The sequence below is a fragment of the Mytilus edulis genome, chromosome 11 (genome assembly GCF_963676685.1).
Source record: "Mytilus edulis chromosome 11, xbMytEdul2.2, whole genome shotgun sequence".
Classification (NCBI taxonomy): Eukaryota; Metazoa; Mollusca; class Bivalvia; order Mytilida; family Mytilidae; genus Mytilus; species Mytilus edulis.
Genome location: NC_092354.1, coordinates 62,814,118 through 62,886,206, shown reverse-complemented (window position 1 = coordinate 62,886,206; position 72,089 = coordinate 62,814,118). Strand labels below are relative to the sequence as shown.

The window sequence follows — 72,089 nt, the reverse complement described above, 5'->3', positions numbered from 1 at the left end:
AACCTATTCTAATTTAATAATAACTTTCTCTTCTGAAAACATTTAGCCGTTACCTTGATGTGTAATAAGAAATCATTTGGTCCTTTTTAAAAATCTATAAAAACCGAGTATAGGGTAATTTCTTCTAAATTTCATTGCATGTTAAACAATCATAAACATTCAATATGAATTCAAAACATACTACATAAAGAGCACTGCCCCTTCCTTCCATCCAAAAAAGAAGATTAAATACAATAACATTTAAATTGAATAATATACTTTATAAAAAATTCAAAACAACACATAAAGGCTATATAAACGAAAGGACCTACATTTTTTTAAATTCATCTGAGATCAACAATGACTGATTGACTCCAAATATTGGATCTGCTTACCCTTGCGGGCCATCTTGGTATCACCCCAAGTTCTAGTGGGATTGTCTTAGTCTTTAGTTTTTTATGCTGTGTCTTGTATACTATTTTTGTCTGTTTGTCTTTTTTAGCCATGGCACTGTCAGTTTATTTTCTATCAATGAATTTGAATGTTCCTCTGGTATCTTTCGCCCCTCCTTTCAAACTTAGTCTCTTTAAAAGATTTGAATTCATTAACATACAATTGTAATTGATTTATTATTGGGTTTTTTAACTTCGAATAGAGAATATGTTATGCATTACCAAAAAAAAAGACAAAAAAAGACAAACAGACAAATAATAGTACAAACATCTAAAACAAAATGTCATATATTTGTTTGGCAAGTCTAAAACAGGATTTACATAGGGCTGGTAGGAGTGGTTTCATCATGGATTCCTGGAAAATTATCCACTATATCCGTAATCCACGAAAAAATAAAACATAAATTCCCTGGTCAATAAAATAAAATCCTTGATTTTTGAATCCTCATAAGGGTAAATCCTGAAAACCCTTGAAATAAAAGTTCCACTCCCAACGTCCAGAAAAATTCCATTCAGCCTTTCATACATTTTCTAAGTCTGTATAAACTAGGTTTAACATTCTCTGAGCGTGTCTAGAACAGGGTAAGTTTTCCAATATTTTCTTTAAAAACAGGGTACGGTTTGACAAGTGCATTCAGTACAGTTATATCTCTCTCCTCCTAAATTGAGGCGTCCTTTGTTTCTTAATTTCGCTTCTGATCAATAGTTCTATTGATACGGAACAGTGTTAGGGTTCTTCTTCTTTTAGGTCAGACATATCAATAATAACCCTGACAAAGAGCGTAAACTGCAATAATAATGGGTACTCTTATAAAATAATTTACTTTCCTTCATCCACTCTATCTTTACTTCGAAACTGATAACCTCCTAAAAGAAACCACAAATTCGACAGGAGCGCCATCTGTTATCATAATACAAAAATGAGTGGACAAATATCTAATGAACAAATCACCCTCTTTGGAATCATCGGTTTAGAAAAGTGTCGATTTACAAGTATAATACGATTTTATTGCATATGTTATCACTGCTTTTTTTTAAACCCAGATTTGTTTTCTCACAATCGATTTCTGACTTTTGAACAGTTGTAAACTACTGTTGCCTTTTTTTTTTTTAAAGATAACTTAAAAGCAATGATGTTTTAATTGGCATCTACAAATTAACAAAATACAAATGTACAATTCAGCAATATACAATTTAAAAATAAACATATCCGAAATGTAGCACTTAATAATCAATATATAGATGTTAAATAGAGAATTAATGAAAAATGATCAATTACAAATTGACAATTTACGAATTGAGCATCTTGAAATTACACAGTTACAATTGTAGAATTGATAATGTTGCTCCCCATGGCTTCCCATACGTCCACAACTGACGAAGTTAAATGTATGCTTAAACTTTCCGGTTCACTTCCATTTGCGTGTGAGACGGGAATATACTCCAGGCCGCCTACACCCATTGAACATAGAATATGTGTGTTGTGCGAAACAAACAGCATTGAATCAAAAAAACACGTTATTATGGAATGCTCATTATATGACGATCGTCGATACAATCTTTTTAATGAATGCTCAAAACTTATTGAAGACTTTCAAGAATTTAATACAAACCGAAAATTTATTGAAATTATGAATTGTACCAATATCCATTATTTACAATTTTAAATACTATATTTTTGTATATATTCTGGTTTTAATGATCAGTGTCTCATAAGTCATTTTTTTGGCTGGATATTGATTGTTGTTTGTGTGTATATGAATATTGTGTGAATGCTTTGTTTCAATCAATATGTGACACTATAATAAACAATTTTATTCTTCTTTATTCTTTTAATGATCTGTCTTTTTATCTATGGCAATGATTGTTAATTGCACCCCCTCTTCCTTCCTCTATTAACCGTTCTTTGATATTGTGTTATGTAATGTTTTACTAAGGGTTTGAATTCAAGTGGTTGATTAAAGACCACTATCTGTATGTAATTATACACATTTTTCAGTTATCTATTTACTAGTTATTCTATATTTAAGGGAATGACTCCTCTTCACTATGCAGTAATCAAAGGGAATGCTGAAGTCACAGATCTTTTAATAAGGAACAACGCAAATGTACATGCAAATAGAGAGGTTAGATATTACTGCAACAAATAAAACACTATAAACATGTCATGCACCAGAATCGTTTTCTTTCTTCATGATTTATCTTCAACATGAGCACCGAATGACTGTCATTGGCAATTTATCAAGTTCAGATTTTTTTAATGAATTTTTTACTTACCTGCTGATTCTTTACATATACGATGTATCTCCTTATATGTGTTCAGACACGCTCACAATTAAAACGTCTCATAGATTTTCTTCTTATAATCATAGGCACTAAGACGCATGCATCATCCAACTAAACCAAATTTATTTCTGGTCATCATACTGTATAACAATGATAACCACAGAACACTAATATGTGTGGAGGAAGGTCGAGAAATTACTCAGGTGTTAAGTAGAAAATTCATTCATCAAAAAATGAATATATATGAATGTTTATTGGCTTTTGTTATAGTTCTGTGTACCACCGTCCTTCTCTTTACCATTGTTTTCCTGTTGAGCAATTAGTATTCTCCGACACTTGTACTTAATAATGTCTTTCAGAAATTTTGGTATTAAGAAAATTAATGAAAATGTATATGTCCACATGTTATTCCACAATTTTGAAGTTTAATATGACTTTCATTATACACATTATTCGTTTGAGTTTTAATGTATTTTGCATTTAAGGAAGAAAGTCCCCTTTACAGAGCAGTTAAAATTGGGAAATTTGAAATCACAGATCTGTTGATCAGGAACAAAGCTGATTTGAATTTTACTGGATATACTGTAAGTAATTAAACCATGATAATAAATACAAAATACATATTATAAAGTATTTATACCTATAGTAAAGCAGAAACATCATTAATTAAAGTTTTATATAGTGAGATACTGACAGTAAATTATTGATATTGTTTGTAACACATATACCAACGAATTGTCTTTGTTTATTTCTCGAATACTGTTATTTACGGCAGCTCTTACTTTTTTAATCGTATACTTGTTATCTACCATTTATTTTGGCAATGATGTATAGCTACCTAAAAAAATGCAAAAAGCTTTGATAACCGAACAACCTTAAAGAATAAACAAATCCACCTTTGGTCAAATATACATAAAGAAGTTGGATTTGTTTGTGTGTGTTTAATAATTTCTAAATATAGCATCAAAAATGTATTTCTAATACCAGTACTTCTTATTTTTTGAATTTGAAAGTTGGTTGAAAAATCGCGAAGTAGCTGCCTTGTATGAATGGGCTTTTGTATAGACCCAGTGTAATGAAATGAAAATAAAGCTTATAAATACTTTGTTTTTTAAGCGCCTTTCTAACTTTACATTTTATAGGAACACGTATAAATTATTCAATTACGCTAAATGTATGCAGTTCAAGATTTGGGATTAAACCAATAGACCAAAACTTACCTGTTTTACTGAGCTATTATACAAAAACAGTGAATATTGTAAAAATTACTGACATTGACGGAGGCTATAAGCCTAGATATTTGTTAACACGATTTTATAAAATACCCTACATTAATTTATAAGATCCTCTATGATAGATAATTAAGCTGATCTGTAGTATTCTATCGTCATGCCTTATATATCATGTTCTGTGTTACGACGCTACACACTGACGAAGAAAAGTAAGAACGGGCCAACGAAATCTTTATTTTTTTTAGAACCAAGGTGTTCGAGTTTTCTAGCGCGAGCACACAGAACATAATGCAGGGTGATTTAGTGCTACAATATCTCAATAATATGAGTTCGAATTTCGGCAAGAGAAGAACGAAAATGTGCTTCCAACAACTTACAGATCTAACGTTGTTGTGCCGTTATCATGGTTATTTAGACACACTATATAGAATGTGTTTTTTGCCTTGTATCACCATCACTTGTGATTCGATGGATAAAATTGTTTTAGAGTTGTCACTGGTTCAGACGTACTTTTAATATAGTTATTTATGTGACTTTACCCTACATCAATTCCTCTATGATAGATAATTCAGCTGATCTGTAATATTCCATCTGCAGGCCTTATATATCATGTACTGTTTTACGATGCTAGATAAAAACTGACGAGGAAAGGTGACATCAGGCCTTAGTTAGCTTTTTTTTTGGTTCTCCAGCATAGGTGATTGAGTTGTCTAGCGCGACGGGCATAGTGAAAGGCGATATGGTGCCACGATATCTAAGTAGCATGAATGTAATGTGTTCTGGATCCATTTAGAGCATGCTAAGGTGACGACCATTTAATATTCTGGGGGGGGGGGGGGGGGCAGGATGATTTTGAAAATAAATAACTCAGCCTTGACAATCAAAAAAAATAAATGGTTTGTTCTGTGGTAGTTTGAAAATAAATTACCTGACTTGCAATGCATTGAAAATAAATAACTCAGCAGGTCTAATCGAAAGTATGAGATGACACAAGATTCTTAATAAATTCACCTTTTATCAAAAAAAAAAATAATCGGGAAACACTTCCAAAATCTTTTAATTATAAAAGTATAAATATTATTTAAATATACTTGAAATGTCTGGTTTTATTTAACTTGAGGTATATTGTCTCGGGAACACTTACCTCACTTTTATTACAGGGCTGTAACTACATTGAGGCAAATGCCTCATGTAGGAAATTTCAAAACCAAACACTTGTCTCCATATCAAATTGTGTTCACCGGGAGTGCTTTGAAAGAAGCAACTTGAGTTCTGTTCTCCCTCAGACGTAGACCTTGATTTTTCGGGATCAATGTTTCTTATTTATTTGTCTTTTGTTCATTGATTGCCCTTCTGTATTCTGTTAGTGTTGCATTCATTTTGTAATTAAGTAATTGTGTTATTAACTTGATCATGAGTTTATAAAAAAAACAGCAGCCACAGACTTAACTATGTGAATTACATTTTTGCTTTATCATGCATATTGGTCTTTTGATGTTGTCCCTAGAAACTTAAGTCTTACACTGAATCCATACATTTTGCTTTGAGACCAAAATATTGTCAAAAACTCCTTAAAATAGAACGTGCATTTTCAGAATAAGAAAGGATCTGAGGAACACTCAAAATGCATGATTTTGCATCATTTGTTCTATAGCTTCTCGGGCCTTTAGCGGTTCCATAACCCTTCAAACACATTTTTGCCTCGCGCCGCTCGGTGAAACATGTTTGCCAATATTTTTAAAAGAGCCTAGTTACAACCAAACTTTAATACTGTAAAATTGAGAAAGGAAATGGTGAATATGTCAAAGCGACAACCACCCGACCATAGAGCAAACAACAGCCGAAGGCAACCAATGGGTCTTCAATGTAGCGAGAATTCCCGCACCCGTAGGTGTCCTTCAGCTGGCCCCTAAAATATGCATAATAGTACAGTGATAATGGACGTCATACTAAACTCCGAATTATACACAAGAAACTAAAATTTAAAATCATACAAGACTAACAAAGGCCAGAGGCTCCTGACTTGGGACAGGCGCAAAATTGCGGCGGGGTTAAACATGTTTATGAGATCTCAACCCTCCCCCTATACCTCTAGCCAATGTAGAAAAGTAAAAGAATAACAATACGCACATTAAAATTCAGTTCAAGAGAAGTCCGAGTCTGATATCAAAAGATGTAACAAAAGAAAATAAATAAAATGACAATAATACATAAATAACAACAGACTACTAGCAGTTAACTGACATGCCAGCTCCAGACCTCAATTAAACTGATTGAAAGATTATGTCTTCATCATATGAATATCAGGTACAATCCCTCCCGTTAGGGGTTTAGTATCATACTATCATAAAATATATGAGAAGAACATAACCCGTGTCATGCCAACAACTGTTTTTTTAGAAATAAATGTGTTTAGTTCCGATGCAAAGACCCTATCAGTGAATCAATGTTAAAGCCAAAATATGCAATCTTTAATGACCTGACAACAGTATCGTAACTATATCCCCTTTTAATAAGTCTATTTAAAGGTTTTGTTAGTTTCTGAGGAGAATACTGACATTTTTGTGCTTTATAAAGAATATTTCCATAAAATTTTGGATGTGAAATACCTGAACGTATAAGATGTCTGCATGTTGAGTTATATTTACGAATTATTTCCTTATACCGGTGATAAAATTTAGTAAATGTTTTGACCAGTTTGTGATATCGAAAACCCTGGTGTAATAATTTTTCATTTTTCAATTGTGTATGTATGCAAAACATGTATATGCAGTTGGGAATATAGAAGATTCATTTCTGCAGATGATGGTGATTAATTCTGATTAAATGGTACATAATGACTTTACTATACATGTATTATTTATAATAAACAATTATTGTATATATATATATACACACATAAATTGAAAGGGGGGCCTAGATAAAATGTAAGTGTACTTGTATTGTTTAAATCTGTATTCTCATTGTTTGACCTCATGATGTAATTAATGAATCCAACGAATAAACTATAAATCAAAATCACTAAAGAAATTATGTTTTATTTGGCTGTAAATTTGTCATGGCATTTATTGCAAGAAAGAAACACAATCAACTTGTCAATCAAAACTTGATGACGATTGAATTACTGAAGGGCGATCCAGCAGTAACAAAGTTATATCAGGAGCCACTGGGTAGTCCATAGCAGCTTAAAGTAAATTCCGCCTGTCCATTCACAATACAAAAAAGCTCCAAACTCAGTCTGTTATATATGCCATGACGCTGGTTCTATAATCATTCTTCCAAAACTGAAACGATAAATGAAAAGCAGCAGAAAATATTCATAATGGGGAAAAGGGAGGGCGGGTAAATTCTATAGCTTTGGTCAAGTTCCGTGTAAGGTTTGAATTCAAATGACCAAACCACACGAGGTAAATTGCACGGACTAACATTTCGCGGGCTAAACTAATTAGCATAATAAAGTGACCAGTATAAAATGAATCGAACACACCGTCAATTTAAATCAATAATAGGCATACCAAGTTATATAATTACAATAACTGAATTTAATTATTATTGAATTAAATTCTATTATTGTATATATATATATATATATATATATACACACATAAATTGAAAGGGGGGCCTAGATAAAATGTAAGTGTACTTGTATTGTTTAAATCTGTATTCTCATTGTTTGACCTCATGATGTAATTAATGAATCCAACGAATAAACTATAAATCAAAATCACTAAAGAAATTATGTTTTATTTGGCTGTAAATTTGTCATGGCATTTATTGCAAGAAAGAAACACAATCAACTTGTCAATCAAAACTTGATGACGATTGAATTACTGAAGGGCGATCCAGCAGTAACAAAGTTATATCAGGAGCCACTGGGTAGTCCATAGCAGCTTAAAGTAAATTCCGCCAAAATTACAAGTTGAGAAACTAGTTGCACAACTTGTAATCCGCCATAAAATTTACCGCATGACAAATTTAACAGCAAGAATCAACATCAATCAACTTCAACATCATTATCAACTTCGATGTCATTATCAACTTCAACATCATTATCAACTTCGATGTCATTATCAACTTCAACATCATAATCAATTTCAACATTAACAATATTAACAACATTATCAACTCAACATCATTATCAACTTCAACATTATTATCAACTTAAATATTACCAACTTCAACATTATTATCAACTTCAATATTATCAACTTCAATATTATCAACTTCAATATTATTATCAACTACAACATTATCAACTACAACATTATTATCAACTACAACATTATTATCAACTTCAACATTATTATCAACTTCAACATTATTATCAACTTCAACACAAACATCAAAAACTTCAACATCAACTTAAATTCAATACTTTGAACTTCATTAAATTGATATTCATGTGGCAACATCAACATAAACTTCAGCTAAAGCAATACTGTCAACATCTAAGCTATGTTATTCATTGTAAGGGAAAACCAAACCATGAGGAAATTTAAAGAAAATATATACATAACATTTTCAGAGCTCCTTGAATCTGATTTAGGAATTCACCCAACTATCTCTAATCCGAACTATGCACCTATAAGCTTAATATGACAGCTCCTATGACAATAAAAGAGCCAATTACCCAAATATCTTTCAGGTACCCTGAAATTAAGTGTTTTAACTATACAAGGTTTGTTCTTACATAACCTTTTTTAAAGTGTTTGAAAATGTCCATCGTCTTTGTGTCTCAGCAATGTAGTCCGACATCAACCGGACAGGACAAATTGAAGTAGTTTATTCTTTTCCAGAATTGTCGTTACTGAATTACCCAGCTGATCTGTTTTCTAAGAAGGAACTTTTATAATAAGTGACCCTGAATAAGCATCAAATTATATCTTGGATCGTTTTACAATAAGATTTTCATTAAAACTTGAATTTGCAATTTCTCCAAAACTAAGAAACCCAAAATTCTAGCTGAAAATGAAGCTTTGGATAAACATGTTTCATATACTGAATAACAAACTAAATTAAGCGCATCTAAAAGTCTAGTTAATATACCAATAGTAATAGGCTTACGACAGACGTGTCGCTTATGTCACTGAGCATCTTTTGAACAATAAAAGAATGAGTGTTGTCCAATAAACCATTGATCTTATGATTAAACCTAATGCCTGAAAGGTACGCATTCCCAGTGGAATAAGAATATGCATCCTTAAACATGTCAGCTACTATTAACTAAATGTGAAACGGGGCATGGCCATACGTCATACAGGTTTAGTTTATGTTTAAAGTTTTGAAATTAATTTAGTCCATTTGATACGTAAGCCAAGTATTTGAATAACTCTTGCACTACCGATAAAGAGATTTAAAACAGAACTCGACAACCACTTGTCACCCAAAATATAAGAAATACCATTATAATTTCTAAAATTATTTCCAAACACGTAGATTAGAAATAGGTCGATAATAAAAAGGCCCCGCAATTCTACCATTTTCAATTCACTCATGATTTTTCCAAGCTAAATTTGTATCATGTAAAACAGACTTTAATGTTTTGCTTGTATGATGTGCTCGAAAACCATATTTAAAACCATTATATAATAAATTTGCCAATATTTTAACGGGGTAGTCAGTCAACATATTCCCTTAAACCGTAGTATTAACAGGGGTACAACCAAAAATACCAAAAATCATACTGTGATTGCAAGCTGTAAACAAAATTATAAAATTTGAAATGATTAAATTGCATCCGTGGAACATTAGCCTGCTGACAGGGAAATCTTTTAAAATTATTTATCGAAAAACGAGTCTTTGGGTTAAAATTTCCATGTGTATCCAAAAACCTGTTTGACTGCTCTAGCACTGGACTGATACCTTGGTACAAAATTGTTTGCATCAGGTGCCCTAGGGTAGTTTTGATACCTAAGAGCAGAATAGTCCGAAGTTACAGAACTTCGAGGATTATTCTTGTTTTATGAATAATTTGTACAGTACATCGAAGGATGGAACTGGCTACATCTTATACATGAATTCATGGCTGTATACACAATTCATACGAGTACAAACGGCCTTAAAATTATAATCGTAGCAAGGACTAATAACTGTGTGAGAAGTATAAGAAGATGTCTGTGGAACATGATTTATGCCTACTGCAATAAACTGAAGCCATAGCTGCCCATCAATGACGTCCCATGCACGCATATGATCACGAGCTTTTCTAAATCGAAATTGCATGTCATTTATAAACGTTCTCAAAAGGTACACCCCCTTATAATCGTCATGTATCGCTAATCAATTCATTTGCCAATTCCGGGGATCTTTGCAATAAAATTTTCATATAATTTAAAAACCCTTCAGTCCACTCACTTAAGTAAGATAATGATTTACTTTTGAATATTTGTTTCTGTCAATTAAAATGTCTCCATCTTCATCAAAACCGAGCACTTTTTTCGGTTGATCAATATTTGAAACAAAATGTTTTTGTAAAGTAATTGTGCCAAATCAACATATTCTAAATTCCATATTTGGTTTATATTTTTTTGTGGTACAAACACATCAACATCATTACTAGTAGGTATAACTAAAATCTCACCGTTTTGTACAGAATTACGAGCTGTGGGCTGCCCTGGGTGTACACATCCCTGATCAGGAACTTGTTGTTCAGCGGGCTGCTGAGGAAGTTTGAAGTTCAAATGAGTTGTGGTTGTAGAATTGGCTGTAGTGGTACAAACGGCTGTTGTGGTAATAACTGCTGTTGTGGTTATAACTGATGTGGTGGCAATAACTGATGTGGTGGCATTAATGGCTGTTGTGGTGGCATTCATGGCTGTTGTGGTGGCATTCATGGCTGTTGTGGTGGCATTAATGGCTGTTGTGGTGGCATTAATGGCTGTTGTGGTGGCATTAATGGCTGTTGTGGTGGTATTAATGGCTGTTGTGGTGGTATTAACGGCGGTTGTGGAATGGCTATAATTTGTCTTACAATTTCAGCTCTCTTTGGGCGAAGCCTTCTGTTTACCGGTAGCTGTATTTGATTTTGCCTACGTACAGCACGGTTTGGCAGCACCCTCTCCCCTTTTCCTCTCGGCATACTGGCTTAAACAAATAATTACATTGTTAGTCAATGCATTAGTAAAATAGTATATCATTTGTCAATGTTATATCCCTTAATTAAACAATTGAATCAATATTGAAATACAAATATTTCAATTTTTACCATTGACTAATTAGTATTAAGATACAATGGCAATAACCAAAGTAGAAAAATGCTTGATTGTGGCTGTCTATGTCCAGTGGCAGATATTTCAAGTATATTCATAATGATAATATCATATTGATAACGAAAGTCATTAAAGAAAATAATTATTGTATCTACCGAATATCAATTGAAGTGGCCTTCGTTAATGAGAAATATTCCTATCCTATAATCGACTATAATACATGAAAACTATGAAACAATTAAATCGAAAAGTATATATATTTAAATAGTCAACTAACATCCTTGATGGCTCGCAAAAGTTTACAAAAAGAAATGATTCATTAGGTACGGAAAGTGATTTTTTTTTTTAAATCAACTGATCTAAGAAAACTTGACCTCATTTTAAAGGCATTGTGAAGACATTTCAAAACAGTTTCACTTTTATCAATACACATAATAACAACGAAGAAAAAGCAAATTTTCAAAATGGTAATTTTTCACTACTCTGGAAAAACTGTTGCCTCTCTTTAAAAATTAATAATATATATATATATTTTTTATTTTTTTTTTTTTTTTTTTAATCATTTGGGTTATAGATTTTGTTTATTTTGCTTCTTTTACATCTTGTTAGTCAATTTCAATCCTCCATATTAAGTTTTTTGGTCAAAATAGAAGCTTAAAGCATGAAAATGTCAACCACTCTCATGAAATTCTATCGTCCAAAGTCACATAACATGACGATTTTTGTTTACTCCTTTTTTCAGAGCATCAGTTGGTATATTGAAAATGTAAAGTAAAACTTTATTAACATTTGAATGTAAAGAAACAAAATATGAAATATTACTCTTTATATACAAATGTATATGTTTGTGTGTGTGTATAAAAAAGATGTGGTATGATTGCCAATGAGACAACTCTCCACAAAAGACCAAATGATACAGAAATTAACAACTATAGGTCACCGTATAGCCTTCAACAATGGGCAAAACCCATACCGCATAGTCAGCTATAAAAGGCCCCGAAATGACAAATGTAAAACAATTCAAACGAGAAAACTAACGGCCTAATTTATGTACAAAAAATGAACGAAAAACAAATATTTAACATATCTACAAACGAAAACCACTGAATTACAGGCTCCTGACTTTGGACAGGCACATACATACAGAATGTGGTGGGGTTAAACATGTTAGCAGGCGCCCAATCCCCCCTGACCTGTGACAGTACAACATAAAAAACTATAAAATTCCGTTGTACCATGAGAGACAAGAAAAGTTTTGAAATATGTCATCTGTCTTTGTATTGTCAAGATAGTTTAGAATGTTCCCTTTTCATTAACATTTAATGAAATATTCTTACTCTTATATAGCATGTATAGTGAATGCTTATAAATAAAGATAAACAACCTTTTAACAATTATTCTACTGAACTAAAATACCTGTTGCACTGAAAAACAATGAAAATAATATAACATTATTCTTATTCCAGAAATTTCAAACAAATAATTATATCAGATCACAATTAAAATACTTGTATGTATAAAAGTAAAGTAAATTCATATCTGTATATCAGTTACAATATTTATACAGTGAAATCTGTAAACCAATCTCATTCAGGACTGAAGTTCAAAATGCATTGAATGTGAATAGCATTCGTTGCCATACCTGGATTCATAGATTGTTTTCTTTATGTCCAGTGGCACCTATTTCATGCATATTTAGGACTAAAAAGAATTTATATATACATTTATGTTGAAATTAATATGTGGCTTACTCACCGGTTACTTCGCGCTGCAAGATTTGGATTTGGATTAAGAATAAATAACATGGTAAATGTTCATTAGCGTATTAAGACAGTTAAACAATTAGATGTAACAACTCGCACAATAAGTATAACCATCTACTCAATTTACAAATATAAATATAAAATAATATCCAAGAAAAGATTGACAATTTACGCAATGATAGAATTTAAATTCAGTTATAACACCAAAGAAAAAGTTCACGACTATTTAAAGCATTTAACAAAGTTAAAATTATTTAAGAAAGAAAAACCAGATTAACAGTTTAAATTGTTGAGCTATTATTTTTCATAAAATGTTGCTTAATTCTAAAACTAAAAAAGAATACTCATCTTTTCTTCTGTGTTTTAAATTCTATAGCTTTGGTCAAGCTCCGTGTAAGGTTTGAATTCAAATGACCAAACCACACGAGGTAAATTGCACGGACTAACATTTCGCGGGCTAAACTAATTAGCATAATAAAGTGACCAGTATAAAATGACCGTGATTATCATATTTTCTGACACCATACTACTGCGTATCAATAATTGGCAAATTTAAACATAGATTAAAACAAAATGTAGATTTTAAAATCTTTGGTTTGAATTAACAGAAATTAAAAAATCTTTCAAATGCGAGGCTAGCGGCTACTTTGGTGAAATTTAAATAATGATATTTCAGTTAATCATCTCATGTACATTTTGCTTTTTACTCTATATCACAGACAGCTAGACCATCGCACTTTGACGTAACCACCATCACTCCTCCGTGTAGTTATCAACAAGTTAACGTCATAAAATGTCACCATCGCATTTCAGCGGGTTAACCAACGCACTTCAGCGTAGACCATCGCACTTCAGCGTGACCATCGCGATACCGAGTCCTACATATATACATACAAATTGCTAATCGACTGAGAACAAAAACGAGAACACCAAAACGACGGAGACAACCAACACATAACAGAAAACACTAAAAAGTACTCTCATCAACTAATAGTACAAACCAAAAAAAGTCATCCGAACGGGCAGTGTCTGGACGCATACCGTGTTGCTAGTTATAAGTCAGGTCTTAGGAAGGAGGAAAGACATCTATAATAATTCAGTGGAGATCAATTAAGGCATTTGAACTTATTATTCATTTATTCAGTTCAACATCTGATGTGATCACAAAGTAATAGTAAAACTAATCATGAAAGAGGGGCGAAAGATATCAGAGCAACAGTAATACATACATGTATTTGTGTTTTGTTCCTTTTTTGTACACAAATTCGGCCGTTTTTTCTCGTTTGAATTGTTTTACATTTGTGATTTCGGGGGCTTCTTGTGGAAGGCCGTACGGTGACTTATAGCTGTTGATTTCTGTGTAATTTGGTCTCTTGTAGAGAGTTGTCTCATTTGCAATCATACCACATCTTCGTCTTTATATCAATCCTTCGATATTCTTTATTTAACTGTCTCAGGTCAGGAGCCTGTAATGCAGTGGTTGTCGTTGGTTCATGTCTCGACTCATATTTGATATTTTGTAAATTGTTTTTTATGTACAATTCGGTCGTTAGAATTGATCACATTTTTCATGTCGGGCCTTTTATAGACGACTTTACAGTATCATGTTTTTGTCATTGTCGAACGCCTTACGATTGTCTATAATTGCTTACATCAACTTCATATTTGAACTCCGGTGGATAGTTGCATTATTAGCAATCATACCCTGTCTTCTTTTTTCTATTATATACACGACTTCTAAACTCGTGTTGTCCTGAACAAGCATGAAATATTTGTCACATGGCGTTAAAAATTAGCAACAAACAATCAATTTTAACTTGTGTTAAATAAGTGGAAAACAATTTGATGTTGATTTATTTGTTGGGGTGGGGGACAGAAAGGTTTCATATATGAATATGGTTGCCTAGTAAGAGCTACAAATAGGCATTTTAAGATTTCTAGGTAAAAAGTAGGCAGGTTTTTTTTATGTTTTCTAATGATTTATGAGAACCCAGATTCATTTTAAATATTTGGTTGTTACCCCCAAATTCACTGAAATAGTTGGTTGGAATAATTTTCCAGTTTGCCCAAGTTTCATCTGTTAGTCTTTTAACCAAATTTATTTCATTGCTTCAATGTAAAAATCAAGATCTGTCATGTTTAACCCCCCTTCTAAATAATCTTCACTTATCACTGAGCGTTTAACTTTCCCACTACCACCCTCCCATAAAAAAATTATATATCATCTTCTTAAACTTAGATATAGTTTCTTTGCACAGATTTATAAGTGATGCAATATATGATAGTGATTTTACCTTTTTTCCAATCGTTAATTATATGTTCTGATTTTTCCAACTGTTTCCTGTATTAAGTTTTTGACATTCTTTCTTGTCAAAGCCAAAATAAATAACAAGACTTTTTACGTTATTTTCCCAATTAATGTTTTCAAATTTGGCCTTGCAGTGTTTAAGTTTACCTAGCCATATACATTCTGTTTTGTTTCTATTGAGTTTGAGTCCAGAGAGCGATGCAAAGGTTTCAATTATATATTGAGTGCATGCTTTATTTCATTTTTAGATTAAAAAAAAAGAGTTGTGTCATCTGCTAATTGTGAAATTTTTAGATTATGAGTTTTTTTTTTTTTTTTTTTTTTTTTTATCCATGTTGATTTGTATTCCTTTTATATCATTAGAGTCTCTTATTATGTTTTCTAATGATTTATGAGAACCCAGATACATTTTAAATATTAGGTTGTTACCCCAAACTCACTGGAATAATTTTCCAGTTTTCCCAAGTTTCATCTGTTAGTCTTTTAACCAAATTTATTTCATTGCTTCAGTGTAAGAATCAAGATCAGTCATGTTTAACCCCCCTTCTAAATAATCTTTACTTATCACTGAGCGTTTAACTTTCTCACTACCACCCTCCCATAAAAAAATTATATATCATCTTCTTAAACTTAAATATAGTTTCTTTGCACAGATTTATTAGTGCTGCAATATATAATAGAGATTTTACCTTTTTTTCCAATCGTTAATTATTTGTTCTGATTTTTCCAACTGTTTCCTGTATTAAGTTTTTGACATTCTTTCTTGTCAGAGCCAAAATAAATAACAAGACTTTTTAAGTTATTTTTCCCATTAATGTTTTCAAATTTGTCCTTGCGGTGTTTAACTTTACCTAGCCATATACCTTCTGGTTTGTTTCTATTGCGTTTGAGTCCAGAGAGCGATCCAAAGGTTTCAATTATATTAAGTGCATGCTTTATTTCATTTTTAGATTTTAAAAAAAGAGTTGTGTCCTCTGTTAATTGTAAAATTTTTAGATTATGAGTTTTTTGTTTTATCAATGTTGATTTGTATTCCTTTTATATCATTAGAGTCTCTTATTGGGCAAGCAAGTAATTCAACTGATAAAACAAACAATAATGCGCTTAAAGACACCCTTGTCGAATTCAGCGCGCAATGTTAAAGGTTTCTGAAATCCACCCGTTATTTAAGATACATCCTTTTATGTCATAATATAGGGTTTTAACACACTTCTGAAATGATTCATCAAACCCAAATTTCTTTAATGATTCCAAAATCCCATTCCAGTGAATCAAATGCTTTAGAAAAGTCAATAAATAATATAGCTCCTTCAATATTAAAATTTTCAGAATAAACTATAATGTCTTGAATTTGACGCACATTAAATCCTATATAGCGATTTTTTATGTATCTATTTTGGTCTCTATGGATTATTAATGGTAGGATTATTTTAAGTCTTTGTGCTTAAGTATATGTTATTAATTTCACATCTATATTTAATAAAGTTATTGGACAGTAATTATCCAGGGACAAAGGGTAATTTTTCTTATAAATAATTATATAATCCCAATCTTTTGGGTATTAGATAAAGATTCTTTATCATAACAAGTATAAGAGACTTTCAAAACTATGTTCTTTAGTTTTGGCCAAAATTGTCTGTTTACGGGTGTTTTATTTAGTTTCATTTTAAAAATGAAGGATGTTAACCATCTACCAGTTCTACTTTCGGAAGATGTCAAAGAATGTTTATGTTTGTACCTTCAATCTATGACTTTAAGATTTCAGTATCAGGGTTAGAGCTTTTATAAAGGACTTTGTAATATTCTTTACTCATATTGAGAATTTCACTTTGATCTACAGTTACCTCCCCATCCCCATTTTGGGACAATAACTTATTAATAGATTTTTTTGACTGCCTGTGTTTTTCTAAAGATAAAAAGAATTTTGTATTTTTTTCACCTTCCTCAACCCATTTGATTTTTGACCTAATTTGGGCCCCTTTTGCCTTTAATGAGTATATATTGTCTAGTTCATTTTCTAATTGTTTTATTTCATCAGAAAGATTATTATTTGTGTCCGTGGGCAATGTATCTAACCTTTCATTTAAAGTTTTAATTTCGTTTTCCAAAACATTGATTTTATTTTTTCTTTCTTTGGCTTTAGATTTACAGTATTTAAGTGTAGTGTCTCTGGTATCAATTTTGAACAAGTCCCACTGAGTAAGAAGATTTTCATTATTAATTTTTTTCTCATACTTATCGATCAATTTATTTATTATTTCATGATATTGAAAGTCAGCTAATATACTGTTATTCATTTTAAAGTAACCCTTTCCTCGATTACTTGAATAAATATTTTATTTTAAAGAAATAGCTTGGTGGTCTGTACTTGAAATTAGAGCTAGTCTGATGTCAGCTGATACCGTCAGCATGCGTACTTGTGAACTTATTATAAAAAAGTCAATTCTACTCGCCTCATTTGTAGAATTTTTCTATTCCAAGTGTATTGTTTTTTTTTTTTGGTTTTATTTGATAGCCTCCAAATGTTTATCAGTTTAAATGTTTAATTACCTGTTTAAGATTATTTACTTTTTATGACGATTTTGATTTTTGTATCTATACTAGAGAGAAAGTCATTCATATCTCCTCCTACAATTAATGCACCAAGACTGTGCTCTTCAATCAAACCATGTACTTATTTTAAAGAAGGTGTTCCTTGCGTGAACGTCATTTGGTGCATACAAGTTTAATAAAGTAAATAACTTCTATTGAATTAACTAAAATTATTCTTCCTTCATCGTCACAAAATTCATTTATTAGTTTAAAATCAAGTGTTTTGCTTATAAAGAAAGAAACACCTCTCGAGTTTGTTTTGCCTAGACTGCGGTGGTGTTTTCCATGAAATTCATTATTAATTCTTGTTACAATATTTTTTTAGAAATGGGTTTCTCGTGCCATTTAAATGTCACACTTTTTTTGTTGAATCCATGTATATAGTCTAAAGCGTTTTTCTTTCCTTACTAACCCAAGACAATTTAATGAACAAATATGAAGATTTTTAATGTTCATAGTAGTTAGTTGTATTTATCATTATAGGAAACAGTTCTAAACATCCATGTAAATGCCAACAAAAGTTTCGCTTAACGGTGTAGTTTTTATATTTATCCAGCTTATCGTCCTACAGGGATGTCATACTAAGGCTGTCATACCATTAAAACGTTTATAACACAGCTCACATTCTAATATATCTGCATTCATTAATTTATTAATGTCATTTAGACTAAAAAATTGAAAACAACACGTTTAATAAGTTCTTGCGTCCGAAGCGCTTTTCTGGATTTACCTTCATCCGGAAAGCTCAAAGCGAAACATTTGAAATCCGAAGATGTATAAGTACCGAAACCGTTGAAGAGCTATATGTTAAACGACGCCATATGTTTGTCATGTTCTTCTGCAGTCTAAACAACCTATCAAAAAAGAAGAGGTGGAAGGAGCCAGAAGATCTTCCCAATGCAAAAAAACAGCAATGGACTACTTCTTACTCACTACCGAAGAACAAAAAAAAAACCGCACCCAATTAATATGATTTAAAAACGCCTTGCCCTTACCCTTTCTAAAAAAATGCCATTGTTAAATATATATACATATATATATAATAATCATTAAAATGCTATTGTATTTTAATAAGACCTATTTTAGTACATGATCCGGGACTAATGACATCTATCTATAAGTCGAAGCATACGGTAAATTATTAGGTCTTTCCACTTTTCCGTGGAAAGACCTATTGGTTTTCTTCTGATTATTATTAGGTCTTTCCACCTTTCCGTGGAAAGACCTTTTGATTTTGTTCTGATTATTATTATAATTATCATTATTATTATTAGGTCTTTCCACTTTTCCGTGGAAAGACCTATTGGATTTCTTCTGATTATTAGGTCTTTGCACCTTTCCGTGGAAAGACCTATTGGATTTCTTTTGATTATTATTTTTTTCTTCCGCCAACTTTTTTTTCCTTCGCTGTTTTTTTGTTTTGCAAGATGTCGCTTAGACATATAGTATATGATATCGAACAGTAAATACGCTTTTGAAACTGAAACCTCGTAACTAAATTCTTTTCCATGTAACAGTTATCTCCCCGAACACTGTTTTTCTTGTTATTAATTATATGTCACAACCGTATTAGAAACCGACAAATTTATTTTACCAAATTGCTCGCTATATCCTCAGGATGATTTGATCAATTTTGACTGAAGCTATCCGGAGACTCCATATGAGAGTTATTTTCCCTTTTTTGTTTGATATAAGTGAAATGTATTTCTAACTGGAAAACCATAAGTGATAGAGGCCTAGGGTCTTTTGATTTGAGGTCCTTGGTTCAAAAAAATGAAAATAAGGTCAAGGTCAAAGGTCAAGGTCATGTTCAAAATTTTGATTTTGGCTTGTTATCTCTTATTTCTAGAAATTTTATAAGATATTGGCAAAATATTTTCACACAACTGTTAGTCGTGACATGTAGTTACACATACATTTAGTTGAAAGGGTACGTAAACATTGGATGCGAGTTTTCCCCCCCTTTTATATCTATTATCAGTCGTCTGGTAATATAACTCATTAACAATATAAAGTAAAGACCTAGAGTCTTTTGATTTGAGGTCTTTGGTTTATGACCTTGAAATTGAGCTCAAGGTCATATGTTAATTTAACGTTTTAGATTTTGACCTTTGCTTTTACCTCATATGTATTCATGTTAAAGCTATTAGACTTTTTGCATTAGGTTGCAAGCAATATCTATACTATTAAACGAGAAGACCTTGTGTGTCGCTTCTCTTCTTTCCACAATAAATTAATCATCATGCCTCTATGTCCTATAGGTACATGGCATAGTTGCATTTGTCATCCATTCATATGATTATTCAGATTGAGTTATTTTGGGAGAAACACGAGAAAAAAGGCGTCCGAATATTATTTCCGTCATTGGACGAAATTTTAAGTCAGATAAGACTTCCGGTTTGCGTTTTCTTTGTACTTTGAACATACATATACTACGAATAAAGTGTATTTTTTTTTATCTGATACCATTTTCAAGTTAACTATCCACGATGGTCACATAGTTAATTAATTGAGAGAGTCTGTATAATATATCAATGACCGCCGGCCCGTGGATCGATTAGTAAAGTGAGAATTGCAAGTAAAAACAAATGCACTTTATTTATAGTAATGAATGTACATAATATATACAGATAAGCGCTAAAATTATCCATGTGTTATTAGAATTAATAGAAAACAAAGGGGAATTTTTTTGGGGAAAAGGAGGAGCCGGGCTAGAAAATCAACTGTCCTGTCCCAAAGTACCTATGCCTTTTGACTTTTGAATGGAACGCATCTATCCCATCGAATTGGAGATAAAGAATACTACAGATACAGTTACGTCGGCTTCATATCTTGACTTACATCTAGAAATTGACAATAAGGGGCGGTTGAAACAAAACTTTACGACAAAAGAGATGATTTCAGCTTTCCAATTGTGAACTTTCCATTTCTAAGTAGCAACATTCCAGCAGCACCTGCATACGGGGTATATGTCTCCGAATTGATACGATATTCCCGTGCTTGCATTTCCTATCATGATTTTCTTGATAGAGGGCTACTGCTCACAAAAAGCTATTAAACCAAGAGTTCCAAATGGTGAAGTTGAAATCATCCCTTTGTAAATTTTTCGGACGCCATCACGAGTTGGTTGACTGTTATGGAATAACCGTTTCACAAATACTATCGGATATGTTCCTTACGTCGTAACTACAATCCCCTTCCCTTTCATGAATGTGACCTACCGAATTAGACTATTCACCGGATTTGTAATCACATAAGCAACACGACGGTTGCCACATGTGGAGCAGGATCTGCTTACCCTTCCGGAGCACCTGAGATCACCCCTAGTTTTTGGTGGGGTTCGTGTTGTTTATTCTTTAGTTTTCAATGTTGTGTCATGTGTACTATTGTTTTTCTGTTTGTCTTTTTCATTTTAAGCCATGGCGTTGTCAGTTTGTTTTAGATTTATGAGTTTGACTGTCCCTTTGGTATCTTGCGTCCCTCTTTTGATCCCTTTTCTGAAATTCTCCAGTCATTAAATCTTTTACAACAAATCATTGATTACAATAAGATGTGGTATGTTTGCCAGAGAGACAGCTCTCCACAAGAGACAAAAATGACACAGAAATTAACAACTATATGTCACCGTAGTGCCTTTAACAATGAGCAAAGCCCATACGGTATAGTCAGCTATAAAAGGCCCCGAAATGACAATATAAACAATTCAAACGAGATAACTAACGGCCTTATTTATATAGAAAATATGAACGAAAAACAAATATAGTGGCAGCTGAGGGTGAAACAAACAATTTTTTTTTCTCAGAATCAAAAACAAATTATTTTTTTCTCCAAAAACTGGAAACAAAACCATAGCCCCCCCCCCCCCCCCAAGAAAATCAAATGGTTGCTGCTCAAGGTCTTTCCTTTCTTAATGGAAAGACCTTACTGTATTTCGTTTGTTTATTAGGTCTTTCCACTTTTCTGTGGAAAGACCTATTGTTTTTCTTCTGATTATTAGGTCTTTCCACTTTTCTGTGGAAAGACCTATTGTTTTTCTTCTGATTATTTTTATTTTTTTTTTTTCTTCCGCCTAATTTTGTTCTTGCGATAAACATTTGTTTCGCAATATGTCGCTTAGATATTTTGTATATGATATCGAACAGTTTATGCGCTTTTGAAATTTACCCTGCGTAAACGAATACTTTTCTTTGTAGGAGTTATCTCCCCAAACACTGTTTTCCTTGTTAGCGCATCTCCTTCGCAACCGTAAAAGATTATGACAAATTTATTTTACAAAATTGCTCGTTATATCCTTTGCACGATTTGTCCTATTTTGACCGAAGCGATATGACCGCTCCATATGAGAGTTATTTCCCCTTATGCATCTAATATAAGTGATATGAATTTCTATCTTATAAATCATAAGTGATAGAGACCTAGGATCTTTTGATTTGAGGTCCTTGGTCCCAAAAAAGGAAAATTAGGTCAAGGTCAAAGGTCAAGGTCAAATTCTGATATTTGAATTTAGCTTATTTTCACTTATATCCAAAGACTGTATAAGATATCAACAAATTATTTTTACTAAATTGTTAGTTGCGACATGTCGTAAGATGTAAATTTTGATTGCAAGCGTACGTTGAATGTAAAAGGGAGTTTTCTCCCCTCTTGTATGTAAAAATACGCGTTTGGTGATATAAGTCATTAACTAAATATAATTAAGACCTATGGTCTTTTGATTTGAGGTCCTTGGTTTATGACCTTGAAATTGATCTCAAGGTCATAGCCTAATTTGACGTTCTAGATTTTGACCTTTGCTTTTATTCTACATGTATACATGATAAAGATATACAACTTTAAGAAAAAGGTATCAAACCATTTAACCTTGAAAAAAACCAACCGGAAGTGACCTTTTGTAAACCGGAAGTAGCTATTTTTTTGTACTTTATTAATATAAAAGTATATAGAACCAGATATTTTTGGAATCAGTGTCAAGTAAATATTCAAATATAATCGGAAGTAATATTTTTCAAACCGGAAGTAACAAATTATCTCCCTTATTTAAAAAAAATGTATGGAAACAATATAATTTTGGAATCAGTTTACTAGGAGCTATCATTTGACGATTGAAATGACATTTTAAACTTAGTTTCACAACTTTTCATATCAAAATACATTGTTTTGATGGAAAGACCTTCAATTGTTCTCTGAACAATTGGTTTTTAATTATTTTTTTTTTCTTCCGCCTAATTTTGTTCTTGCGATAAACATTTGTTTCGCAATATGTCGCTTCGATATTTGGTATATGATATCGAACAGTTTATGCGCTTTTGAAATTTACCCTGCGTAACCGAATACTTTTCTTTGTAGGAGTTATCTCCCCAAACACTGTTTTCCTTGTGCTCACAACTCCTTCGCAACCGTAAAAGATAACGAAAAATTTATTTTACAAAATTGCTCGTTATATCCTTTGCATGATTTGTCCTATTTTGACCGAAGCAATATGACCGCTCCATGTGAGAGTTATTTCCCCTTATGCATCTGATATAAGTGATATGCATTTCTATCTTATAAACCATAAGTGATAGAGACCTAGGATCTTTTGATTTGAGGTCCTTGGTCCAAAAAAATGAAAATTAGGTCAAGGTCAAAGGTCAAGGTCATATTCTAATATTTGAATTTGGGTTATTTTCACTTATATCCAAAGACCGTATAAGATATCAACAAATTATTTTTACTAAATTGTTAGTTGCGACATGTCGTAACACATAAATTTTTATTGCAAGGGCATGTTGAACGTAAAAGGGAGTTTTCTCCCCTCTTGTATTTAAAAATACGTGTTTGGTGATATAAGTCATTAACCAAATATAATTAAGACCTATGGTCTTTTGATTTGAGGTCCTTAGTTCATGACCTTCAAAATGGTCTCAAGGTCATAGCTTAATTTGACGTTCTAGATTTTGACCTTTGCTTTTATTTTATATGTATACATGATAAAGCTATGAAACTTTTGGAAAAAGGTATCAAGCCATTTAACCTTGAAAGAAACAACCGGAAGTGACCTTTTGTAAACCGGAAATAGCTATTTTTTGTACTTTATTAATATAAAAGTATATAGAACCAGATATTTTTTGAATCAGTGTCAAGTTGATATTCAAATATAATTGTAAGTAATATTTTTCAAACCGGAAGTAACAAATTATCTCCCTTATTTAAAAAAATGTATGGAAACCAAATATTTTTGGAATCAGCGTACTAGAAGCTATCATTTGACGATTGAAATGGCATTTTAAACTTAGTTTCACAACTTTCATATCAAAATACATTGTTTTGATGGAAAGACCTTCAATTGTTCTCTGAACAATTGGTTTTTAATTATTATTCTTTTTCTTCCGCCGTTTTCAAAGTCAATCGTCAAGAAAAGTACGCAACATATCAAAATGATCTTTGGTACGAAGTATCGGATACATAAAAGCTTTCTTGTATTGGGGCACCAAAGTGTACTATTTACCTTATAGAAGTTATCAACCCAATTACAAAAAACTCTGTTATTACTACTCCAGGCTCATAAACTATAAGACTTAGCGGCAAATGTTTTTTTTTATTAATGTTCCTTGCCAGATGTCGCAACTTCAAATAATTTTAACCAAAGCGATCCAGTGACTCATTATAGGAGTTATTTCCCATTGAATATTTTACTTTTCGGTATGCATATGAATCTCATGAACCACAAGTTGTAAAGACCTCGGATCTTTTGATTTGAGTTCATTGGACCATAACTTGAAAATATAGGTCAAGGTCAAAGGTCATTTAGATTTTCATATGTCTTTGATTTCCCTATAATTCTTGAATGGTTATAGATACAGAAAATTAAAGCAGTGAAAAATGCTTAGTACTTCAAGGGACAACTTTGTTACGTTATGACTGTATTGGTTTTACCATCATGTAGGGGACATACATGTAACCCCATTGATGATTTATAAAAATCAATTATTAGGCAAAACTCTTAAACAAAAGGTCCTTTACCCAAAGGGTCTTTTGCAATGACATTGTAGAGCAATGACCTTGACGAAGGTCTCAAGATCAAAGGTCAAGGTCATGTACTAAGAGGCAAATTATGGTATTTTGGCACTATTTAAAGAGTTTTATGTGTTTGAATTCTAACCAACCAACCAACCAACCAAACAATCAATCAATCAATAAATCAATCAATCAATCAATCAATCAATTAATCAGTGCATGCATGTTTCCGTCTCATGTGTTTAATATGGGGTCTAAGATCTCATTTGTTTCTTTTTCGTTGGTTCAATTGACCTTATCCAACGTGTTTAATCAATCAATCAATCAATCAATCAATCAATCAATCAATAAATCACTCAATCAATCAATCAATCAATCAATTAATCAATCAATCAGTGGATGCATGTTTCCGTCTCATGTGTTTAATAAAGCATGTATAGGGCCCAAGATCTTTTTTGTTTCTTTTACGCTGTTTGAATTGACCCTATCCAACGTGTTTAATCAACCAAACAACCAATCAATCAATCAATTAATCAATCATTCAATCAATCAATGCATGTTTCCGTCTCATGTGTTTAATACGGGGTCCAAGGTCTCATTCGTTCCTGTTTCAAGAGACTCTATCCAACGAGTTTAACCAACCAACCAACCAACCAACCAACCAACCTATCAATCAATTAATCCATCATTCAATTAATTAATCAATCAATCAATCAATCAATCAATCAATGCATGCTTGCGTTTCATGTGTTTAAAACGTGGTCCAAGGTCTCATTTGGTTTTTTTCGCTTGTTTTAATTGACCCTATCCAACGTGTTTAATCAATCAACCAACCAACAAACCAACCAACCAACCAATGAATCAATCAATCTTAGAAATCAATCAACCAACCAATCAAGCATTGCATTCATGCATGTTTCCGTCTAATGTGTTTAATACGGGGTCCAAGTTCTCATTTGTTTTCTTTTTTGCTTGTTTAAATTGACCCTATCCAACGTGTTTAATTGATCAACCAACCAACTAAATTGTCAACCAATCAACCAACCAATCATTAAATCAACCAACCAACTAATCAATCATTGCATCCATGCATGTTTCCGTATCATGTGTTTAATACGAGGTCCAAGGTCTCATTTGTATTTTTTTCGCCTGTCTCAAGGGACCCTATCCAACCCTAAATCAAGCAATCAACCAATCATTCAATCAACCAATCAATCAATAAATATATATGACAGTTTATTTATGACAGTATAATTAAAACAATATGAAAGGAAAGACCTATCAATTATTCAAGAAGAATTGAACTTTAATTATAAATATTATTATTATTATTAATATTATTATTATAATTATTAATATTATTATTATTATCATTAAGTCTTTCCACTTTTCCGTGGAAAGACCTTTCGGATTTCTTCTGATTATTAAAATTTTGTCCTTTGCTGTTTTTTGGTTTCACAAGATGTCGCTTAGATTTTTGGAATATGATATTGAACAGTTTATACGCTTTTGAAACAAACTCTGCTTAACCGAAGACTTTCCCATATAAGAGTTATCTCCCCAAACACTGTTTTTCTTGTTATCTCTAAGGCTTCGTAACCGTATTAGAAACCGACAAATTTATTTTTCCAAATTGCTTGTTATATCTTCAGGATGTTCTGTTTTATTTTGACCGAAGCCGTATATAGATTCCATATGAAAGTCCCCCCTCCTTTTATGTTTGATATAAGAATATGCATTTATAACTGGTAAACCATAAGTGATAGAGACCTAGGGTCTTTTGATTTGAGATCCTTGGTCCAAAATAATGAAAATAAGGTTAAGGTCAAAGGTCAAGGTCATATTCTAAATTTTGATTTAGGCTTATTTTCACTTATTTTCAAAAACTTTTTAACATATCGACAAACCATTTTGACTAAATTGTTAGTTGCAACATGTTGTAAATTATTAATTTGAGTTGAAAGGATGCGTAGACAATAAATTGGAGTTTTCGCCCCTATTATATCTAGAATCATGCGTAAAGTGAAATGACCTATAAAACATACATTTAAGAGATCTAGGGTCTTTTGATTTGAAGTACTTGGTCAATGACCTTGAAATTGAGGTCAAGGTCATAGGTTAATTGAACGTTCTAGATTTTGACCTTTGCTTCAATTTCATTTCTATACACCATAAAGCCATATGACTCTGTGCTTACGGTAACAAACAAAATGACTTTTAAAAAACCAATCCGGAAGTGACTTTTGTAAACCGGAAGTAGCTGTTTTTTTTGTTTCGCAAGATGTCGCTTAGATATTTGGAATATGATATCGAACAGTTTATACGCTTTTTAAACTGACACGGCTTAACCGAATACTTTCCCATATAAGAGTTTTCTCCCTGAACACTGTTTTTTCTTGTTATCGCTAAGGCTTCGCAACCGTATAAGAAACCGACAAATTTATTTTATCAAATTGCTCGTTATATCCTTAGGATGTTCTGTTTTATTTTGACCGAAGCCGTATAAAGATTCCATATGAAAATTATTTCTCCTTTTGTATCTGATATAAGTGAAATGTATTTTTAACCGGAAAACCATAAGTTATAGAGGCCTAGGGTCTCTTGATTTGAGGTCCTTGATCCATAAAAATGAAAATGAGGTCAAGGTCAAGGGTCAAGGTCATGTTTAAAATTTTGATTTCAGTTTGTTATCACTAATATTCAGAACTCTAATAAGATATCGACAAAATATTTTATAGAATTGTTAGTTGCGATATGACGTAACAGGTAAATTTGAGTTGAAAGGGTACGGATACCTTTAATGGGAGTTTTCTCCCCAATTATGTTTAAATTTACACGTATGGTGATATAACTCATTTATCATATAATTAAGTCTTTTTATTTGAGGTCCTTGGTTTATGAACTTGAAATTGAGCTCAAGGTCATAGGTAAATTTAACGTTCTAGATTTTTATCTTCGCTTTTACCCCATATGTATACATGATGAAGCCATGGGACTTTTTGCGTTAGGTTGCTAGCCATTTAAACTTGAAAAATCGAACCGGAAGTGATTTTTTGTATACTGGAAGTAGATATTTTTTCGTATTAAATGAAAACAAAAGTATATAGAACCATATATTTTTGGAATCAGTGCCAAAATTAACATTTTTCAAACCGGAAGTAAACACTTATCTCCCTTATTTTTATCTTTTTGTATAGAAACCATATATTTTTTGAATAAGCGTACAATAAGCTGTCATTTGACTCAGGAATAAACATTTTAAACTAAATTTTAATATTTCATATCAAAATAGATCCTTACTGGTGGGAAGACCTTCAATTGTTCTTTGAACATTTGGTTTTTAATTGTAATTTGAATATGTTTCTTGTTTTAATAACCACATACGCATGATGCTATGCATGTGTCACCAATTATCAGGACAGGAATTGGGTTTACATAGAGAGAATAATGTGCAAGAAAAAGATAAAGGGCGGGACCAAACCTGATAACGTAATAAAGAAATGATGAAATTTAAAGAATACGTTAATTGTTTGTTGGTTACCTTATGTCTACAAATGTATTGACAAATACTGCACGCATGTTTAGGACAAATATAATAGAGATCAAAGGATAATGAATAGAGTGAAATTGTAAAAACTAAAAAAATATAGAATTATAGAAACGATCTAGATAAGAGCTAAACGTACAATCCTACAATTTGTTGGATACAAATCATTATAATTATATTATATACTGTATCACAAAATAAAATTACTTGTATACACCCCTCCCACTTTTTTTCCCAATGCAGTATTGAAAAGTAAATCATTTAAAAGTCCTGAAGAAAAAAATGTTTTGAAATATGCCCTGCACACTTATTTATTGAATTACTATTGGGCTTGAAAAAAAGGGATTCAGAGATGGAAACAGTCAAAAAAGCTCAGCAACAAATCCTAAATGTAAATTGATATTCAAAATAAGAGATCATAAGACATGAGAGCACATATTATAGCTAGTCCAAAATATAAATTCACGCCTTTAATACAGTGTAGTCCTATGTCATAGGACTATTGTTGTAACAGGGGTTAGTAACTGGTTCCAATTTATCCCGAATTGTCTTTATTAAAGGCTTAGTTTTGGAGTATCACAGCTCAGGTCTGTTTGTGTGGGTCTCTGATTCTGCTGTCGTAGTTAGGTGATTTTTATTTCACATGTAGCAAAAAAAGGGGGCTTCTTCCAAATAATTGTAACGTTCTGGAAAGCTTTAAAAAAAATATGTTTGCCTTCCTGCAACGTCTCTGAGGATCAAGAAAGATAAAAAATGATATAGCATCAGAGTACGTCATGAATACATGTATCTGGACTTAATATACCAATTAAATAAAAAAAATATATTGCATTTAAATGAAAAATATCAAATTTTTGCAACCAATACCATGCCATACGCCTTTGCTTTTCAAACTGCGCATAAAAATTTACAAATTCATTTTATTTTATTTTATTTTTTTTAAGCGCTAGTTCGCCCAAATTTTTAGAGTGGAAAAATCCGTATAACAAGAAATTAATAAATGGTGTGACCAATAGGCCTTTTTATATAAAAAAAAACTTAAAAGAAAAAATTTTGGTTTGTTTGAAATTGAAAATAAATTAAAAACAAAAACACTTCGATTTTTGATTTTTGACTTTTGTTTTTCAAAACGAAAATAAAAGGATGCAAATAAACACGGACATTACTATCTGTTGTATATTTTCTATACAACTTGAAAGGACAATCCGCCTCATTACATTTGAGTTGTTTTTGTGATTTATTTCTCCTTTTTGTATGACCAGTAAACGTTATACATTTAGTATTCTGTTTTAGGATTAAAATTACAAAATGGAAATATAAAAAGAAATTCAAAATGTGAATGTTTGGTAGCATGTTGATTATCTATTGTCATTAACATTCATAATACAAAAAAAAAAAAGATTATGAAGAGGTGACTTACATTGGTATATTGATTTTAAAGGTTTCAAAACATTATTATAGGTAATACTAGCTTATAAATGTTGTAATGATTTAAAATTAAATCAAATAACTATACGTAACAATGAAATTGTGAGCCTGTTCAAGGAAAACAATATACGCATTGATTTGATAGAATTTCGGGAATTGGACATTGTACAAGGGGATGTCACCACTGCATTTACACGGGTAGTAACCTCGTCATATCGAGGAGCGTTTAGTACAGTGATTTTGTCATAGTTTTGATAAGTTTGACATGACGGTGTTAAGTGTTTATTTTTATGACAATCAATGCCAAAATGTAAACATTGAGATATTTTGTAAAGGGACCATTTGACTATTATTTCAAGCTGGTAAGTATCTTTGTATGTAGTTAATATGTTAGTACATAAAATTGTGTATCATATAGTTAATAATGTAATACAGAACAATGCTTGCGTATGTCAAATTTTAAAAGTTGCTGTTTGGTTCTCGTGCATAAAACATTACTTGCTTACTGTCTGTTATATCACATTCTAGTATCTCTTTGTGATATAAAACTGTCGTCAATTATTCCGAAAAATAACTACTTTTGCACACATTTCAAAATTACTGAAAAACTGTGTCATGGTTTAGTTCATGTTCGATCATGTTCGACATGGTTCAGTTATGTGATTCGTGTCGTTTATATTGAAGAGTAACGACCAAAATAAACTGTCATTTTACAAAAATCGTTTCATTTGAAACACAAAAGGGAATAAGAACGCACATACAATGAAGTAATATCTTATAGGTAGAATATATCGGATATGTTCCTTATGTCGTTACTACAATACCCTTCCCTTTTCACGAATGTGACCTACCGAATTAGACTATTTACCGGATTTGTAATAACATAAGCAACACGACGGGTGCCACATGTGGAGCAGGATCCGATTACTCTTCCGGAGCACATGAGATCACCCATAGTTTTTGGTGGGGTTCGTGTTGTTTAGTCGTTAATTTCTATACTATTATTTGACTGTTTGTCTGTTTATTTTTAGCCATGGTGTTGTCAGTTTTTTTCAATCTATGAGTTAGATTGTCCCTCTGGTATCTTTCATCCCTCCTTTATATGTAGATACAATATGATTGCCAATGAGACAAATATACACCCGAGATCAAATGACGTAGATGTTAGAAACTATATGTCACCATATAGCCTCCAACAATGAGCAAAACCATACCTCTTAGGAAGTTATAAAAGGCTGCGACAAAATTAAATGTAAAATAGTTCAAACGAGAAAACCAACAGCCTAATTTCTGTTCAAAACAATAAGCAAAATATGATATACAGTAACATATTATGTTGTGGGCTCCCCAATCCCTTCTTCGCCATTACCATGTCAGACGTGTAATAGTACAACAATAGGGTTAAAACTTAATTAAAGTACTTGGTAATCAAATCTTAATATGGAAAATATTGCAAAACGAGGTAAATTTATCCTTAAGATTCAAAATTAAATTTAGCTGTTCCTAGCAAAGCATGCCAACAGTTCTGCAAAAATCAATTCAACCTGAAATTCCCACAAGAATTGCTCTTTGACTAGCTGCTAGTGCACAGTTTAAATGTATATGTACCAGACAACATAACCTTGACTTGTTTTATTGAATTTCAATTCTTTTTTTTCAATCACATTCAATGATGTACCACTTCATACTTAATACTAGTTCGCAGAAGCTTTTACAGAAATTATCGAAACTTTATTGCATAAACAGTTAAATATTACAAAGGATTAAGTGAAACTACACCATGCACTATACAATATTATTGTTATTTCATTTCTTCTTTTTTTTTGAAGATTTCTTCTTCTTCAAATAATCGGTCATAGATATTTTTTTATTGAACATTTAACAATATCATAAAATTTCATTACAGGACGTCACATTGTATATCGGTTTTAAGTTATTCTAAAAATAACCGCGCAATATGCTTTTTGCTATCCGACGTTTTCTTTCTACCTTCGAAAATACAGTTTAACATGTGACTATCCCTGAACGAATCAAATAAGTTAAAATATACGAATTGATAATATTACAAAACATAAGCATTTTGTTCATTTCTAATAATTATTGATAAACTTTAACATTATGTCGGCTTCAATCCAAATGGAAATTGTGATCTTTCATATTTAAAATTCGATACTTTGTAAGTATATTTTTCACATATAGTTTATATAAGCAGTACGTTTTAACTGTTGACCATGTCAAGCGTTAAAATTCGGTTTCATAAATGGTTGAAGACTTATGCTGTCCTCTTAATATCATTTTATTAGTTTTGTAGTTGGGTTACTGTATCATGAGCCTAGTACCACCCGCACATACACATCTCCTTTTATTCATCATAAACGGGTTAAAAAATTAAAATATATAAAAAAAAATGTATAGTTTTCTAGAAATAAAAATGTAAAAACAAGAATTGCTTTTTGTCTAGGTGCTACGTTTTGCAACTTGTATATGTCTTTAGCTATTTGACTAGTGATGCCGCTCACGATATCCCCGGTAGATTCAAGCATGGATATACGGAGAAAAGATTATATGTGAAATATAAGCAACGCTTTGTAATTTATTTTTTGTATAATTATACCAAAAGCTAGTTTAAAAGAGCAGTGACGTTATATCGTAGGGAACTTACGAAAACTAAACCAACATGTTTAATTTACGCTTTGCCGATTACACCCACCAAATTTATTTTTTTTTTCTTAGGCAGTTGATAAATTGTGTAGCTTCGTTTAATAACAAGTGCCATCAAATAAATTATCAGAATTGAGGTGAAACACATATATAATAATTTCGATCTAAACCATGACAAACTTGACCAAAACTATGACGAATTTCTAGACACTTCACCGAACAATGTCATACTCTTAACCAAACCATCGCAAAACCGATATTGCTTATTCTGCGTTAATTTCGTGAAACAACAATTCCAATGTAGATCGTTTGACTTTCAATACTGATTCAAACATCTTATTAAAAATGAGAATGGAAATGGGGAATGTGTCAAAGCGACAACAACCCGACCATAGAACAGACAACAGCGAAAGGTCACCAACAGGTCTTCAATGCAACGAGAAATTCCCGCACCCGGAGGCGTCCTTCAGCTGGCCCCTAAACAAACATATATACTAGTTCAGTGATAATGAACGCCATACTAACTTCACCGTGTACACAAGAAACTAAAGTTAAAAATAATACAAGACTAAGAAAGGCCAGAGGCTCCTGACAAGGGACAGGCACAAAAATGCGGCGGGGTTAAACATGTTTATGAGATCTCAACCCCAACTAAACGCATTACAATACTCACATTAAAATTCAGTTCAAGAAAAGTCCGAGTCTGATGTCAGAAGATGTAACCAAAGAAAATAAACAAAATGACACAAATAACAACAGACTACTAGCAGTTAACTGACATGCAAGCTCCAGACTTCAATTCAACTGATTGAAAGATTATGTCTTTATCATATGAATATCAGGCACAACCCTTCCCGTTAGGGGTTTAGTATCATACCATCATAACATATATGAGAAGAACATAACCCGTGTCATGCCAACAACTGGTTTTTAAATAAATGTGTTTAGTTCCGATGCAAAGACCCTATAAGTGAATCAATATTAACGCCAAAATATGCAATCTTTAATGACCTGACAACTGTATCGTAACTATATCCCTTTCTAAATAAGTCTATTTAAAGGTTTTGTTAGCTTCTGAGGTGATTCTGACTTTTTTGTGCTTTATAAAGAATATTTCCATAAAAAATTGGATGTGAAATACCTGAACGTATAAGAAGTCTGCATGTTGAGCTATATTTACGAATGATGTCCTTATACCGATGATAAAATTTAGTAAATAATTTGACTAGTTTGTGATATCGAAAATATTTGCTTTTTATTTGCTCGTTTGTATAGAACTGGGGCAATTTTTTTGGGAAGTAACATACATTAACCATGTCAATCTGAACCAAACTATGACATAATTACTATACTAAACGCTCCTCGATATGAAGAGGTTACTACCCGTGATTTAAATGGCACATTAAACGAACCAATTAACACTACTATCAAGCTTTAATACAAATTCTGGAATCAGTACAATTAGTTGCATTGGAGCCTCTTTTTTTACCGTTGCCACAATATAACAAGATAATCAGTCACATATGGGTGACTCTTCATTTTTTGTTTAAGGGGGATTCATATTTGCACCAAGCATCAAGCAGGAGAGACGAAGGCATGGTGAAAAGTCTAATAGGTCTTGGATCCAATGTGTCAGCTGCAAATTACAAGGTAGGCCATTGTTTGGTTATAGTTGGAAGGTGGTATGGAATTATATGGCTTTTTATCTTATGTAACATATTTACGTCCCATCCTATCATTTTTTTATTAATTATGCTTTTCTTGAAGAGTGAATTAGTAGTGTTCAATCCGTCAGAAAGGTCAATCAGCTCGCTGCGTGCGATCAGTCTAAGATTTTTATCATAAGCCGGACTTATAAGTGACATGAAATTGACGCGAATTTGACTGATCGGTGTCTGATCAATGAACGCTGATTGATCGTTAAAGTAGTAACGCCTAAGGTTGCAAGCATTTCATGCATACATCAACTAATAGTAGATTATAAAGAAAAAAACCAAAGTAAAACAGTACAATCTTAATGACCATTTGTTCGTTCAAAATATAAAATAATATCTGTGGTATGATTGCAAATGATACAACTCTCTTCAGGAGACCAAATGACACAGGATGTAACAATTATAAAACCCTGTATGACTTTCATCGAAAGAAAGACTATCCTAAAAAAAACCGAAATGACAATAATGCAAAACAGATAAAACATGAAAATGAACAGCCTTATTTATGTACAAAATAATTAACGAAAAACAAATATGATACAGGACAAAATACGACAACCACGTAATAACAGAATCCTGACTTGTGACGGGGTGAAACATGCAAGAGGGTGCCCAACCCTTCATTTACACTTGACAGTGGTGAAACAATACAACATAACAAACAACTATAAGAATCAGGTGAAACAGATAAAAAAGAACGAAAATCCTTCTCTTTTAATGCTAGTACAGAGTTTCCTGTGACAAACTAAATTATATAACTACAGGGGATGAATATTTACCGTTTATATTTGATTCAATCAAAGGCAGTTCTTTTGGTTAAAATTTCGACAATATATCTAGAAAATTCTTCATTATTTAACGAAACATATATTATTCTGATAACGGTAAGTGATTTTGAATTGAGAAATAAATGCAGTCAAGACGGGTTAACTGAGTTTGGTCATAATGAGTAAAATAACAAATCTGCTATTGAAGGGACACAGTTGGTGTCCAAAGGAAACCCTACAAACTATCGATAAACTTTATTTCCGAAACGTACATCAATATTATTAAGGAGTAAGCTCGTTTTAATCTCAAGTTGTTTTCACTTTTAATGAAGTCTGGATATTAAAGTTGTAACTGTGTGTGAAAACTTGTGTTACTTGTACACATGTTGTTTTTTTCTTTTTAAATACGTTATAAATTTGATACACACACTGAAAAAAATGAGTATTTAAATGTAGATTTGTATGTATCGAATATTGGTTTTATTGATTACACTGTTATATAGAATATTATTATTTCTTCATTATTATTGTCCGTTCTTTAGTCAGTATGATTTAAAATAAGCATATTTGAGGTTTTTAGATTAGTGTTGTTACTGAATTTACGTTTTATGCTCATGAAAATATTTAATTGAAATCGAACCTGGTATAATTAGTAATTGAAACTTTAAAGTGGCAATTCAGGTTTCGTAAATGGCCTGTTTGGCACTATCATATAAATTTAAATTACATTCTGTAAACATATTTAGCAACATACCAACAATGAAAGGTAAAACATGTCCAATTGTGTTGCTAAGTCCTTTAAGAGAATAGCTTGCTCTATTAATATATTCAGTACAAATAGTTGAATGAGTAGAACACTTTTTTGACAGTTGTATTTCTATGACAAGACCGTTAATTCCTCATGAGTGACTTTTACGTTATTGTTAAAGGGTGATTCATCTTTGCACCTAGCAGCAAGAGAAGGATGGGAGCATGGGGTAACGACTTTAGTAAATCTTGGTGCAAATATTAACGATAGAAATAACGAGGTAAGCTATTGTGACGAAAACAATTCAGTTGGTCAGTTTGCCGTTACGCAACTTATAATAAAAGTGTTTATTCTTGTGGCTGTGCTGTGTTGTTGGGTGTTAAAGTTTCATACACGGACGACAAATGCCAAGTATACTCCTTTACAGGGTTACCCTACAAATCTACTGGAAGCGTGATTAAGGGAATCCTGGTCACATAAATAAATAAATGGATCCTTGTGTAGTATGAACGAAGTCTTGCAAGTAACATAAACACAAAGTCGATTTAAAATTCAATATTGTATTATTTAAAATTCAAAGTACAAGTTACAGTAATACAAGTTTACAACATCTAAACTGCAGGCTCAACAATACGGTGGTGTAATCGTAAGTACACGCCTCCTGTACACAAAATCGTCTCCCCTCATATATCTCGTATCCTCTAACTATCTATTTCTGTCCTTTATACTACTCTAGTAACCTGATTACAATATGGTCAAATGACTCTGAACAAAGAAATATTCTACAGGAGCTATATTACAGGAGCCTGTAGCCCGGAGCCCGTAGCCCGTAGCCCGGAGCCCGGAGCTAAGGTCAACAGAAACTAAGGTCAACTGAGACACCTGCATAAACCAGCTGATACTCATGATTAATTTGACATTTAACATATACAATTTGATTGACGATACACATAGGTTGTAAGGAATTACTTTATAACAGTTAATGCGAATAAGTAATCTAATTATATCATGATAATAAAACCAACTGATACATGTAATAAATGAAAAACGTTACACTATGTTATAGAAACAAAATAACAAAACATCAATATAAACATAAATTCATCAACTTATAAAAAGTTCGAAGAAACATTTAAAACTTTAAAACTGTACGAAAATGCTTCGGGGGCTAAAATGAATATGGATAAGACTGTTGGCATGTATTTAGGCAAGTGGCGAAATAAAAAACCAAAATTTAACAAAATTAAATGGTCTAAGCGTCCTGTGAAAGCATTAGGGGTACTACATGGATACGGGTTGGACTTAGATCAAATTTGGTTAGAAAAAATAAATAAAATAAAAAGCTGTATGGAAGTTTGGAAATCAAGAGATCTCACATTTACGGGAAAAGTCTTAATTATTAAATCCTTTGTACTGTCCGTCATTGGATACGAAATTGAAATGAGAGGTATCCCGGATATATACGAAAAACAAATAAATAATATTATATGGTCCTTTATATGGGATGGGAAAACAAACCAAGTCGCTAGAACAGTGTGCTGTTTACCGAAAGAAAAAGGGGGGATAGGAATGATAAACTTAAGGGACTTTATTAAATCAAAACAAGTGAAAAGTATGTACAGTATTGTCAACTCAAAAACACAAAAATGGAATGCAATAGGAAAATACTGGTTAACGTCACTAGACGAAAAATATGATACAGACTTTTTTATATGTTCTTGTTCGGACACTACATGTTTTAAGCAAATACAAATGTCAAAATATTATAAAGAACTTTTAATTTCCTGGACTGACTTACAGAAAATCCAAAAATCGGTCACGAAAGAGGACCTTTTAGAAGAAAATATTTTCGGCAATTGTAAATTGAAGTTCAAGGGACATGCATTATATTATGCAAATTTTGCCTCCAGTGGAATAAAAAAAATTAAAGATATATGGGACTTAAACAATAAATCTTTTAAAACATCCCTTGATATTTTTAACAGTCTTAAAGATAAAAGGAATTGGATTGCACAATATAGCCGCATTAAATCTTCGTTAACACCTCAACAAATTGACGTTTTTAAAACAGACTCTAGTATACATAGTCATTCTGATGGACCTATAAAAATAATAAATTCTTGTCAATTTATAAAAAATGGAGTTGTCGTTGATGCCAAAAAATTATGCCTTAAAGATATTAGATACTTTTATGAGAATAAAACAGCTCCAAATAGTCAGTTGAAGTGGAATTTACATTTTGGGAATGAACTACCATGGGATTACATTTGGGAAACTTTGAATAAGAATTTAGCTAACAGGAAAATTAAACAATTTCAATGGAAGTTACTACATAATATAATTTACACTGAAGAAAAGTTACAAAAAATGAATCGCTCAAACGGGAAATGTCACTTTTGCAATGAAAAAGAATCACTATTTCATCTTTTTATTTATTGTAAACTGGTGGAAGACGTTTGGCGGGAAATTTTTGAGAAAATAAGGGAATTTTGTTCAAAATTAAATATCCAAAAATTAGAAAAATCGGAAACAAGTATAATTTTTGGGGTCATTAATGCAGATGCATCTTATACCCAAATTTTAGATACGGTGCTTTTAATCACGAAATGGGTTATCTGGAAAACTAGAAATATCGCAAAATATCAAAAGAAAGGGATAAGTAAATTGGTGATTTTAAATATGATAAAACATGAAATGCAATTTCTGCTCAAATATTTTAAACCGAATACGAAAATCGAAGCCTATTCTACTATGTGTGACATTTTTTGTATATAAATATATATTTTGCATGGTCAGGTCAGTTCAATGACCTCTTTGATACTGATTGAATAATAATATGTACACTGCTCGCAACTCCCTACATGTAATTTCTGTTGTGTATATATTCATGTATATCATCTAATTGTAACAAGACATGTTGTATCAACAGGTTCATATTATAAACAAATATTTACTCACCATATCTTTGATATTAATCCTTATTGGGAATCAAAATCATTAATCCATTTTTTTTTATGAATGAACTACACATCCCTTTAACAAATCGCACGTGGTAAATGATCACTCGACCAGAAATTTAATGTAATCGAAATTAACATAACAAAAGACTTGATGTACGATAAAATTGAAACTGCTTAATAAATACAGGTAGCCTTTGTGAGAAATAAATGAAGATAAAAAACAAACTTTATTCAAATAATTATATATGGTGAGATGTATAGATATATAGATCGATATTGATTGCAGGTACATGTACATTTGTACAAGGATAGATAATATTTATAAAGGTTGATGTTAATAATATAGTGGGAGTTTTTTTCTCATTTGCTTTTCCCCGACAAATGAGACTGTAAAAATTGGGGCCCCCTTAGTTGCTTCCCTGGGCAACTGAGGGTTGATGTAACAGGTGATTGTTAATAAAATATGTTTAATATTAAAAAAAAAAAAAAAAAAAAAACTTATAAAAAGTATTAGAAAACACGCAATGAAATATCTAATAATATTCGCTCATATTTCATTTATCAAAAATAAAAACTTCATTATATAATTGTTACCATGGAAATTCCAGCACGATTCAATAACAGGAAAGTCGTACTACAGAGCCCCGCTAGGGACATGCAAAGAAACAAAATATATTGTGCGCACAAAATAACATTTAAGACAAACAGCTAGATACCATAAACATACTATGTATGCACATGCCAGAGTCTAAGCTTGATTTGCTATATGATATACAAACTAAACTGACGAAAAAAGCTCATTTATTCAAAATCATAAAATGCAGAAAAAATACATTTTGCAAATAAAACATTCGATATAAAAGTTCATATTTAATATGAAATAATAATGCATAATTAATACTAAATTACATCAACTAATATCATATCAATTGAGTAAATGACAAAGAATAGCAAAGGTGGGGAGCAAAATCTGGCCTATAAATAAACACATATACATATCTACTTCAAAAGATAACACTAAGGGAGGTCTGTGGGTTGGCATTTTTAACAATTGTTTGATAAGAATCACAAGTTAACACATCAAATGCTGATGATAAAAGGAGCTGACCACAGTGCACTTGCACGTGAACTCGTGCTGACCCCGCAAGATCATTGACCAATAAGAAAGATGAAATCCAATCATGCATTGGTAAGACGTGAAATTTCTCTTCACGTGAATACATGTTATATAATTTCAACAATGTATCGCTTAATTAAGCAGGACACTGTGACCCTTTGACCAGAGTAGAGACATCATAAATTTACAGTATAAATAGCACACTCTTTATTTAAGGCTTAGTAATAACCAGTTAAATCGGAATTATTTTCTCTGCTGTTTTAAATTATTTTATGCAGCTTAAATTTCAATTAGCAAATAAAATTTAAAATAAAATATTGTGCGCACAATATAGAAGTATGCACACAACACAATATATTGTGCGCACAATACCGTAAATTGGGTTATTTTGGTTGTAGTTTTATTTTGGTTTAGTTGGTGCCTCAATTGAATGTGCCAAAATTAAACACACGAACATAAAGCAAATACTAAAAATTGAAACGCCAAAATCGCGTACCGGTACGACAATATCGTAATGTTAATTGATGGTGAAAATATTTTATGTTATTATTCCTTCCGTATATTTCCTACAATTCTATACATAGCCAAATCTGCAAATTAGTACCTGGGATAATCTGAAAAAAACGCTATATAATTTTTACTTATTTGTCAATTTTCTGAAATTGTTAAGAAAACACAACATGAATTTTTATTCACACATGTCATAAATATGCCGGGCTACTGCTGATTAGACGCCGTTATTGGTAATTAGAATATCAAAACTCCTTGTAATCCTTCATCTTCAATTAATTAACATATACTGCCAGAGGCAAAGGATTAAAATTTAAATCCTCGATCGTCAATAGATTAACATGTACTGCAATAGAGATGATTAAAACTTATTTCATATGATATTTGTAAAAAAAATTAAAAAAAATATTTAAAAAAGGATTATAATGTTTAAGATTTTATTTCAAATTTTTCAGCTTTGAACAACGATATACGGAATTATTTGCAATTGCATCCATATCTAACTTTTTCGTGTTTCTTGTTTGAGAAACTCAATGATATTTTGTCAATAAACGGGTAAATAAAGGCAAATATGAATGAGCTTGCTCACGACTGTTGTTCCAAAATTAAACATATCAATTAGACGAAGCATCAAAATTACATACACCAAATAAAACACATGTCTTTCGAGAGAAAACCGCAAAAATATCCCAACGCCAAAATTTCCCAATTTGCGGTATATAATTATGCACACAACGTGATATATTGTGCAAACAAAATAATATATTATTTGCACAAAACAATATATTGTGCACACAATATAAATATATTATGCGCATAGTTAAATATAGTGTGCGCACAACTTAAATATAGTGTGTGCATAACATAATGTAGTGTGTGCACAAAATAAGTAAAACAGTTTTCACTTGACCTTGAGTTCATTTCATGGATCATTGAACAAGGTTAAGTTTTGGTGGTTAAGTCGACATCTCAGATATCATATGCACTGATTCTTCTATAGTTGGTTTTTTAGAACGATTTTAATGTCTACATATCAGTCTGGCAGGTGTCATCTGACCTTGACCTCATTTTCATGGTTGAGTGGTCCGGCAAAGTTATTTTTTTTTGTGATCTGGTCTATTTATCGGATACTAATATCTGTTAGTTAAAAAAAACTTTGTTTAAGGAATGCTTTTATTGTGGACTTATCTATATGGCAGTAATTACCTGACCTTGGTCTTTTTTTCAGATACGATAGAAAAGGTATATTACAACTGTTTTTATGTATGGAATAATTATATGGCTCGTATGTCGTATAAGGTTTGTTTCTGAGATATTCTTAGCTATTGGTTTACTAAAAGTTGTTCGCAATGATTGTATGGCCTACATTGTTGTCTAAAAGGGTTTATCTCACCTTGACATCATGAACATTAAACATTAAATCGCAATGTTAATTTAATGTAATGCTAGGGGTATAACTTCCTTTTTTACTTTTAACATAAACTCAATTATGAACACAAGACGAGCAAAACTTTTCAGTGTGTCCGCCCGTTCTCATTTTAAAGTATATCTATGCAGACTTCCGATAAGTCATTTTGATGTGTTTTGATCGATTACAGTTGATAGACTCACAAGGAACTTGATTTTCATTGTTTTTGCAATTGAATGTAAATTAGCTTTTAGTTCTCAAAGAGCGATACTTTGTTTTTTTTCTTTTCTTAATTTGATGAATACATCCATTTTTAGAAGTTACTCTTTTTTTGTGTTGTTTCAGTTTTGTCACAGTTTTGTAGATGATTGCTCGTTCATAAACATGTTTAAACTATGACATTTTATGTTTGCCCGTTTCAAGTCAGGAGTCCGAAATCCAAGGTTTGCATCGATACCTGTCTGTCATATTTGTTTCCGTTGATTGTTTCTTTGTATAAGCTATGGTGGATATGACGTTGTCTCATAAGCAATCGCACTGATCGCGATCAATCGATCCATATGTATCTGAATAAATTATAAACCAAAATGGACCATATTTGCAAAATGAATCATAATGTTTTCGTTTTTTTTTCCAAAAATATTCGACTGATATATATATATATATATATAAAAGAAGATGTGGTATGATTGCCAATGAGACAACTCTACACAAGAGACTAACATGAAAACAGAAATTAACAACTATAGGTCACCGTTACGTCCTTCAACAATGAACAAAACCCATTACGCATAGTCAGCTATAAAAGACCCCGAAGTGACAATGTAAAAGAATTCAAACGAGAAAACTAACGGCCTTATTTATTTAGTAAAATGAACGAAAACAAATATGTAGCACATAAACAAACGACAACCACTGAACTTCATGCTCCTGACTTGGGATAGGCACATACATACATAATGTTGCGGGGTTAAACATGTTAGCGGGATCCCAGCCCTCCCTCTAACCTCGGACAGTGTTATAACAGTACAACATAAGAACGAACTATTAAAATCAGTTGAAAAAGGCTTAACTCATCAGGTGGACAAAAAGACAAGTGGACGTGGCGGGTACTCGTACATCCCAACAACAAAAAGATACTAGGAACAGATCTGAGAGTACTCGCAATTAACTGACAGCTAGTGCAAAGCCACTAACAACTTATAAAACCAAAATCATGCATTTAAGACTAAATTATCAATCCGTACACATCCAACATCCAATGGATTTAGTGTAAATACGTCATAAACAGAGAAAAACATGACCTTGTGCAATGTCAAGATACAGGTATCGACAAATTGTAGATCCATGAATGTGTTAATGTATATAACATACTAGAAATAATTAGTTTGCTTTTAATTTACTGATGACAAAATCAATAGTTATACCAATAAAAACAATATTTAACGTTCCTATTACAGTGTTGAATTTGTAACCTTTTAGAATAAGTTTATTTAGAGGAACGATTAGTTTACAAAGATAATTTCTAAATTTCCGGTCACGGTTAACATTATTTCCGTAAAAATGAGGATGTGCTATCCCGTTTTAAAGAAGTTTTCTACTGGTACAACTAAACTTCAAACCCAAATCTTTATATATATGGAAAACTTTAGAAAAGGTTTAAGTAATTTATGGTAACGACATCCCTGGTTTAACAATTTACTAGTAATACATAGATTACGTTCGTTAAAGTCAAAAACGTCACAACAGACACGGACATAGCGAACGAGCTGTGAAAAACTAACACCGTAAGACGGTGTCAAAGGAAAATCACCATCTAAAAATGGAAAATTAACAATAGGGATCGAAAATCGTCCCTTTTGTCGTAAATTTTAGTGTGGAGTTTCCCGTTTAAAACCGAAATATCTAAATCTAGGACAGGACAGTTACTACTGAGCTGATGATACCCTCGGAGAGTGATAGTCCACCAGCAGAGGTATCGACCCAGTGATGTAAAAATTGAAAACAACACGTAATGAGTAAATATATTTGCTTTCAGATTTACCAAACGACCATTTAATTGAATAGGAAAACTTTTGTTTTCATTGACTATTCATAAATTGTTTTGTAACATGTCAGTTTCATAACAATACGAACAACATTGTGAATGTGTTTTTATTATTCATAATAAAAGATTGTTTACATCAACCTTCTCTAAAATTTTGTAATAACATTGATCAAAAATAGATGCTTATAACCTATTGTCCTCTCTTCTATTAATCAGAATGAAACTAAATGTTGACCTGAAACATTTTTACACAACACTTAAAAAGTTCATACCATAATTAGCATACTGTTCTATGTCAGGATTTAATGTTCAGTGATTATCGTTTGATGGTGTGGTTTACTATGTGTTTATTGGTTGGTTATAGTCATTTATTTTTATATAGTTTTCAGTTATATTTTGGTCAACGCTCTGTGATGAAGACCGTACTTCAACCTACGATTGTGAATTTTTAATACATTATAACTTGGATCGAGAGTTGTCACATTGGCACTCATATTACATCTTCTGATTTATATATGTACTCATGTTTACCTTTATTTAATCACAACTTCATAGACTGATCACACCGTCATATATCGATACCGAACAGTAAAAACTATGCTTAATCTTGATCAAACATAGTAATCTTTAATAAAGAATGTGTACACGTGTGTACTTAGTTTTAAGTCGATTTGACTAACTTTGCACTTAAACAATGATATCTTCAGAGAAACCACAAACTATGTTTGAGTTGATGACACTACAAGAGAAGGACTTATAGACTTTTGAATATAATGATCATCCTATATCGTCGAAGGGGCAGTACAACATAAAAGCCGTTAATTGAGCAACATGTCAGTCTTTAGTCAATCAACATAAACACAATCTTTATATTTGCAGACATAAAGTATAATGCATAAGTTTAAAAAGTCGTTTTAAAATTGTTACAAGAAAATAGTTTTAGCCATAATATCAAAGTATATATAAGTTCGATAGTGACCTCGCTCTAATGTCAAGTTTGTTTCAAATCGTTCCAATAAAGGCCCATACAAAGTGGCATCTTCAAACGCATATGTTGGTAAACCCAGTTTCCCACGAAATAAACGTAGCTTCCTCAGTATTAGTTTCATGTGTCGATAAGATACAATGCAGTGATGATTTATTTGTTAAAAGTGCGAGTATTTTCATAAAATTCAGTCCCATTTTTAAAGACATCCTTATGAATTTCTCCATCAACTAACTTTCAAAATCAGACATTAAAGTCCAGTACCATGTGTAAGCTCAATGAATTTGAGCGCACACTATATTTAAGTTTTGCACACAATATGTTTAAGTTTTGTGCAAAATATATTCAAATTGTGCCCAAAATATATTTAAATTGTGCGCACAATATATATTTTTTTGTGCGCACAATATCATTTTTGTCTTTGCATGTCTCTAGCGGGGCTCCGTAGGACAGGGTTTTTCGTATGTATCATTCTTCCTTTTTTACAATTTGTCATAAATCTTTCTGTTCTCATTTTCATATAAGTTGGGAGTTTTTAAGACACTTATAAGTAACAAAAAAATCAAAGAAACCCGATTATTTAATTTCGCATTTAGGTATACCGACATTGTTCTTTCCATCAAAACTGCAAAATTTTCTAGAAACAGATACCAGCAAAACAAGAGAAAGTGCTTCCTCTGCTTTTTAACATAAGAACGTAAGAAGACTAATTTTTACCTTCACTGGTTAGTCGATTTTAGTTATATTATACTTTTTGCGTTATTCCCAGCATTGTGTTAATATTTTTTGGTTATTATTTCATCACTGTGTCTGACCTTATTTTAAAAAAGATTGCAATTATATCAGATATATTCAGTTTCATTTAATACAGTATACTGAAACGTGTTACTCAGATTTTTCAGTAAATACTTGTTCCACATAGTCATTTGCGTAAAAGTCGTGTTTACGAGTGAAATAATTTCGTGACAGTTGTCATGCTTACAAATGAGAGTCAATTATTCATGACTGACTGGTTATTATTTAAGGGAGATTCACCTTTACACCAAGCAGCATGTAAAGGAGACGAGAACATGGTGAAAGCTTTACTTAGACTTGAAGCTAATTATACCGCTGTTAACAATGAGGTAAGCCATGTTTTTCTTAAAGTTGCAAGTTGGTATTGAATACATGCCATTGTATCTGGCGTATAAAAATAAGTTAACATAATACTTATTAATAACATTACCTTAAATGTTTGTATTCAAGAGGGGCATAAAACATAAATATTGATAGGCTCGTCATTTTCTTTTTTTTCAAATGATTTTAGAAACATGTAGTATTCAGTTTTCTCTTTTATCCTTAAAAATACATAAATATAAAGACAATTTACTTATATTATACTTTTTGTGTTATAAAAAGATTAAACCACACTGTCTGGTAAAAAAGAATTATTATTTCACTATTTCAATTTCAATAATGATTAAACAAAATTAAATCAAAACTTGTTTTTTTTTCATATATCTCATATCTAGTCTCTCTTTAATACCTTAGATAGACAGACACCTGTAATAACAAGCTGTTTTTGCCCTTTGGTCGTATGCTTGTCTCTTAAACATATACTTAATTTCCATTCGCAATTGTATGCACATTTTAATTTCAAAATTCTTTGTAAATTTCAAACCATTTTAAAGGTATAAATTGAATTTCCGTTTTACTAAATCATTGTTCGAAATACTACAGACAATTCAACGGAATTCAAGGCATGTAACTTTTAGATAGAGCCTAACAAAAAAGTAAATGTGTCTAATGTTGGTTTTTATTTGTCGTCAATGTTTCATGAAATTGTTATACCATTTTAGCAGTTGAGACTTGTTTGATACAATGTATTTAACATTTTCTATTTTAGGGTGATACCCCTCTACACCAAGCGGCCAGACATGGAAAAATAACTACTGTTGAAAATTTAGCACGATTAGGGGCCAATATTTCAGCAAAAAATAATATGGTTAATTATCCTTATATACAAACACATTTCTTTCTATAAATTTGATATTTATAAAATAGGTCCCAGACTAATACATATGCATTTCAATATTTAATAACGGATTAGTAATGTATTGAATCAATAACATGGAATTATTCGTATTCTATAGAATTTTGAGTAGGGTTTCAAAACAGGAAGAATAGTAAGCATTAAACAGATTTACCATTATCAATGTGATAGGTTCGAATGGTCATATTAGTTATATGGATGAACAGGTTCAAATGACGTGAATTCAAGAACTTGTATTATCGTGATTTAAAACAGTTAGCTATGTTTTTTTTATGAAAGATGTTACTGTAAAAATAATTTTAAACAATAAACTTGCCTTGTATGTATATTAACATGATAAATGTTAACAAAAATATAAAACTCAAATATATATTAAAAGAAGAATCTAAATAAATAGGACACACTATGCTGAAATATATAGATAAAAAAACGAAAGAAAAACAACAATTATATCCAACCCTTGGTTTAAGTTTTTTCAATAGAAACAAATCACTTCAACCGGGTATCATAGCTATCTAATTCACTGTTTTAGTTCTCATATATCTCCATTTTTATAATCATTATGTAATCAACAATATATTTTCTTTTCTTTTTTTTGTATAAAATAATGTTGAAGTAATAAGCATGATAATAAACATATACTACTTAATATATAAAAGCGTTATTCTAACAGAAGGGTTTGAGGCATACGACAATGTGACAACATCGCAAGGGAAAACACAAAATTGCGTGACTGTAGGGTATGATCTTAGTGTTTGATTAAAGATGTTGATCAGTACTGATATGCACAGATGATTTTATTCCTTCATATACGTATGAGTGTCAAGGAATGTGAACTTAGAGGGAGTTATTTTATCGGTGACTGTTATTGAGGGATGTATACTAAATGAACAGTTTGAGTTTCTGTCTAATATTAATGTAATGTATGCTAAAATCATGAACGAATCGGATCCAAGATAAATGTGTTTTTAGAAGTATTAAGAATGTGCTGTTTGAATATACCAATACACATACTGGCACATTACATGTTATTCTTTGTATTCATTGCTATTGTAATTACCTACCGTTCACATTTGAGTGTGTAGTTATTGCATTTCAAAGTGAGAAGCTGGACTAAACATTCAATTGGTTGGTTTGAGGTGCTACTATAGTTCAAGATTTCCTTATTACTTTAATACTATATTCGCAGAGAGATATATAATGTCAAATGTGTTTTAGAAATAAGAGGGTTAATGGATTTTTTTTATATATATAATGTGTCGTATCTGTATACATGTTGGTTAAATTTCTACGTATAGTCTTACATTCAGGTCAATAATTCTAATATTCTTCGAAGGGTGGTCAGAGACTAATAGTCTTCCTAGAATATTGACATTGATATTTCCGGTTTTATGTTTTCATATTTTGGTGGCATTTACAGGGTATAGAAATAAATCAAATGTTTGTGCATTCTCTTAAAGTTTTTACTTCTTCTTGTTGCTCATAATTCATACACGTTAATATGACTATTCTTTGAAAAGTTTAACAGTGCGGTTCAAAAGAACTGAAAGACCAATACTAGTGTAAACTTGTATAAAAACATCCGTCTGAACTTACATATTTCAAAATAAATTCCTTCATTGGTGCGGTTTGCTGTAGTTTTATTGGCATTATACGTGTTGGTTATTTCCTAAAAAAAAACTCACTTATATGAATAAATAACCAATTACAATATAACATATTAACAGAAAACTGTATATTAATTAAAAAAAAAGTTTGCAAATAGACCTTTCATGGGTTTATACAGGTTTTTATTACTACATGTACTAGTTGTTTAATTCTGAAACCGCAGAGGAAGTTCTAATAAATGTTTATTTTCTTCTAAGTGAAATGATTTCAGAATTTTAATGACAATTTAAAAATACTTCAAGCAGAAAAATTATAGTTATGCCAGTACTATTAATTTATTACAGTATACGTGAGTATGTCTGATTTAGTTACTCAGATTTTTAAGAAAATAGTTGTTCAACATAGTCATCTGCGTAGAAATCGTGTTTACGAGTGAAATAATTTCGTGACAGTTGTCATGCTTACACATGAGAGTCAATTATTCATGATTGACTGTTTAGTTATCATTTAAGGGAGATTCACCTTTACACCAAGCAGCATGTAAAGGAGACGAGAACATGGTGAAAGCTTTACTTAGACTTGGAGCCAATTCTGCCGCTGTTAACAATGAGGTAGGCCATGTTTTTCTTATAGTTGCAAGTTGGTATTGAATACATGCCATTGTATCTTGCGTATATAAATAAGTTGACATAATACTTATTAATAGTATTACTTTAAATGTTTGTATTCAAGAAGGGGGAAAACTATTGATAGACTCGTCATTTTCATTTTTATCTTTTTTTCAAATGATTTTCGAAACATGTAGTATTCAGCTTTGTCTTTTATCCACAAAAATACATAAATATCAAAACATACATCATCTTATTATCAATTCTTAAAAAATAAACTTAAGAATAATTTTACTGGTGTAATATCCCCGAGGGTATTACCAGCGCAGTAGTCAGTACTCTTGTGTTGACTTGAGTTATCATTGATGTGTTTATAAATATAAATTAACTGTTAACAAAACTTTGAATTTTTGAAGTACTAAGGCTTTTCTACCTCAGGAATAGATTACCTTAGCTGTATTTGGGTTTTCTTTTCGAAATTTTGGTCCTCGATGCTTTGCTTTTCAATTTCGTACTTTATTTCGCCTTTTTAACATTTTTTGATTCCAGTGTCACTGATGTGTCTTTTGTAGACGAAACGCGGGTCCGTCGTAAAAATAAAATTACAATCCTGGTATCCTTGACGAGTTTATTTAGAACATTGAAGAGCTAAAAATTCCGTAACAATGGAAAGTGATTAAAACATTCATCTGATCTTTACACACTTATCTCCGTGTATTGTTATGTAACACCTTTAGTGTGTTATCTAACTGCATTATTTTTATATTCATCGATTATATTTCAGTTCTCGTGATGCCTATTTAGGCAAAACATTTACCTTTCTAATAGCGGTCTTTCAATTTGTCAATCCCGACATCGTTCGGTGTGTTATACCTTAAGATAAGCCTCAATTTATACATTATCTGTCTTATATAGCATCAAAACATAAAATTGTGTTTGGTACAATTAAATGCATGCTACTTGTACTGAAAATTTTACAATGTGTATATCTGAGATCAACCAAAATGTACGAAAATGTTAATGTGAATATGTTTACAATTGACTGATAAAATGCAATTCACCTACTTATGTTTTTGAAATACCATTCAAGGATCAGGGAAGATCGAAACGTCTTGCAAATTCTGTTTGTCTTTATAAATTTACTTTCTATGTGATCGATGCCAGTCCACTGCTGGTAAAGTTTGTATTCACAGAGGATATCGATCACCAGTCCAGTTGTCAGCATTTCTTTGCTGACATTAAATATCATTCATAATGTCAATATTATCAATTAACTGTTTAAAAAACTTTGAATTTTAGAAGTACTTAGGCTTTTTTTTATAAGGGATAGATTACCTTAGCTGTATTTGGCTAACCTTTTATGAATAGTTGGTCTTCAATGCTCTTAATCTTTGTACTTTATTTGGCGTTTTTAATTTCTAAACTTTTTTTTAATCAAGCGATTCTGGCAGTCTTTTGTAGACGAAACGCACGTCTGTCGCAAATTCATAATTTTAATCCTGGTATCTATGATAAGTGTATTTGACAGATGTCATTGTAAGTAAGTACACGTATGCATGAGTGTAGCTCATAATTTTTTTTTTTAGGGTAGTTCACCTTTACATCAAGCAGTGATATTTGAAAAAGAGAACATTGTTGAAACTTTGGTTGGTTTAGGTGCCGACATGGCAGCCAGAAATAAGAAGGTTTACTTATACTTAGATAGTTGTCTCCGCTTGTGTCCCAATATCAATTGTGACATTTTAACAGATTTTGAATGCATAGCAGGACACACTTACTCTGATCTCACACGTGGTTTGCAATTACATCAAGCTTAGTTTATTACGTTGGTTTAGCTTCTTTTAATCGTTTGAAAAAAAGAACATAATTCTTTAACAAAGAAGATGTGGTATGATTGTCAATGACACAAATCTCCACTAGAGACCAAATGAAGCAGAACTAGACAAATATAGGTCACCGTATGGCCATCAACAATAAAACAAAGTCCTTACTGCATAGTCAGCGATAAAAGGCCCCGAAATCTCAAATGTAAAACAATCAAATGAGAAAACTAATGGTCTAATTAATGTACAACAAATATGAACGAAAAACAAATATGTAACAAAACAACAAACGGCAACCACTAAATCGGTCTTTTGTATTGGTACCGGAACATACATGCAGCTTGTGGTGGGGTTAAAAATATTAGCGGGATCTCACCCAGCCCTGTACCTGTGACAGTGGCTTAACAGTACAACATAATAGTGAACCTTTTCAACATTTAAGCTATGATGGAAGCTTAAGGTTAATGAATTGCAACTATATATTTTAAATGGTTTGTCTGTTTGTTCTTTCATGTATTCCTACGAATTAAAAACGACATCACTAATATTTTTCTAATCATACCAATCTTATCAAAATGTTAGATCGAATATACATATATTGAGGTGAAAATGTTTTAAAAAAAGTCATATATATGTTGCCAGATACTGTTTACATACTTTAATTATCAACATGATCTACATAATTTTCTTTTAAAGGGTAAAACCCCTTTTGAATTAGCTGAAGATGGATATGAACAGAATCAGAACAACTTGCGTCGATATAAATATCGAATGATTGTCAATTTTCTGAAGGTTTATATAATACATTATAAAATTTCAACATATTCAATATATAATAGTATAACTAACGAAATCAGACTAATATATATATATATATGTGCCTTCCTTAAGATTTAGCTTTTTTGTTCTTGCAATCACCAGCCAGTAGTCAGCTCTTCGATGTTGACATAAATATCGATTATATGGTCATTTTTATACGTTTTCTGTTTGAAAAAAGTATAAACTATTCGAAATACTAAAGATTTTCCTATACCAGGCATAAATTTCTTCAGCCGTTTTTGGCACAACTCTTTGGAAATCGGGGTGTTAAATGCTCTTTTACTTTATACTTGATTGACTTTTAACTATTTTTATCTGAGCGTCACAAATGAGTCTTATGTAACCGAAACCGGCATCTGGGTTATATTTTTTGGAGAGATATCAACCCTCCACTTATACCGTTAGCCAATGTTAAACAAAGAAACACAGCAATATGCACAATGAAACTCAGTTCAAAACAAGTCCGAGTCCGGTTTATTGACCCATTCTTAAAACAAGGACGTGTCCTAATATCAACTCAGGGCTATCTTTATCTAAATTACGTTTAACAAATATGCCGTTACGTAGAAAAAATTCCTTAAACATGTAGTATTTGTCTTAAGACGGTTCTTATTTTGGCATATATCTTATGGTTAAGTTGTATACAAATACGAGCGCCACCTATATACGAATCCCATTTTTCTAAATATATTTCTATTTTCACTTCATGTAGTGTGCTCCTGCTCTTATCCAAAAGATAGTATATATATGACAACCCTATTCGTGGAAAATTAGAAAAGAAGGGAGCGTCATATATATGTTGAGTACAAGTTATCATCGTGTACGAATTATAATTTGAACAAAATAATTTTACACATAATAATTTGAACAAAATAATTGTACAAATTATGATTGGTATTTTAACGTTGTACAAATTGAATTCTGTACAAAAATTGTCTGTAAATTTACAAATTATAATTTGTACAAAATTCTAAATTCACTTATAAAATGTATAACTTGTACAATAATTTAAAGTATGGATTTTTTTATAAAAAACATTTACACACACTTTATAATGTGTAGGTTTGGTTTTCTTCCATTCAGTGGTTCTCTGAAAGAAGAAATTTTAAGGTATTGTTCATAGGGCCCTATGTTAAACTAAGTCCCCCACTGACGGCCTCCTTGGATGATGGATTCAAATTAACAACACTTGGTAAACATCATTTAAGGAACATTCATGCCAAATTTAGTTTTATTCCATTCTGTAGTTCTCTAAAAAAGACATTTGAGTGTATTACCCATAGGGTTCTATGTTAAACCAAGTCCCCGATGGCGGCCATCTTGGAGAATGGAAACATAAATTATTATTGGTATACAAAATCAACTATAAATATTTGGAGTGTCAAATGTAATTAAATTCTGAAGCGTGCAAATCGTTTATAAATGTCTGATGTTTGTTCCCTGAAAACGACACTTGATGTCATGCAGGTATGTTAAAAAAAACAAAACCAACAATTCGCGGATTTTTTAATGTAATACGCTGATAATTTTGCCCTTCAACGAAAATGGGTTACCAATTATTGAGGCTTGGATACCGATTGATATAAACTGTCGATATTTAGTTTTAAAGATAGTATTAAAATACTCGTCAAAATTAACGGTATCTAGTTCTCACTCATTACGCCATATGTCGACAGATCGTACAAAAAAACTAATTATTTTGAACATTGTTTTATAGTTTTATATTTACAATTATGCACAGACATTAAAGTATATCCAACAGAGCAATATGTGTATTCCTTCAGTGTACATTACCAATGATAAACAGTGTGGCAAACTGTGTAGAAATTTTTGACCAGTTTGAAAACATACAGAACTTACAGTATAAAATGAAAAACAATACCGTTAAAAGTGGAAACTAACGGTATACATTGTTTCACTGACGCGATTTTTTATTTATACCGTATGAAATTTACGAATTACAGCGTTAGTGTTTACGTGTTAAAAGTAATAAACAACGCGTTTTAAATGACAGTTTGTTTATACCGCTAGTCAAACGAATGGCCCCTCATAAAGACTACACAAGGTTGTAAAGTTTTAATATCTAACCTTTTTGTTGTGTCTCTTGGTGTTTCAATACATAGTCATCCAAAAAATCGATGTGGTATACAAATTGGTTGATTATCAAGTAAACAAAATTACTCTTCTCCTATATTTGAGTTCATTTAGCGTTGATATTTAATATTCTCATTACATGCGATATAGACGAAATGAATATTGGTTATTTTCATAAATTGTACAATAATATACGAGAACGACGAAAATAAAGAACATAATCAAAATGAAATAAGTTTTGGGTTAAACATAATACCTGGGTGCTATTGTTAATTTTGTTGAAGTAATAGGGAAATAATTTCAAGACAAGACAAGACAAGTTTATTAATACACTCAGGCACATATTGTGTGCAACAAGAACATTAAACAAAAAGGTTTTAATAATTCTACATACTTAGAAGGGTTATATCAATTGAAAGGTGGAGTTTGAGCGCAGCAGTGATCCATTCACTCTTTGTTATAAATCTACAGCGATATTTTTTAAGGAAAAATCTGACACCTTAAGCAGAACAAGAGAACCGTCATGTAAAACAATCAAGAACGAGACACAACATAAGAGAAGATCCGCATTATTAACTACAGAAAAGACAAAAAAGACAGAAAAAACAAAAGGTATGTGTTACGTATCAATAGTCGATTGATTGATAGTTGGTTGGTTTCTTTTTTAGTCGATTGTGTATATGACTTGTATCATTATTGTGTGTAATCATCTGATTTTTTCCCAATGATAGACTATACTGTATATAGGAAAGATCGACCTCTAAGCGATAAAAAATCTTAGCCATCTGGTGTCCTGTTACGGGTTACAATACACTTACTATTTGAAGGAATCAGAGTTCTGCAAACAGACTCAGAGTTATTGTGGTACAGATAAATATGACAAATGCCAAAAAGTTTATTTTTGGACCCCCATCTGATAATAGCACATCCATTCGTCAGCGTAAAATTTCACTAGATCGCATAAACCAAAATACAAAATCTACAATCATTCTTGATGGAGACTTTAATTTTGGGCACATTCATTGTGATATTCCTTGTACCATCCCTATCAAACAATACATTGAGCTCCAAGTAAAACTTATTTACATTATAAATAAACATTCAATTGAGCAGATCGTAAAAAAGCCCACAAGGGGAGACACAACACTTGATCTTATATTAACCAACATACCAAACAAAGTCAACAAAGTGGAGACATCAAACAAGATGTAAACAAACTCACCCAAGAAATCAATCAGTCAAAACATAACACATCCCCAAGAAGACAATGAAAAACATAAAAACTACCCTTGTTTAATAACACCTTACATTCTATGATAAACAAAGTTAAAAGAATACATTAAAAGTGCATACACAGTTCAGATCAAAATACAGACACTTGAAAACAAAATTACAAAAAGGTTATGCGTAATGTCTACTGGAACTACATTGAAAATTTTATTTGACCTACAAGTAAAAGAACAAGACGACATCATCAGACAAAATCGACCTAAAAACTTGTTTACATATATTAAAAGTATGAAAAATGACGATACAGGCGTTGCTGCAATTTGAAAAGATGTTAAACTAACTGACGTTTAGTAAATATCAATGGAAATATATTTGCTGCAATTCATGTACAGCCTTCCTCTCTAATGAGCATGGTAAATATGCTAGATATACTTACTGGAGGTGTGATGAGATGATTGAAGTCGTTAATTTTCTCCTTGATAATATTTAAATATATTCCGGCAACAAAGTGTATCGACAGGTTGCATGTATTCCAATGGACACTAGTTGCACCTCTTTAATAGCATACTTGTATTTGTTCTGTTATGAATTACAGTTTATGGCCAAACTCAGTGAAAACCCATTTAAATTGCATTTACTAGATAAATTCAACAACATTTACGTTTATCTTGATGATATTTTGTCGTTGAAAAATCAGGAATTTTCTAAATATACTACCGAAATTTACCCAATTGAACCTTCCGATTTAAATGGTAATAACTGTCCTTTTATATTCAGATATTTTGTGAACACACGTGCAACTCCACAATACAATTTACGACAAAAAGAACGATTTTTTGTTCCCTATTGTCAATTTTCCCTTTTTGTGATGTTCCTTTGAAACCATCTTACGGTTTTTATATTTCATAACGAGTTCACTTGTTCGATATCCCTGTGTCTGTTGTGACGTTTTTAATATTAACGAACGTAATCTATGTATTACTGGTAAATTATTGAGCCAGGGATTTTGTCACCACAATTACTTAACATCTTTACTAAATTCTTCAATATATAAATATAAAGAATTGGTTTGTGAAATTTAATTGGACCTTATTTTAAACGGGTTAGTACATCCTCATTTTTATGGAAATGTGTTTTTACCGTGCCCAAATATGAAACGATGCCGTTAAACCTATCGATCCTTTAAATAAAATATTCTAAAAGTTTACCAATTCAATACTGTAATTGTATTATAACAAAATATAATGATATTGCGCAATTGAACATGGTCTGCTTACTGTTCTTTTCCCTCAGACTCTCAACAGCCAAACTACATATGTGAGAGCTGATACTGGGTCTTTATATGTTGGGGAAACTAGCTGTGTAAAATGCCTACGATAATGTTTGGCATTGTTGCCGATGTAGAGGCAGGCCAGGCGTTGTTGTCGATGTAGAGGCAGGCCAGGATCGACTGACACCTATAAGTTTTAAAAGTCAAACTGGGACGTCTCAAAGGAGAATTTCTATTTATATGGCAATCATTTAATTGTTGTTATGCCAACGTGGCTTTCTTTGTCAGCATTTGATAATAAATTACCAAATATGGTTATTGTACGAAATAAGGTCAAAATGTTGTATAAGTAAATGTCCTATATATAATAATAGAGAGTTCACTTTGACATTGGTGATAATGAATAATCCTTAAATGACCGGAGAACTTTTGGCATTATCAAACGGTATACATAATGATTAACAAAATCATTACCTTTCTTATTTAAATAAAATTTAATCAATAATTGTAACGTCAGCTATGTCCAAAATGAATGTCAAACATCTTCCACAATAATTTTATCATTGAGTATTGTTTTAATGGTATTACTATTGATTTTTGCAAACAACAATGTGATAAAACGTTCAATATATCTATAGTTTACAACCGTAGTAAATATTATGGTAATATACATTTGCCCATGAACACGATCTGTCGATTACTGTATCTTGGCATTGCACGAGGTCATGCTTTTCTTCTCTGATAGTTAATGACGTCTTTACACTAAATCCATTGAATGTTGGATGTGTACTGATTGTTACTTTCTCTAAGATGCAATAACTAGCTGTCAGTAGCTGCGATTACTCTCAGATCTGTACTTACTGTTTTTTGTTGTTGTTGAGTTGTACAATTACCAATCCACGTCCACACTGTGTTTTTTATATGTATTTCTGTTTGTATCTATCTGATGAGTAAAGCTTTTTTTCAACTGAATTATTATAGTTCGTTTTTATGTTGTACTGTACACCACTTTCCCAGGTTAAGGGAGTGTTGGGATCGCGCTAATATGTTTCGGGAACTTTTATAGCTGACTATGCGGTTTGTGCTTTGCATTGTTATATGCGGTACGGTGACATATAGTTGTTAATTTCTGTGTCATTTATGTCTCTTATTAAGAGTTGTCTTATTGGCAATCATACCACATCTTATTTTTTTTATATATATGCATACATCTAACAGACACAATAAAACAAGCGCCCAGTCCCAGAAATGTGTCAAACACTGAATTGGACAATTCTTTAGATAGGGCAATTTAGAACACGCATCCTCGTCTTCTGCAAAATCATACATCATCTTGTAGCCAGATATCCAAGATATCTACTCAGACAATCCGATACAACTCTCACATATTTATTACTTCAGACCTAAACATGTTATAAAAACCACTAAGGATTCATACAAGAACAATCTTACAATGAAACCTTCCTCCAGTTGCTGCATTTAGATGTACTTCTATTGACAGTTTCCGAGAACAGATTCTATTATCTGTTCTAAATAAATATCTAAACATTTAAATAATTCTACAATGTATATAGTTTCAACAAAAATATAAAGTACAAAAATAAAGAAAAAAATGTTTCTGTTAAAATATTTGTTTTTTGTTTTTTGTACATACTTCACTGTAAATAGATATATATCCTACGGACGAGCGGTATAGTTAAGGGGGTACCCAACACTATACCCCAAAAAAATCCTGTCGTTTAATTTTTCTTAATTTTTTTTCATTGATAAACTAGGCCAACTTAACATCTTGTAAAAATTTTAAAAGATTTGAACCATAGGTTTTAAAGATTTGGCAACTCAAACATGGCATCTTTTACATACCAGTATCGGCCAAAATTGGAAGTTTCTGAAATATGGGTATAGGATTAAATATTTTTTTTTTAAATTAAATCCTAAATTGACAATAGCATAGCTAATAATGATAGCTGAGGTGAATATTAGGTCATTTATACCCTTTTCTTGTAAGTTTTTTATTCCAGATTTAAAATTTTGCCCGAATTTTGAAAGAGGGTATCAGAATCAGCCCCGAGAAGTGAATGCTGTGCTTCTAGTATTTGAAGAAGAAATTTTTTTTTTTAAAAATTGGTCGTTTAATTTTTTTAAAAAACTAAGCATTTGGAGTGCAATACTAGTCGGTCGTTCTTGCAAAATCTTTTTAAAATTTATCCGTTAGATTTTTTGGTATTTAAGTTTAAAATACGCTCCACCCTCAAATTGATTCATTAAATAAGAGCAAAATCTATTCAAAAAGTGCATAATGGCCATATTTTTTTTTCGTCTTTTGAACTAGGCCTTACATGTTTTGCATGTGGATGTATCATCACGGGGTTGAGTGTCTTGCATCATGATGACCTTTTTGTGACCTTCAAATGTGACCTCAAGGTCAACTTTATGTTGGTTTTTTTTTTTCGTGAAAAACGCAACCATGTAGGTCATAACTTCTTCGCCTTTTGACATAGGCCTTACATCTTTGGCATCTGGATGTATCATCATGAGGTGGTGTGCCTTCTTAAAAGTTTGACCTTCATGTGACCTTGAACTTTGACCTCGAGGATGATTGTGTTTTTTGATAAGAAACACTTGTACGGGCCATGACTTTTATGTAGTTATGAATTCATGTTTATTTTAAAAAATCATATTACACAAGCTTCAATTGACCATACAACAATATAGTCACATTTTATGACATGTCAACCCATTCTATGCACAGGGAATACATAATGGACATGTAGTCACATAAAATTGTTTGAAAAAGGAATAGTTTCTTTTGAAGCGCAATGTACATACTTAACTACTCAACAGACAGCAAAGTGAAACTTCCTAGGAATCAAACAGAAGGAGGAGTTATGCCGAATAACTATATACCAATAATGGGACGGACGGAAGGACAGACGGACAGGGGTAAAACAATACCCCCTACCCCCCAAAAAAAGGATGTAACTGATTTTTGATTTGAGATACAAGCTGTTGAAATTAAAAGCATGACACGCCAAAAATACATATGATACATAGGGAGAAACTTTAAAGTTGGCAGTTGCTTTACATGATCAAGATTTTCACTTTATTGGTCCACAGATTCAAAAATATACCACTCAAAATTTAAGAACAAAACTATTCGTGCAAAGAACCACGGTTCATGAGAGATGAAATAGGGCTGACTGTGCAAAATCCTTATACTGTGAAATCTAGTTCGTTAAACATAGAACTGTTTTAGTATTTCTGCAGAGGTTATGAAAATTAAATACAACTGTTTGTAGTAAAAAAAAAGCACGGCAGTAACAAGTTTCACATTATTTTTTGGGCCCCTTATTATTATAGAGAATAATTACTATATTCAGTAATAATCTTGAACTGAAACTTGAGAAGAAACATTTTCACTTGTCACTTGCAAAAACACCACACTTTCTTTTTTATATTTATTTCAAAATTGCATTTGATTTTAAAATTCGGAAAGATACACAAACATGACAAAAGCACAACAAAAGAAAAATAACAAATTTTGCTATCCCTTCGAAATTTAAATTTGATAAAGCAAAAATAACATGTTCTATTTATATCATACATGTATAGTTTCAGTTTTAACCATGATTCTAAATATAGACTTTACTTTCCCTGAAACTGCGGATGGAATAGAAGACACCCGTCTATTTTCTACACCGGTCAGGATAAAGGTTGAAAAAAGATACTAGAAAGATGTAGTATTTTTTTTTTATTCAGATGAAAGTGAGAGTGCATAAAAATGTGTAGTGTTTTGTGGACTGAATCGGATGTTTTTTGTCTTCTTTTAGTCGTTGTTCCGTGACATGTAATTAATGTACTGCATGGTGGTTGATTATCCCCCTCGGTATCTTCTATCTTTTTACATGAATATAAATCATGTAATAAAATATTCAATTGCACTTTTTTTAAAATATGCCAGAAATTTTAAAATTAAAAATTATTCATAACCTATTTTACATTACTACGTGTATTACTAAGCCCAAAGTGTGTTTCATTAAAAACTACAGGTATGGTTAAAAAAATAAGTACATGTATTGTGGAGTCAATTCAGTTTTGATTTTAATCGAAGATCTACGAACAGAAACATTATATAATTGTCCATGGTTTATGTATTTATTTATTTTGTTAAAATTGTATTGTCAGCACTGATTGCCAGAGGGAACTACCATTTGAGGAGGGGGGCTTGGATGAAATTTGAAAAAAGGCAAGACAGCTAGGCTTTTGAGCAAACAAAGGCAGGAACAGAAATTTGACATAACAAGCAGATTACAATTTATGTTAACAATATCAGGATAAACTAATGAAAATTGAAGGTCCCTAAAGAATGAAAAATAAAAATGCAGGAAAATGATGTCAGATAAGGGAGGGTTAGCTGCGGAACCGAAGCTCTTAGGTCCTTATGCTATTTTTTAAGGGAGGGTAGGAGGGGTCCTGGTCCAAAAATCCAGGGCTTAAAAACACAAAATCCCGAGTTTAAATAAATTTAAATCCCGACGTCCTGAAATTCGAAAAAAAATTCCCGGATACCGAAATCCTGAGCTTAAAAAATATCCCGGTCCCATCCTCCCTCCCCAATAATTACAACTAGAAAAATGCAGGACACAATTCTAGCCCCCCCTTTCCACCATACAATCAAATGGTAGCATCCTTAGATTTTTGACTTTTTGTACTTTATTTCATTTTATGTAAGACCTAGGCATTGGCAAGTAAAAAACGAAAACAGTTATCATGGTCCTTTGACCTTTCTGTTTCCCTCCTTTTCTAACGTCCTGGTTTTCTGTTGGTAAATTTATTTCACTCTGAAATCTCCCTATTATGTCCATTTAAAGATTCATTCATGGAAAATGAGTAACTTTAAATGGATTAAAAGATTAAATGAATAACAATAGGTGTACAGCTGCTCCTAGCAATAATGCAAACATTCTAATCATGATCTTTTAAAAGCTTGCATATTGCACATGATTTTAAAACGTAGCAATGAATCAGACCATGAGTAAGAGTTATCTTTTCTTAGGTGTTCTGTACCCCCTTAAATCAGTGCACGACACGTAATCATCAGTTAGATGTTGGAGTGCTAAATTATAAAGAAAAAATAGGTGAAAATAGACGTGAGTACCAATATTGTACAAGTTACTTAACGAATTGACCATAATAAATCAGTCGTTGATCCTATTGATCAATAATGCAATTCCTTTAAAGAGAGCATATGAATTATTAACGTATTGATGGCGTATCCGTATCGACGTATCGTATAACGCATATATGGGGAAAATATAAATTAAGTCAAGTTGGTCCCGATGAAAATAATTTATAATGCATTTGACTTTAATTAAAATTTTATTGAGGTCGGGGCTAAATCATTATTTTATAGAAATCTGCTCGATACGTTTACGTCGATCCGTGCAATGAAACTGATACGTGAATAATGAACACGCTCTATTAGAGGTGGGACATTTAAAGACTATCGTATCCGTATCTGATAAGTCGACGTATATGAACGTATCTATGGGTTATTGCTTATAATTGATTATTTAGGTGTTTAGATAGAACATGTTTATAAGTTGGGTTTTTTTTGTTTTTTTTTATTACACGATAGTTTTCAATCAATTTATGTTTACTCGTTTATAACTTAACACTCGATATTTAAACCTTTAATCATCCCTTTTTAGACATAAATTTAAATAAAAACCTTGAAAATGCTAATAATTGAGTAAAAACTGTGATAAAAAATGCTAGATCAGGGAAAGAGAGGGAACAGACAGGGAAAGGGCGATGACAATTCATGTTCTCTTTCATTTTTAGTTTGGAAAAAAAACTATTGCCTGCTAATTCATAAATGTATTATTATTGGTATCAGTCATCAATCCGACTCTGCTGATGTTGAATGGTTCAGTCCCCATTTATCACCAAATTTAAAGTGCGCGTGTAAATTTTGTTAACGTTAACTTTATTTGTTTTATAATTCAACTTCACGCCTAGGTAATTCTACTGATTTAAATATCGGGTGTTAAAAAACATATACAAGTATATGGATTGACACGAAAAACACGTGATTGTTAAATGTGTGTAAATGTTAGCTTCTGCTTTCATAATTGTGTTACTACTGGGCGTTAAGCAACTAACAATCAATCAATCAAAATTGTGTTATAGGAAGTGTGAATATGTATCGTAGAAACATAACTTTTAGGGCAATACATGTAAAAATAGATTTAAAAAATAAGGATTTTGGTTTACAAGAAGCAATAACGTAAATCCATCTAATATATATCTATTATTCAGTTATTAAAAGTGAAAGAGACAACACAATGTCATTGTCCTTTCACTATGTTTTCCAACACCTATTCTCTCCATTGCTATATGTATTTTAACAATAATCAATAGATACGTTCAGATACGTCAACGTATCAGATACAGATACGATACGTCTTTAAATGTCCCACTTCTATTAGAGTGCATGGATCGACGTTTACGTATCGGACAGTATTGCACAAAATCATGATTTAGCCCCGACCTAAATTCAAACTAAATTGAAAATTAAATGCATTATAGAATACCTCCATGGGACCAACTTAACTCACACTTTCCTCATATACGTGTTACAAATGTATATATTCGTCGATAGATTTATGTTGATATTTATCTTTTATAAATGACCGCTGAGACGTTAGAAAAAGTATACATGGTATACTTGTTCTAAACATGAATCAAATATGTTCCCCTGGTCGTTTAGCAACTACAGTTGGGTGCAGACCAAGCATTACATGTAGACGGGCCGAAAAAGTTAACGCGGCGTTTACTCGCGTGCACTTCATGTAAACGCCGCGTTAACTGTGCGTTAACTCCGAAATTGCAGTAGACATTAAAAGTAAACGGGCGTTTACTTTCGCGTTTACCTCCGCGTTAACGCAAAAACGGCGCGTCTTCTAATTTTGTAAAGAGTAAACGGGCGTTTACTTTCCCGTTTACCTCCGCGTTAACGTGGAAAAATGCGCGTCTTCTATTTTCCTAATAAGTAAACGCGCGTTTACTGTTTGTAGTAAACGGCCGTTAACGCAGATTGTCATCGTAACCTGGATACACTGACCTAAAATATGAAATGATAAGGAACATCAAAATTAATTGACCAACCGGTCATTTCTGCTTGACATATTGACGATTAAAGTTATTTAAAAATGTCACACATTTGTATTTAATTGAACATTTTTTTTTGCATCAATTTAGAGTGACAGCATGTCCTTTTTCATTCAAAATATTGAATCGCAAACAAAATTCAATAGTTTTCTTACCTTAGACTGACTCGTATAATAAAATTATTTGTCCGCAACACTCAAAACTGACCATATAAGCATTTCATTATGTAAATCTATATAGCCGCACAGTAAATGAGATATATTTTCATGTAAGAATTGATTGTATAAGAAAATAGGTAGCAATATTTGAATATTATGACTAAAAAATTTTGTTCGCATCAATTTAGAGTGCCAGCATGTACTTTTTTATTCAAAATATTGAATCGTAAACAAAATTCAGTAGTTTTCATACCTCAGACTGACTCATATAATAAAATTATTTGTCCGCAACAACCAAAACTGACCATATAAGCATTCTAGTATTTAAATCTATATAGCCGCATAGTAAATGAGTTATATTTTCATGTAATGATTGATTGTATAATAAAATAGGTAGCAATATTTGAATATTATAAATAAAAAATTTTGTTCGCATAAATTAAGAGGGCCAGCATGTCCTTTTTATATTCAAAATATTGAATCGTAAACAAAATTCAGTAGTTTTCAAACCTCAGACTGACTCATATAATAAAATTATTTGTCCGCAACAACCAAAACTGACTATATAAGCATTTAATTATGTAAATCTATATATCCGCATAGTAAATGAGTTATATTTTCATGTAAGGATTGATTGTATAAGAAAATAGGTAGCAATATTTGAATATTATGACTAAAAAATTTTGTTTGCATCAATTTAGAGTGCCAGCATGTACTTTTTTATTCAAAATATTGAATCATCAACAAAATTCAGTAGTTTTCATACCTCAGACTGACTCATAAAATAAAATTATTTGTTCGCAACAACCAAAACTGACCATATAAGCATTTTATTATGTAAATCTATATAGCCTCATAGTAAATGAGTTATATTTTCATGTAAGGATTGATTGTATACTAAAATAAGTAGCAATTTTTGAATATTATGACTAAAAAATTGTGTTCGCATCAATTTAGGGTGCCAGCATGTCCCTTTTTTATTCAAAATATTGAATCGTAAACAAAATTTAGTAGTTTTCATACCTCAGACTGACTCATATAATCATGATAATAACAATTATGTGTCCGCAACAACCAAAACTGACCATATAAGCATTCTAGTATTTAAATCTATATAGCCGCATAGTAAATGAGTTATATTTTCATGTAATGATTGATTGTATAATAAAATAGGTAGCAATATTTGAATATTATGAATAAAAATCTTTGTTCGCATCAATTTAGAGGGCCAGCATGTCCTTTTTTTATTCAAAATATTCAATCGTAAACAAAATTCAGTAGTTTTCATACGTCAGACTGACACATATAATAAAATTATTTGTTCGCAACAACCAAACTGACCATATAAGCATTCTATTATGTAAATCTATATAGCTGCATAGTAAATGAGTTATATTTTCATGTAAGGATTGATTGTATAATGAAAAAGGTAGCAATATTTGAATATCATGACTAAAAAATTTTGTTCGCATCAATTTGGAGGGCCAGCATGTCCTTTTTTTATTCAAAATATTGAATCATAACCAAAATTCAGTAGTTTTCATACCTCAGACTGACTCATATAATAAAATTATTTGTCCGCAACAACCAAAACTGACCATATAAGCATTCTAGTATTTAAATCTATATAGCTGCATAGTAAATGAGTTATATTTTCATGTAATGATTGATTGTATAATAAAATAGGTAGCAATATTTGAATATTATGAATACAAAATTTTGTTCGCATCAATTTAGAGGGCCAGCATGTCATTTTTTTATTCAAAATATTGAATCGTAAACAAAATTCAGTAGTTTTCATACCTCAGACTGACTCATATAATAAAATTATTTGTCCGCAACAACCAAAACTGACTATATAAGCATTCTAGTATTTAAATCTATATAGCCGCATAGTAAATGAGTTATATTTTCATGTAATGATTGATTGTATAATAAAATAGGTAGCAATATTTGAATATTATGAATAAAAATTTTTGTTCGCATCAATTTAGAGGGCCAGCATGTCCTTTTTTTATTCAAAATATTCAATCGTAAACAAAATTCAGTAGTTTTCATACGTCAGACTGACACATATAATAAAATTATTTGTTCGCAACAACCAAAACTGACCATATAAGCATTCTAGTATTTAAATCTATATAGCTGCATAGTAAATGAGTTATATTTTCATGTAATGATTGATTGTATAATAAAATAGGTAGCAATATTTGAATATTATGAATACAAAATTTTGTTCACATCAATTTAGAGGGCCAGCATGTCATTTTTTTATTCAAAATATTGAATCGTAAACAAAATTCAGTAGTTTTCATACCTCAGACTGACTCATATAATAAAATTATTTGTCCGCAACAACCAAAACTGACTATATAAGCATTTAATTATGTAAATCTATATAGCCGTCTAGTAAATGAGTTATATTTTCATGTAATGATTGATTGTATAATAAAATAGGTAGCAATATTTGAATATTATGAATAAAAAAATTTTGTTCGCATCAATTTAAAGGGCCAGCATGTACTTTTTTATTCAAAATATTGAATCGTAAACAAAATTCAGTAGTTTTCATACCTCAGACTGACTCATATAATAAAATTATTTGTCCGCAACAACCAAAACTGACTATATAAGCATTTAATTATGTAAATCTATATAGCCGTCTAGTAAATGAGTTATATTTTCATGTAATGATTAATTGTATAATAAAATAGGTAGCAATATTTGAATATTATGATTAAAAAAATTTTGTTCGCATCAATTTTAAGGGCCAGCATGTCCTTTTTTTATTCAAAATATTGAATCATAAACAAACTTCAGTAGTTTTCATACCTCAGACTGACTCATATAATAAAATTATTTGTCCGCAAAACCAAACTGACCATATAAGCATTCTATTATGTAAATCTATATAGCTGCATAGTAAATGAGTTATATTTTCATGTAAGGATTGATTGTATAAGAAAATAGGTAGCAATATTTGAATATTATGACTAAAAAATTTTGTTCGCATCAATTTAGGTTGCCAGCATGTCCCTTTTTTATTCAAAATATTGAATCGTAAACAAAATTCAGTAGTTTTCATACCTCAGACTGACTCATATAATAAAATTATTTGTCCCCAACAACCAAAACTGACTATATAAGCATTTAATTATGTAAATCTATATAGCCGTCTAGTAAATGAGTTATATTCTCATGTAATGATTGATTGTATAATAAAATAGGTAGCAATATTTGAATATTATGAATAAAAAAATTTTGTTCGCATCAATTTAAAGGGCCAGCATGTACTTTTTTATTCAAAATATTGAATCATCAACAAAATTCAGTAGTTTTCATACCTCAGACTGACTCATAAAATAAAATTATTTGTTCGCAACAACCAAAACTGACCATATAAGCATTTTATTATGTAAATCTATATAGCCTCATAGTAAATGAGTTATATTTTCATGTAAGGATTGATTGTATACTAAAATAAGTAGCAATTTTTTAATATTATGACTAAAAAATTGTGTTCGCATTAATTTAGGTTGCCAGCATGTCCCTTTTTTATTCAAAATATTGAATCGTAAACAAAATTCAGTAGTTTTCATACCTCAGACTGACTCATATAATAAAATTATGTGTCCGCAACAACCAAAACTGACCATATAAGCATTCTAGTATTTTAATCTATATAGCCGCATAGTAAATGAGTTATATTTTCATGTAATGATTGATTGTATAATAAAATAGGTAGCAATATTTGAATATTATGAATAAAAATTTTTGTTCGCATCAATTTAGAGGGCCAGCATGTCCTTTTTTTATTCAAAATATTCAATCGTAAACAAAATTCAGTAGTTTTCATACGTCAGACTGACACATATAATAAAATTATTTGTTCGCAACAACCAAAACTGACCATATAAGCATTCTAGTATTTAAATCTATATAGCTGCATAGTAAATGAGTTATATTTTCATGTAATGATTGATTGTATAATAAAATAGGTAGCAATATTTGAATATTATGAATACAAAATTTTGTTCACATCAATTTAGAGGGCCAGCATGTCATTTTTTTATTCAAAATATTGAATCGTAAACAAAATTCAGTAGTTTTCATACCTCAGACTGACTCATATAATAAAATTATTTGTCCGCAACAACCAAAACTGACTATATAAGCATTTAATTATGTAAATCTATATAGCCGTCTAGTAAATGAGTTATATTTTCATGTAATGATTGATTGTATAATAAAATAGGTAGCAATATTTGAATATTATGATTAAAAAAATTTTGTTCGCATCAATTTTAAGGGCCAGCATGTCCTTTTTTTATTCAAAATATTGAATCATAAACAAACTTCAGTAGTTTTCATACCTCAGACTGACTCATATAATAAAATTATTTGTCCGCAACAACCAAACTGACCATATAAGCATTCTATTATGTAAATCTATATAGCTGCATAGTAAATGAGTCATATTTTTATGTAAGGATTGATTGTATAAGAAAATAGGTAGCAATATTTGAATATTATGACTAAAAAATTTTGTTCGCATCAATTTAGAGTGCCAGCATGTACTTTTTTATTCAAAATATTGAATCGTAAACAAAATTCAGTAGTTTTCATACCTCAGACTGACTCATAAAATAAAATTATTTGTCCGCAACAACCAAAACTGACCATATAAGCATTCTAGTATTTAAATCTATATAGCTGCATAGTGAATGAGTTATATTTTCATGTATGGATTGATTGTATAATAAAATAGGTAGCAATATTTGAATATTATGACTAAAAAATTTTGTTCGCATCAATTTAGGTTGCCAGCATGTCCCTTTTTTATTCAAAATATTGAATCGTAAACAAAATTCAGTAGTTTTCATACCTCAGACTGACTCATATAATAAAATTATTTGTCCGCAACAACCAAAACTGACCATATAAGCATTTTATTATGTAAATCTATATAGCCTCATAGTAAATGAGTTATATTTTCATGTAATGATTGATTGTATAATAAAATAGGTAGCAATATTTGAATATTATGACTAAAAAATTTTGTTCGCATCAATTTAGAGGGCCAGCATGTCCTTTTTTTATTCAAAATATTGAATCATAAACAAAATTCAGTAGTTTTCATACCTTTGACTGACTCATATAATAAAATTATTTGTCCGCAACAACAAAAACTGACCATATAAGCATTTAATTATGTAAATCTATATAGCCGCATAGTAAATGAGTTATATAATTTTATGTAAGGATTGATTGTATAAGAAAATAGGTAGCAATATTTGAATATTATGACTAGCAAATTTTGTTCGCATCAATTTAGAGTGCCAGCATGTACTTTTTTATTCAAAATATTGAATCATAAAAAAATTCAGTAGTTTTCATACCTCAGACTGACTCATATAATAAGATTATTTGTTCGCCAGAACCAAAACTGACCATATAAGCATTATATTATGTAAATCTATATAGCTGCATAGTACATGAGTTATATTTTCATGTAAGGATTGATTGTATAATGAAAAAGGTAGCAATATTTGAATATTATGACTAAAAAATTTTGTTTGCATCAATTTAGAGTGCCAGCATGTACTTTTTTTATTCAAAATATTGAATATTGAAACAAATTTCAGTAGTTTTCTAACCTCAGACTGACTCGAATTTTAACCAAAACAGACCATATTAGCACTATATATAGCTGCATAGTAAATTAGTTTATTATATCCATGTAAAGATAGCAATATTTGAACATTTAAATTGACGAGATGACCGGTACAAATGTAAATACTTATATTACCCTTTATCGATATCCCTTTCAATACACTGTACAATTTACGTCTTTTTTTTATCATTTGTCAAAACAGAATCTTATCATATAAATCCAAGGCAAACAAGGTGAATTTCGATTAAAAATCATGTATTAAATACCCCGAGTTATAGTAGGAATTCGAAGAGACAATTATGAATGGGGAACGAAACAATATAAACCATGATGTTTATATCCCATCATATTAAAATATTCTCCCGATGTCTCGGATAACCTTTCTTTTCGTATCGATTTTTGCACATGTAACTTTTGGAAGAAAAATATAGAAAATCTGCCAATCAGTAAAGTTAATGGACTTAATGAAAGTGATTTTGTGTAATTTAATATTTCGAATTAAAAGAGTTTTTGAATTGTTCTGGTTTGAAACACATATACGTAAAATATTAAGACTAAAGGTCGTTTTTATAAAATAAATGTGCAAATGAACTTGAAGTTTATTTCTAAATTTACCCAATCAGTTAACGCGAAAAGTAAACGTGCGTTTACTTTCAAGTGCACGTAAAAATTTACTTGTAAAATCTGTACTAAACGCCCGTTTACTTTTAAGTGCACGTAAAAATAAATTTGAAGAATTCTGAAGTAAACGCCCGTTTACTACTGACTAAACGGACACATAGTAAACGCCTGTTTACTAAGGTAGACATTAGAAATTTCCATTTCAGCCACGTTAACGTAATTATAGTAAACGTGCGTTTACTAGTAAACGGGAGATTTGAAGTTAACTAACGAAATATGTGCACGCGGCGTTAACTTGCGTTTACTTTATGTAATGCTTGGTCTGCACCCAACTGTAGCACAATCAATCAACTAACATAATATTCTATCAGCATACTATTCTTAGAAGAGAACTTCTCATTCTTTTTATTATAAGTGTATACGCAAACCAGTCATATCACTGTTCGCACGATGCTGTCAAATAGTTTGGTATAAATACAAATCATCCTGAACAATTGAACTTAGTGACGGTTCAATATTATGAAAACAGAGGGGAAATGCTGGTTCTCTAAATTGATGTAGACAAGATTTGTATCCATTGTGTTCCAATATTGCTTTCTTTTTTTCTCATGCAATCTATGTTGAAATAAAAACAGATATCCTAGTATAACAAAATACTGATTTATTATGCGGCTTTGTTAATCTAACTAATAGAGTCAAAATATTGTCAATTTTTGTTGATGCAGTTAAATTATTTTGTTATACGAGTCAGCCTTAGATATCAAATCTACTGTTTTTATTTTGTGGCGAGTCAATATTTTAAATAAAAAGAAGACTTGTGGACAAGATTTGTAGTCATTGTGTTCTAATATTTCTGCCATTTATCTGGTTTGATCGATGTTGTAAAAATCAAGTTAAAATTATGGCAGGACTGGTTTCGGAGTAAACTTATAATAGTAACAGATCTGTATTCAAGTTAACTTTATCAGCAGTCATAAAACAAGTAAACTTGATTGTGGTTCTATGACTGGTCAGATCGTTCTAACTCCTGTTACAGATTAACTTTAGCCAGTCAAAGTGACTGTTTATTAAATCAACTTGCTATAAAGTTTGAGACTGAACCCATCTGTAGATATTTGGTGCTTCGTCAAATACGCAAGAATCGAACAACACATATCGCAAACACAGACAAACGACACACATATTTAATTGAAGATTACTTGCAAATTCTTAAAGCAAGTTTAAAACAATGAGCAACAGTGTTCAAGCAATATATACAATCAAATTCTCGACGACTTAACTAGCAATCGATTCAAATTCAGCAAATTAAGTTAGATAACTTTGAAATTCTATTATACATTATGGTCTGAGACCACAGTTATTTCGTAGTGCATTTCCTTTAGACAATAAATGAAAAATAAAACAATCCCACCTTCTCTTTTTTAATAACATTTAAACAGTGTGTTGTACTACTTGTGGGACAAATTATATCAAAATTATAGAACACTTCATCAGCTATAACTCAAAATATGGACAATATTTTGTTAAGGGGGTCTTGAAATCTTTTTACAGCTTCTGAAATGCTAATTGTTAACCTTTATAGCTGGACCAAATCACTACTTGACTTTCAAATTGATGACTCAAACTTTTTTACAGTGTAATTGCACCCCCTTACTTGCTATTTGATGCATAAAACATGAAGAAACAAATCTGGAATGGGTAAATTAAAATGGCAAGTAACACACTGTCCACACTAGGGAATATATTCGTGGACAACGAAAAATAAAAGGACGATAACTCTGAACTTATAAATTATGAGACTGCGTACAAAATTTCATGGCAAAAGGAAGCATATTCTAGACAGTATGATAAATTCTATATTAAACATTGGGTGTTTAAATTTGATGTTAAAATTGAAAAATTTCAACTATCAACATTTGTGGCTTTAAAAAATCAAAATATTGCAAAAAAATATATTTTAAATACCTTAATATATAGTATATCATGTATTAAAAGATATAGAATACTCATTTGATTTATCAGACTAAACTAAGTAATCAAAAGTCAAATTTATATGAGCATGTGCCTAAAAATGGAGGTTTTCCAATGAAAGGGGGACTTACATGAAAATGTAATATTTAACAGCAATATTACATTTGTGTAGTGGTTTGGTTATAAATAATCCGCACATATGTATTTAATGTACTTTAAACATGTTAAATGGAAATAAAAATTACAAATGGCATATCATATTCGTTTAAAAGGGTATTTGGCCAAGTAAGGCTGAAAAT

General features: G+C 31.3%; 1 protein-coding gene across 1 annotated transcript; it reads left to right on the top strand.

Moving 5' to 3' along the window:
• The first annotated feature begins 34,048 nt into the window (after positions 1-34,048).
• On the top strand, positions 34,049-50,774 carry LOC139494472 (26S proteasome non-ATPase regulatory subunit 10-like). Its single transcript, XM_071282631.1, has 6 exons — positions 34,049-34,102; positions 35,864-35,962; positions 45,735-45,833; positions 46,595-46,693; positions 48,862-48,960; positions 50,544-50,774. The coding sequence occupies exons 1-6, from the start codon at positions 34,049-34,051 to the stop codon at positions 50,772-50,774; spliced, it is 681 nt and encodes a 226-aa protein (XP_071138732.1).
• The last annotated feature ends 21,315 nt before the right edge of the window (positions 50,775-72,089 follow it).

What these genes read in the sequence shown, in the direction of transcription:
- LOC139494472 (XM_071282631.1), top strand. Translation starts at nt 34,049, where the DNA reads ATGGTGAAAAGTCTAATAGGTCTTGGATCCAATGTGTCAGCTGCAAAT. An exon ending in TGTCAGCTGCAAATTACAAG is followed by an intron (nt 34,103 to 35,863) that starts GTAGGCCATTGT and finishes TTATTGTTAAAG; the next exon opens with GGTGATTCATCTTTGCACCT. An exon ending in CTGCCGCTGTTAACAATGAG is followed by an intron (nt 48,961 to 50,543) that starts GTAGGCCATGTT and finishes TTTTTTTTTTAG; the next exon opens with GGTAGTTCACCTTTACATCA.